Genomic DNA, 72,089 nt, shown 5'->3' with positions numbered 1-72,089 from the left:
TGAGAACTCATTCTTAATGTCATAGTAGTGTATTATATGTGTTTATTTGGTTAAGTTCCAAAGTGTGTCAAACACACGCTCGTTTTGTCCCATCAATGGTTAAAATGGTGCAAATACATTCCAAATAAAAAAAAACTGTGTACTTTTGACACAAATTAGGCTTTTGATCTTTTGAGAAATCATTCTTAATATCTTAGTGGTGTATTATATGAGTTTATTTTTTTAAATTCCAAAGTGTGCCAAATGCACGCTCGTTTGATCCCACAAATGCTTAAAACAGTGCAAATACACTGCAAAAGGAAAAACTATGTACTATTTTCACCAAATAAGTATTTGAACTTTTGAGAACTCAATCTTAATGTCTTATTAGCATATTATATGTTGTATTTGCTTTAAGTTCCAAAGAGTGTAAAACGTACGGTCGTTTTATCCCAAGAATGCTTAAAATAGTGCAAGTATGCTACAAAAAGAAAAACTTTACGCTTTTGTCACCAAATAAGCGTGATCTTTTGAGAACTCATTCTTAATGTCATATTAGTGCATTATATGTGTTTATTTGGTTAAGTTCCAAAGCATGTCAAACGTATGCTCGTTTTATCCCATGAATGCTTAAAACGATGCAAATACACTCGAAGTTGAAAAACCGTGTACTTTTGACAAAAATTAAGCTTTTGATCTTTTAAGAACTTATTCTTAATGTCTTAGTAGCATATCATATGTGTTTATTTGGTTAAGTTCCGAAGTATGTCAAACGCATGTTCGTTTTATCCTAGGAATGCTTAAAACAATGCAAATACACTCCAAATAGAAAAACCATGTACTTTTGACACATATTAAGCTTTTGATCTCTTGAGAACTCATTCTTAATGTCTTAGTAGCATATTATATTTTTTTGATTTGGTTAAGTTCCAAACCGTGTCAAACGCACGCTCGTTTTATCCTATGAATGCTTAAAACAGTGCAAATACACTCCAAATAGAAAAGATGTGTACTTTTGTCTCCAATTAAGCATTTGATCTTTTGACAACTCAATCTTAATGTCTTAGTAGTGTATTATATGTGTTTATTTGGTTAAGTTCCAAAGAGTGTCAAACGCACCCTTGTTTTGTCCCACAAATTCTTAAAATAGTGCAAAAAGAAAAATTGTGTACGTTTGGAAGCTAATAAGTGTTTGATCTTTTGAGAACTCATTCTTAATTGATAACTTATATATTTCATACATTTATAGCATCCATTCCTAGTCCCTTTGTGATATTTTTTAGTTAAACTAGTTGTATTTTACCCTTTTTTGTGTTAGTGTGCAGCTAATCATATTTTGGAGCTCAGTTGAGAACAAATAAGGAAAAATGATGCTAAAAGTGGAGAATTGAATAAGCATACTGATGTAGACAAAGAATTAAAAGTAGAAACTGAAAATGGTGATGAATATGGCTCTTTATAAGACCAATAACAGCAAAAAACATGGGAATTAAATGCCAAATTACTTGGATGCATTGGCAATGTGTAATGGCCTCTTTAACCTTATAAAACTGAGAGTTCTAGCCACTTTTGCATAAGTTTCCCCTTGGGGGTCGCCTATAGCTCTCTCTCTTCTCTTTCTTTGGCCTTTCTTCTAGAAACAAAATCCTTTCCCTATTCACCATCTGCAGCCACCAAAGAAACCACGCAGCCGCACTGTTCTTGGAGAACTTCAACATCATAATTGCTTCAAGGTGATTTCTTCTATGAACTTTAATTTCACTCATGTTGTTCTTGATTTTTATATATTTTGTAATCATGTTGTGTAATTAAGTTCATAGCTGGGGAATTTGATGTAGCCTTGCAAACCTACTCTATGTTATTAAGTTAAAGTACTCATATTACCAATTTGTGTTCTTGTTTCATTCACTGATTTTATAGTATAAATTTTTTTGTTAATCTCAATGTTTGATTTCCATTAAGACTACTTACAGATTATTTAATCAAGGTTACAGTACACATCATGCTTAAACTTGGTAGACATGTGAATGAATGAAGAAACTGCTATGCATACATCCTGCCATGTGATTTCTTTGGTTCTTTGAAGTTTTCTTGTTCTTAATGGATTCTTATTTGGTAATCTAAGTTGAACATCACAACTAGGTTGCAGATTAGGAGTACTTGATCACAACCACACATCAAATGGATGATCATAAATGAGTAAAACGAACCCTAGTTGCATATTGGAAAGTTGAATGTGTTTTGACTTAATTTTCAAGGGAATTGGCTTGTAATGGTAAATCGGTATCCCTAATTCCTTTCCCATCGTTTCTGAATCATGCTATTATTCATATTTACATTCTCTTGCATTTTAAGTTACTTTACTTTTCAAATCAAAATCCATACTCAATTTGTTAGTTTCATTGTTTAGTTAGGGTTCACAAAAAGCTAGTAATTTGTAGAGGTCTAATCAGTCCCTGTGGTTCGACACCCTTACTTGTGCCATTGTACTATCCTTGTATTTGCACTTGAAAGGAACACAACTTTTATGTCTTAGTAGCATATTATATGTGTTTATTTTCTTTAGTTGCAAAACTGATAACTCGTATATTTCATGCATTTATATCATCCATTTCTAGTCTCTTTGTGATAATTTTGAGTTATTCTTGTTGCATTTTACCTTATTTTGTGTTAGTGTGCAGTTACATGTACTTTAGGATGAATTTGAAGGGAAAAGAAGTGAAAACAAGTCATTTTTGGAGTTGACCCTTATTCAAACGTGGAGAAAAGTTTAGTGGCCCATTTTGCAGCCCAAATAAAGTTATTACTTGTTTTGAAGTCCAAATAAAGAATCCAAGACAAATCTGGCTTGTTAGAAGACCAGGAATAGAACGGGAAAGGAATTGGGATATCTAGCCTGATTTGGAGGTGCGAAATAAGGCAAAAATGTGCAAAATAAAGGCTAAGTTGCTGGAATCACTTTGGAATATCTTGTAGCCTCTTTTACACCATAAAAACTTGCGTTTTAGCCACTTTTACATGGCCTTTTTATTCCGGACGAATTACACAATTCTGATTATCTATGTTTCCTCTCTTTTCATTCACTCTGGGGGGGGGGAAATCCCTTACTCTTTCACCACCACTACTGAAGACTCATCGTAGAAGGCTGTTCTTGGAGAAATTCTACACATAATTGTTTCAAGGGTTTCCTCCCTTGAATTTATTTTTACTCATGTTGTGTATTTTCATTTTAATTTCTGTGAACATGATGTGTAACTAAGTTCATAGCTAGAGATTTTGTTGTAGCCTGCCAAAATTGATCCATGTTTTTAAGTTCCAGTATTCAGTTCATCAATCTACTTCTTGTTTCATTCACTGAATCTATTGTTAAACTTGTTTGTTGATTTTAATACTTGATCACCATTAGGGTTAACTACAGATCATTTAATCAAGATTATAGTAAACATCATGTTTAATCTTGGTAGACAAGTAATTGAATGAAGAGAATGCTATGCAAATATCCTGCCATGTATTTTCTTTGGTTCTTTAAAATTTTCTTGCATGCTAAAGACACTTAGTTAGGAACCGAAGTTGAACATCCCAATTAGGTTGCAGATTAGGAGAACTTGATCAAAGGTACACGTCATATGGCTGATCATATATATGTAAAACAAACTGACAAAATGTTGTGTTCCTTTTCAAGTGCAAATATAAGGATAGTATAATGGCACAAGTAAGGGTGTCGAACCACAAGGACTGATTAGACCTCTACAAATTACTAGCTTTATGTGAACCATAACTAAACAATGAAAATGCAAACTGACTTTAGATTTTTCAATTGAAAACTAAAATAACTTAAAAATGCAAGAAAGATAAAGATAAAAGATTGATTTAGAAACAATGGGAATGGAACTAGGGATACTGATTTCACCATTACAGGTCAATTCCATGAAAATTAAGTCAAAACGCATTCAACTCTCTATCTGCAACTAGGGTTTGTTTTACTTATTTATGATCATCCATTTGATGTGTGGTTGTGATCAAGTACTCCTAATATGCAACCTAGTTGTGATGTTTAACTTAGATTAGCAAGTAAAAATCCATTAAGAACAAGAAAACTTCAAAGAACCAAAAAAATCACATGGCAGGATGTATGCATAGCAATTTCTTCATTTATTCACATATCTACCAAGATTAAGCATGATGTGTACTATAACCTTGATCAAATAATCTGTAAGAAACCATAATGGTGATCAAACATTAAGATAAACAAACAAATTGAACCATAAAATCAGTGAATGAAACAAGAAAACAGATTGATGAATCGAATACCTTAACTTAATAACATAGAGTAGGTTTGCAAGGCTACATCGAAATCCCTAGCTATGAACTTAATTACACAATATGATTACAATCTATATAAATATCAAGAACAACATGAGTGAAATTAAAGTTCATAGAAGAAACCCTCTTGAAGCAATTCTAATGTTGAACTTCTCCAAGAACAGCACGGCTGCGTGGTTTCTTCGGTGGCAGTGGATGGTGAAGGCAAATAAGGTTTTGTTTCTAGAAGAAAGGCCAAAGAAAGAGAAGAAAGAGAGCTCTGGGCGACCCCTAAGGGGGGCTTGTAAATAAGTGATCTGAAACCCTAATATTTATAGGCTAAATAGGGTTGTAGCTGATTACAAGGTGAGCCCAACCATTAAGCCAAAGTTTTGAACGTTTTTCCTTATTTGGCTCCTCCAAATCAGGCTAGATATTCCAATTCCTTTCCCATTCTGCTTCTGGTCTTCTAACAAGGCAGATTCCTCTTAGATTCTTTATTTGGGCTTCAAAACAGGCCACAAAACTTTCTTCCACATTTGAATAAGGGTCAACCCCAAAAATGGCATGTTTTCACTTCTTTTGCCTTCAAATTGATCCTAAAGTATATGTAACTGCACACTAACACAAAATAAGGTAAAATGCAACTATTTTAACTCAAAAACATCACAAATAGGCTAGAAATTGATGGTATAAATGCATGAATTATATGAGCTATCAGGAAACAGGTTGGTAGTTGAATATGGCATAACTTTATAAACATGGAGTTGGTTTTGTAATGGTGAATTTGAATCCTTAGCCTCATTGATAGGAGCATATTTATGCAACTTTGTTATCTTATTTCTTTGCATTTACTTCGTTAATTACCATTTAGTTTGGTAGTTTATGTTATTTTCGTATTATTGAAGGTCCAGTTGGTAAAGATGACAATAAATAGTCAAATGGAGCAATTTGGAGCAGTTTTGGACTTGGATTGGATAGCATGCGTGGATAGCATATGGGCTGGACATTTTTGGTGTTTAAATGGTGTTAGACATGTGCTAAACTCTGGAGAAATTAAAGTTGAGGCTTGGAAGACAAGGAATTACACAAGAAAAAGGAATCATAGTGGGAGGAGCATTATCTTATCCTATCTTATCCAAACCTTATCCTATTTTATCTTATCTCCAGCTGCAAGGCGGAATCCTTATCACATTCCAACAATTCCTATCTGATTTTTAGGAGTCCTCAATTAATTCAAATAACCTAATCCTTTTCCTCCTAGGATTCAGACGTGCCTATATATATGATATTCATGCATCAGAATTGGGGGAGAGAAAATAGTGAAGAATCTGCCATTCAACTATTGGAGTTTTTCAGAGTTCTTTCTCTCCTTGTTTTGTTTTCATGTCTATTTTAGATTACTTATCAGTTATGATGAACATGCGTAACTAAATTAATTTTTAGCTAGAGGTGAATTCGAAGCCATGAACAATAAGTTGATTACATCCAGTTATTGTTTCATAAAACATGAATGCGATTTACTTATCTGCTTTATAGAGAACTTATTCTTGTATGTTTATTACGGGTGCACACTTAGTTTGTATGCAGGAATTTGATGCTAGAATATAAGGGAATTTTACCTAATCGTTATGAACTTATATTTGTGAGTAGTAAAAGTCACTAGTCATGATTGCGTTAACTAAATTCTTGGCAGGAGTATCATACTTTTCATAGTTACGAATGCTTCGTCAATGCTTATGATTTTCACAGAACTTAATGATCTTCGTGATGTATCTCTACCATGCTTTTCTTAATTAGGGAACTTGAGAGAATAATTTGATTGCGTCACTGAGTCCAATTCAATGAACCTAGGAAAATCTGAGAGTTAATTTGTGCAGTTCTATTGACCCTAAAAACTACCAAGCCCATGTGGCGCGCATGTCGAGTAATTAATAAGCTAACTACTGAAGGGAAATAATGAGACTTATGTGGGATTTCAAGTGACTAGCATGCATATACAATTCTAAATTTATATACATAAGCAACAGAAGCATATTATCACATATTATCAAAGCTATAGTCATGCAAATCCCCTTCAAGAAGCATAGGTTCATATATGATGCATCAAACAAAATATTGAAGAACAAAGTGAAGGTTGAGTTTTATACCTCTTGATCTAGACTTTAGACCAAGGATGGACCACCTCCAAGCTCTTTATTCTTGGAACTCCTTGAGTCTAGCCTCCCTCCTTGCTTCCTCCATCTTGATAGATTTGGAACTCCTTTGATTCTCCTTTAGTCTCCAAGGTAGAAGACCTCTAAAGATCCACACCCACTAGTGTAGTGAGATGGATGTTGGAATAACCAAAAGGGAGAAAAGAATATTAGTTAATTTTCCCTTTTGGTGGCGGGCCTTGTATGTAGGTAGAGAGAGAGAGACTTGTTTTCTCTTCTTGTTGAAAAGAACACACAAAACCCTAATGACACTTTTTCATTAAACTAACTTTATAAATGTCAAAGAAGTGAGTCAACAAATTGACTCTTTCTCTCTCTTCTTTCTTTAGTAATGGTCGGCCCCTTAGTTTGGGTTTGGGCTTTGGGCTTTTATCATCTCAAGTCATTCTACACTTGAATAAAAGGACCTAATGGGTTTGGCCCAATGGGTCCAAATGAACCCGAACTTTTCTTTAAGTCCTAAACGATCTTTCATCACTTCTATGATTTCTTTAGACTTTCTAATTAATCATAACACTTAATTAATCCAATTAATTAATTCCATCATCCTTTAGTTGTCTCACCACAAGAGTGTTTCGGTGTACAATCATTTTAGGTTCTAATTAGCAAGGCAGTGAGGTGATTGGTACCAATCTAATTGATTAGTATTAATCCAATCACTTAGTGAATTAAAACTTAAATTTTAATTCTCCTTCTTCTTTGATGACTACTTATTTGATCATCTAGAAGAACCCACAAGCCATGAGTGACATCTAATCATATGTCATGGCTACCCAAGCTAATGTAGAATTTGTTCGGAGAACTTATTCAGTTGGAATTACAACGTAATTCGATCCTTCTCTAATACAATACTCACAACCACATTACTAGGGTATGGATACTTAATGTCAAACCCCTAATGTGATTATATCAAGTTATATGATTCTATTGAGTCGTATAAGAACACTTTCCATCATTACACTCGATACTTCAGCCAAAGATTCCTGAATCATATCTAAAAGTATTCATCCTCTCATAACGAGGATTAGCGATCCCTTTTTGATCATTCACATGCCACTGAGAATAAATCACTGACCCCAACAATGCATAAAACACATCCAAGATAAGATGTGGTCACGTCTCATTATCAAATGATCAGCAACGCATCCCCAAAACAACTATGATGTCTCACGTCAAAGGATTACTTACATTATTCCAACCAATAAAGTTACTTGTTTGACATGTGAGTAGACCACCATGCAAGTACTCTCATTTGATTATATTCAGTGAACTCATTCCTATAATGAGCACCTACATACTTGTCTTAGTGTCACTACACGAATGGCATGAGACTTTCCATCCTTCCATTTGAAGGTGACGTAGTATGTACTGGTCTATGTATTGTCGGTATCCCTCTAACAATCCTATGATCAGGAACCTTTTGGACATTAGGTTATGTGAAGAAGGTTTCTACATTCTAACATCATTAGATTACTTCTTCCATCGATCCATTGTCCATGGATTCACTATTTAGGATGTATATCGTTTATTGAGATAGTCCTAATGAGTGACTTTGCCTGTTCCTGTATTAGAGTCATCTATACATACAGACATTGTCTTGAAAGGTTTCTTCCAAAGATTGACTTTCAGGGCATATCTCCAACAATCTCCCACTTGCACTAAAGTCACCCACTAGTGCATCTTATAGATGCTAGTCGAGTGAACTTGAGCTCGTAGGTTAACTAGGTTATGTATTAATCCCTTTTAACTCAAAAGGATTTACTTATTAAATGTTTCCAAAACATTTGATGTTGTCTCTTTCTTGTGTTCAAATACTTTGATGAGATCTTGATTTCATGGCTTGAGCTATCGCCCCATTATGTCGCAGTATCCTACTAACAACCTTATGGTTTGGATTCAATCATTGGTTCAAAATGAACCCCGTTTATTCGAAACACCTTTTGAAGTAGTTTCTAAAACTTTAATATACATCAACATATATTTCGTCTGTATACTTTATACAGACCTTGCTCCAACCTTGAGAACATTGTAGTACCATACTAACAATACAATCATATGATGAGTACTTAATCCACCCTGAAGTTTCATTTGTTAAAATGGGTTATTATCACTTTGGTTTATAACCTAAGTGAATGCACGCTTCTAGAGTCTCACTCTAATATTCCTTTCTTAAAGGTAATAATACTTTATTAGTTGCTATGGTTCTGATCCTAGGCTATAGCAATATCTTAAAGTTACAACCCCGATGGTTATTCACCTTTGGACATCATCTCACAAGTCCATACATGTGTCCCTTTTGTGATTTTGTGATATCATATATAGAAATACTTTCTCAAATCTTCAACGTTTGAGATTCAATTTCCCTATATAACATTCTTGAGATAGCCTTGCTGTATCATTAAGTCCATTTTTAAGTCTGTACTTCAAAATTGATCGTGTCACAATTTATCATTTTGAGTAACATCTATTTTTCTTTAAGTCTATCAAATAGACTTCATTCATAACATGTTGTTCAAAAGTATGACATCACTCCCACTGACCTTGTTGTAACTAAGCATTCATTCGAAACTTCAAGGAACACTTAACGTTTAGAATTTCTTGATTCGAATGTATATAGCTCTCACTAGCTTGTCTTGGATCTATTGACAATCTTTAAGATCCATTAGCTTATTGATGATGTCTCAACAGTTTTGGGACAATCAACAACTCTAGCTAACACAAGTTATTTAAACGAACATACATAAAAGAATTCCTTCTCAAGTAATCCCATTTGAAATGTGTGACTTGTTTTATCAAGTCCATTCATTTAAATTATATGGTGTCAAACACCATAACTTCAAGTTTTAGTCATACTAAGACCTTTAAAGTAGTCATATAAGAATTATCCAAATCATTAGTGGAAGCATGGCTCCTACTAAGGATATAGGATTTCAACCATACCTCCTAGGTGGTTGATTTAATTCTTTATCAAAACTACATAGAGCATTAAAGTTACAAAAGGTGCCGAAATCGGATTGTCTTTTTGTTAAACAATATGTTGTGACTCATTTTGAAACTATTCCCTTTTGTTTCATCAACTTGTTCATTTGCTTTATGAAACAACTTGTTCATTTGCTTTATTCTTAGCTTGTTCTCATAAAAGAGAATGATAGACAACTCCCCACATATAACCATTTTATGCTAGGTTGGTGAAACCAACATTCATAAATTATCCTTAGAATGTTACACAACATAGAATTTTAACGCTTTGAAGAGCTTGAGACCTTTAACAATTTAAAATTACAAGCTCAATAAGTATAGTATTGTACTATTAATTTTAGACAACTATGAACCAATCACATTCAAGTTTATATCCTTTTCTCAACTCCCACTGTTTCTCATGACTATAATGAGAAATCACATTATACATTCAAAGTGTATAATTCTGAAGTATACGGGTAAAGGACATTGTGGAGTAGCTTTAAACCTTTTATAGATTTAGACACTTGATTCTTGGTTTGTTTTACTTACATATTTGACATTTCTTAAGACAATTTAAGAATGTCCAATTAGTTGTTCAAAACTACTAATTGAACCAAGAGTGATCTTGGTTATTGTGGTTTAGTAAGTTATAACCATATAAGAAACCTTTTTCTTATGCATTATTCACATCATTATAATGTGATCTTCCTTTTATTCAAGAAAGGAATCTCTAGACTTTCTCAATTCATATAGAACTCATATGTAGGCAATTGGAACCAAATCTAAAGATTCATTGTATCCACCTATGGCCAACATGTAAGATCTATCCTTAATTGATAGATCCAAAGTTTAGATATCGCATTATGTAAGTGATACATTTCTTGTATCTCAACTAGAATACAACAAGACCATATTCAATTCATAACACTACTTTGAGGAACAAATATAGTAGAAGGCATTCATCACATTACATTGAAATGATAGGTTAAACATTCATAATGTTCAATACAAAAGAATTAGCTCTTACATTAGAGACTAATTATATACCTTCATATAGGCACCAAAAGTGGGTCTTCCATCATATGAAGCCACATAAAAAGTTCTTAGCAAAATAAGGAAGTTTAAAGACTGTCTTTAAAGTGCCTAACAAACTTCTTAAGTAGTTAGCAAAAAAATAATGGCCGAACTCTTCACTCCATCCTTTCTTTGCTCGTCCATCTTCTACTTGGCTCCTTCACCTACATACAATTGCATAAGTGATTAGCATTTTATATCAAATATAAAGATTAGAAGATCTAACAATTAGAATTAAAGATAAGAACAAAAACCATACTTTGTGGCTTGTCCTTCAGAGATGCAAGGTATAGCCTGCAATTCCTCTTCCAATGCCCGTCCTTTACATAGTGGTGCTAGGTCCCTTTGGGCTCTTTTTCCTTCTTCTTCTTCACTCCTTCTTGGGCCTTAGGAGTGGATGACTTCTTCTCCTTTCCTTTGCCTTTGCCTTTCGACTTAGCCTTGGAAGTGGATGGCTTGTTGTAGGCTACTGCTGTAGTCCCCACAACGTTCTCTTTCTTCATAGTCTTCTCAGTGGTTACTAACATGTTTAGTAACTCAAGGAGAGTGCTATCAATCTTGTTCATGTAGTACTTCATAACGAACTGGGAGAACGAATCACAAAGATAAGCCATGATGAAGTCCTGGGCCAATTCCCCGTCAAGTGGAGTACCTATGTTCTCCAGTTGTTTATTGAGTTCAATCATCTTCAGTACATGTTGATGCACTGAGGCTCCCTTGACCATTTTGGTCTTCACAAGTTCACTGACAGTGCTGAAGCGACGGTTATGCGTCCCTTCACCATATAACTCCGTAAAATGGAGTATGATGGAGGATGCACTGTCCACACCCTCGTGCTATCTCTGTAGCTCCTCATTCATGGAAACCAACAGATAGCACTTGGCTTGTGTATCATCCTCAACATGCTTGTCATACTTAGCACACTCGTCCTCAGTGGCCTTAGGGCCAAGAGGTATGTGAGGTGGAGCCTTGTCTAGTATGTAAACAATTTTCTCCAAAGTTAGGAGAATCTTGACATTATGGTACCATGATGGGAAATTGTGCCCTTCAAGGCAATGCTGGTCGAGTATCTTTAATAGTGTGCTTCCAACCATATCTAAATACATAACAATAAAATAAATTAGTTTGATTATTGATTAAGTCAAACAATTCGGGTCTTTAAACTGAATGACACCACCCACTATTTTTGGCAAATCCCATATCCCTCAAGATGGAATCCGGGAGATTTCAAAGAAAGCTCCTAGCAAGTTATGGGAGGCTCACTATTACCAACCCCACCTCATGATGATAAATGTTGGCTAGCAAAAATAATAATGAGAGGGTAGAACTACCCATTCACAACAACCTCTTGTGATTACCCATCTAGTTGGCCTCTAGAGAACAATGCTTCACAATGATATGATGTTGGCACCATTTCTCTTAGTTAAGTTTTGACCCATCATGCCAGTTCGAATAGGGGTCCAAGTATGACCTCACAATGATATGATATCGGCCATACTCGTTGCCTACCTTCACCACATCAAATGTTGAAATAGACTCCTCCTGAGTATAAGCACATACTTTGAACTCCCCCATGATAGGGTGAAGGCGGTGTATGAGTCATAAATGATTGGAGCCTACCATGGTGGAAGGCCACGAAGAAGTGTTCAAAAGCACCTCTTCGCTTTCAACTTAATATTGGATGTTGGTTGAGGGATTTTAAGGTCTCATCATTTTATTTATTTACTCACATTACAATAAATTGTGTCCTATTACAACAACTAGTCCAAAGTAAATTAAATTAGTAGCATATGATATCTCCACTATTCGTTTTCGCAAAACAAATAAATATCAAAACAATTTTCAAAATATTGGAGACATATATTACTACTAATTGTGTTCCTTTTAGTTTAGTAGCATATGATACTCCCACTATTTGTTTTGAGAAAAACAAATCAATATCAAAAACGAATTTTTTTCAAATATTGGAAGTAACTACTACTACTAAGGTTTTTGCATTCCTTTGAATTTCAACTTTATAGTTATCTTAGGCTCTTTGGATGACTATGGACTTATTAGGTTGATTCAACAACGAGCCAACATTGTCGAATAAGATCTAGGGAAGATTGTATTGTTTTAATTACACGCTTTCAATCCAATTAAAACATTTTTCATTGAGCCATTAGAAACGAAAGACAATCATTCATTGCTAATTAAGGCGTTGGACCCAACAAATCTTTAATCTCATGAAAACCCCTTTTAGTATGTCTCCTTACCAATAGTTAAGGAAACTCTAGTCTAGTACTAGAGGGAATCAACTAATTGAAAAAGATAAAGAAGTAATAAGAAGTATAAATTCCTGCAAATTACATATACTAAGAGGGACAGAAATATTAACTGTGACAGCCCGTCCCCGACTTTTTGTACCGTAGGGGTGAAATGACGATTTTGCCCCTAACATGGTTGTTTCGTTGTGTGGTCATTTTTGGGCTTTAGTTGGAGGAGTTTGGTCCACACACACACCCTCACACTCTCCCCTATTCTCTATGCCCTATCCCGAGCACTCTCTCTCTCCCTTTCCTATTCTCTTTGTACGGACGACAACCAAAACCCTTGAAACCTTCACAGATCGAGGGAACAAATTACATATTCGTGCTCGTGAGGTCATTAGGAGTTTAACCATACCCATTTCAGGTAAAGATACCTTCGTTTTCACGTCGAACTCGGGATCCCCCGATTTGGTCACTGTTTCTGCACACGTTAATTCTTGTGTTTTTGGGAATTTCAAGCTTGTAGGAAGCTTGGTGAGGTCCTTAGGAGGCTCAGGGTGGTTCGTTTGAAGGTTTTGGACGTCGAGATCGTGAGTTACAAGTTTGGCCGGAGTTGGTGGTGTTTTCCCAGCTAGATTCCGTGGGTTTTAGTGCTTGAAAGTGGTATGGATTTGTTCCTCTTGTTGTAAGCTTCATTTTGGTACCAATTTTGTGAAATTTGGTTGAAAACGAAGAAGATACAAGGTTTTAAGATTTCTTGGTTTTCCGGCGCTGGCAACGGTGCCGGAGTTTGGCCGGAGAAGATGACGGAATATTCCGTCAGTTTGGACGAAATATTCCTAACGGCTTTAAAGGCATCAGTTAGATTTAACGGAATATTCCTAACGGCGCCGGAATTTTAACGCCGTTAGTGTGCTAGGCACGTGCCTGCGCGTGGACGGCGCATGTGGCCATGCCTTGGCCGAAGCGTGCGGCGTCGAAAAATTTTTCTAAAAATATGGGGATGTTCCTGAGGTTGAGTAGATCACGTTGGTGTATTCACACACCCCATTTGAGCATTGCATGAGAAGTTATTTCGTAATGTTGGTTATGTGCTTTAAAATTAACGTTTTTATAATTGTTTCGCATATAGGTGAGACCTATCCCGAGGACGAGCGCGATCACTCGAGGCAAAGGGGTTACGACCCTTTTACATACCAGTGAGTGGGCTTTTGGTTTTCTGTATATACCTATATACTTATGTTTTTCCCAGAAAATGAATTGAAACGTTTATACGTTTATATGCCATGCATTATATTTGTCATTTGTTTATGAATTATTAGTAGCATATATATATTTGTATGTTGGTGCTGCGGGCGCACAGGTAAGTGCCAGGTGAGTATGGTTTATGCTTATGTTCAGTAGTGATATGAGATGAATAGAGAGCTCACCCCCGATGTTAGTGCTCCCACCCAGAGTTGGGCACAGTCCTTCACGTGATGTTCACCTCCCGCACCACACGCTCATCTTGGATCCAAGTTAAGTGCACAGTCTTGTCGTACAGACCACTTTAGGTGGTTCCGACTCGTAGGTGACCCGCAATTATTCGCCCAGCCTTCACGTGATCGTAACTTGAGCGTACTTATTATACACCCAGTCCTGTCGAGCATACCACTTTAGGTGGTTCCAACTCATGTGCAGGTACAGTTAGTGAGATGGAGATTTGAGCTCTAGATTCAGCCGTACAGGTCACGTTAGGTGACTCCGGCTGACAGATTACATGGCATTGATTTGACATTTCCTGAGCACTTGCATTCTATTTAGAGGCATTTAACATGGCATATTTCTGAGCATGACTTATATATATATATATGTATATTATACTTTCTGGGAAGTATACAGGTATTACGGCGAGGGGTTAGAACTTTGTTTATGAAACGGTTTTTAAAAAGCTTTGTTTTTGCCCATTCACGCTTTCTGTTTTGCGCCCCTCCAGGTTTTAGTTGGCTAGCACTTTTGGTGGCTCCCCCGAGGATTTTCCCAGCATATCTGACAGATTATCACCAGTGTAGGACCACCTTTGGGTGTGTTTATTTAGCGTTGTTTCTCCCGGATTGCACTAGGTCTTCCGTGCTCTGAACTTTGTTTTTCACACTTATGCTTGCACATGTATGTTCTTACTTTGTGTATAGCTAGTTTTTATTTATTCGTACTTTTATTATTATTTTATTAGCTTCCGCACTGTGCACATGGTTACGTTACTTCCACGTGACGGCCAGCATACCCTGATCTCGGTCGGGGTGTGTCAGTTTGGTATCAGAGCCTAGGTTTGGCAGTCCTGTACTTTAGTGAGTATTTTAATGGTTTTGGTGTCTTTTGTCAGAATTATGTCGCCTCATCGGGAACCACGTCGCTCGGCTGAGCCTGGTTTCCCCGATGTAGCTCAGCTGGGGGAAACTATCGCTACAGCTATTCAGCGGGCGCTCCGCCCTCCCCGGAGGACTCCTCTGCAGACTATGTATAATCTAAAGTTGGATAAATTCGAGGGCCACGAGGGCTTTGAGGGTGCGGAGCGGTGGCTAAAACATATTGAGAAGACCTTTCGTGTTCTGCATAATCAGAGGAATCTCCCTGTTGAGAAGTGGGTAGAGACGACATCGTGGTTTTGGGGTAAGGATTTTGCATCCTGGTGGGAGCATGAGGTGCGTCGGTTGTCTCCAGCAGAAAGGACTGATTGGGATGTATTCAGAGAGTTGTTCAGGAAAAGGTTTATGCCTCCTGAGTATATTGACCGCAAAAAGCAAGAATTCACTGAGTTGAGATAGAGGAAGTTGACAGCAAACGAGTACTACCGGAGGTTTATTGATCTGTCTCGCTATCATCCGAATGTTGCTGGCAATCTGACGGAGATGCTTCGTCGTTTCCGGTTAGGCACTAAGAAGAAATGGCGTTCGATGGCGACCACTACCCTTTGTGACACCTACCAGGAGTTTTATGAGATTCTGTTGAGAATTGAGGATTCAGAAAACATGCCAAGCGAGAGTGAGGAGGAAGAGAAAGACGGTAACCAGAGGAAAGATGACAAAGGTAAGGGTCAGGCGTCGCTCGGACCTCGTAGGACCCAGAACTTCAAGAGGGGTGGCACTAGTTCTAGCTCTTCTAGCGGTGGTTTTAGCACCACTGGTCAGGGTCGTGGTGGTAGGTTTACTAGTGGTGCTAGAGGCCAGAGACAGGGTAATGCTGGTAGAGGTAGGGCCCCAGTTTGCCGCAGGTGTAATAATCGACATTTTGGTGAGTGTAGGCGAGGCAGCGGTGGTTGCTTTACTTATAGGCAAATGGGACATCGAGCTGCAAATTGTCCCAAGAGTCAGCAGAGGCCCCAGCAGACTTTCTTGCCACCACCTGCACCGATCCAGCAGATTCCTGGTCCAGGTAGTTACGGGTAGATGGGTCGAGGTGGTGCCTATTACTATTAGGGTGATGTTGTTCCTTATGCCCCAGGACAGTATCAATATCCCCAGGATCCATATTCTCAGGGTGGTTATCCCCAGTATTCTGTGGCTATATGCCGTATCCTCCAGTTCCAGCAGGCGGGTCTCAGTGGTTTTAGGAGGACAGGCTCAGCAGGGGGAGATTGCTACGAGTAGTGCAGGGTCTTCGAGGTAGTCTGGTCAGCCCAGTCAGGGGCGTGGTACACAGAGTCGTGTTGGCTAGACGAGTAGAGGTCATGGTGGACGGTAGTAGGCCTAGGGGCGTATTCACAACATTTCTCTGCAGGACGCTCAAAACAATCCAGACTTGATCATAGGTATGTTAAATATTCTTGGTTATTTGCTAGAGTATTAATTGACTGTGGTGCTACACATTCTGTGATTTCTCATACATTTGCTCAAGTGACGCAACCTCACCCTACATCTCTAGGGTATGATTTAGAGTTTGCTATGCCTAGAGGGGAGAGATGTATTGTAGATCGTGTGTACCCAGGATGTCCAGTGATGGTGGAGGATGTTATTATGCCAGTTGATCTTGTCCCATTGGATATTGTTGACTTTGAAGTGATTCTGGGCACGGATTGGTTGCATTTCAATCATGCCAATATTGATTGTTACAGGAAAATAGTTACTTTCCATCGTCCTGGATTACCTATGGTTACTTTTGTGGGCGAGCAGAGTGGGGTGAGACATGGCGTTATTTCGGCAGTGCGAGTGAAAAGATTGTTATCTAAAGGTTGCCAAGGGTACCTAGCTCATGTGGTGTTGGATGATGCTGTTCCTAGTAGTGTGGAGGACGTAAGGGTAGTCAGACACTTTCCTGATGTTTTCCCTGAGGATTAACCTGGGTTGCCGCCAGACCGAGACATGGAGTACACCATTGAGTTGCTTCCAGGTACTAATCATATATCTTTGACTCCTTATTGTATGGCTCCTGCTGAGCTAAGGTGATAGGAGCATATTTAGGCGACTTACTTAGCTTGTTTTCGTGCATTTATATTGTTAATTCCTAGTTGTTTTAGTAGTTTAAGCCATTTTCGTGTGTTTTTAGGTTCATATGGCTAAGGAAGCAAAAAGATGCATTTTGGAGCATTTTGGAGCAAAATTGGGCTTGGAATGGATATCATATGCTTGGAGCCAAAGTGTTGGACGAATTTGAAAGCCTTGTATGCACTTTGGACATAAAACAAAGGGCCTAGCCCAATCAAACAATCCTTTGAGCCATGCAAAACCTCTAGCCCAATCAAACAATTCATCAAAGCCATGCAAAACCACCATCCACACACACTTCACACAATCAACAACCCTTAGCCGTACCTTCCCCTTACATTTTCAGCATTCCACTTCATCATTACACCACATTCTCCCTCTTTAATCCACATGCATTCATCATCATTCACTCTAGTTTTAATTCACATGCAAACACATGCATTTCCAACCTAACACACACTAAGCCGTACCTACCCTTCCCTTTCCAGCTTTTCCCTTTGCATTTTCCTTTCATTTCAGCCACATGTATCCTTCAATGCAGCCACCATTCACTCTTTAATCCACATGCATTCATCATCATTCACCCTAGTTGTCACTCACATGCATTCCCTTCAATAAATCAGCCAACACATGCACCCATCACCCAAAAACAACTCCTTGCCGTGCACATGCATTCCCCTTGTGCAATTCCAGCTTTCCACCCACTTTCCTAGTTGTTTTTCACATGCATTGCAGCCACATTCTCTCACATTCTCACCCATTCTCTCCCTATAAAACCATGCAATCCCATCACACAATTCAATTCAATTCCAAACCTCCATTCACCACACAACAACAAACACCAAAACAGCAAGATTGCCGTGGGTTCCCTTCCAATTCCAGCAACTTCTCTTCTATTTCCATCATTCCCCAACCCTCCAAAACACTATCCAACCATTCCTCCATACAAACACCAATCCAAAACACTATCCTTAGACCTTGTGCCGCAACAAAGAGGAGGAGAAGGGCCTAAACGTTCATACAATTCAAGTTTGAGTTGTTGGAATTTTTAGGTGTTTTCTTTTCCTTGATTTCAATGATTAAATTTACGTATCTTTGTTGTGTACGTATGAGGAACTAAACCCCCCATGGCTAAGGGTGGATTCGAAACCATGATTATATATGTGAAATAAGTTGATTACTTCCAGTTATCGTTGCATAAGTCGTGAATACAATTTGCTTAACCGTTTGATTTAGAACTTATTCTTGTATGTTGATCGAGAGTGCACGCTTAATTTACATGCTTGAATTTGGTGCTAGGATATAAGTTTGTTTCACCTAATCGTTATGAATTTATATTCACAAGTAATGAAGGTCGCTAGTCACGATCATGTTAAGTAGATTCCTGGCAAGAGTATCATGCTTTTCATAGTTACAAATGCCTTGTCGACGCTTATGACTTCCAAAGAACGTAATGATTCTAACTTGTATCTTTATCATGTTGTTCATATAAAGAACTTGTTAGGAATAATTTGTTTGCGATGCATATTCATCCAATTCAATGATTCTAGGGAAATCTGAAGGTTAATTTAAGCGGACCTAATTAACTTGGAGTGTCGAGGTTCATAACTTAATGAATTGATAACTGGAAAGTGATTGACGTTGCATATATTTCATGTGTGGAGAAAAACCCCTTAGCTATTCCATCATCCATATTTTCTATCACAATTTGTCTTACAATCTGTTTTATTTATAATCTGTCCATTCAATTTAATCTCGTCTAAACACAATCCCCCCCCATATTTTGTTTAGTCATTACAATCTTTCTTATTTTGAGTTTTGCATTCTTTGAGTCTAGTATAGTGTTTTAAACTTGTTTTTACGTTTTTGAGTCAAATCCAAGTGATTAACAATCCCTCCTAATCCCCGGTCCAGAACGATCCCTACTTACATACTTACTACAATTGATAAAAAGAGGGTTTAATTTGTGTGCGTATAATTCTCGCATCATAAGGGAATTGAAAGTTCAGTTGCAGGAATTAGTGGATAAGGGTTTTATTCAGCCTAGTACTTCACCTTGGGGAGCTCCAATGTTGTTTGTGAGAAAGAAAGATGGAACTTTGAGGTTATGTATTGATTACCGGCAATTGAATCGGGTAACGATCAAAAACCGTTATCCGTTGCCGCGTATTGATGATTTATTTGATCAGCTTCGAGGTGCTTGTGTATTCTCCAAGATTGACTTGAGATATGGATATTATCAACTGAAGATTAGTAGGGATGATGTTCCTAAGATGGCTTTCAAGACTCGTTATGGTCATTACGAGTTTCTCGTTATGCCATTCGGATTGACGAATGCACCAGCTGCTTTTATGGATTTGATGAACTGAGTATTCCAGCCATATTTGGATAGGTTTGTTATTGTTTTCATCGATGATATTCTGGTGTACTCTAATTCTAAAGCGAAGCATGTTCGACATCTTACTTTGGTGTTGAAAAGGTTGAGGGAACACCAATTGTATGCTAAGTTTAGCAAGTGCCAGTTTTGGTTAGACCAAGTTGCATTTTTGGGGCAAGTCATTTCAGCTCAGGGTATTTTGGTGGATCCTCAAAAGGTGGCAGGTGTGGAGAAATGGGAGCAACCGCGAACCGTCACTAAGGTGAGGAGTTTCCTTGGTTTAGCAGGGTATTATCGACGGTTTGTTAAGGATTTTTTTGTGATTGCTTTACTACTGACGAGGTTAACAAGGAAAGACGTTAAATTTGAGTGGGATGATAAGTGTGAGCAGAGTTTCCAGCGATTGAAGTATTGTCTCACTCATGCACCTGTTTTGGCGCTCCTGGACGATAGTGGTGATTTCGAGGTCTATAGTGTGCTTCTTTGAATGGTCTGGGTTGTGTGTTGATGCAACATAGTAGGGTAATTGCTTATGCTTCACGACAATTGAAACCTCATGAGTTGAATTACCCTACACATGATTTGGAGTTAGCAGCCATTATTTTTGCGTTGAAGTTGTGGAGACATTACCTTTATGGAGAGAAATGTAAGATCTTTACAGATCATAAGAGTCTTCAGTATCTTTTTATGCAAAGGGATCTTAATCTTCGTCAGCGGAGGTGGATGGAGCTGCTTAATGATTATGACTGCACGATTGATTATCACCCTGGTCGTGCAAATGTAGTGGCTGATGCACTTAGCAGAAAGTCTCAGGGCCATATCAATGCGTTGTACGCTAGTCACATTCCTCTTCTGGCAGACTTAAGATCCAGGAGTGAAGTTGGAGGCAGAAGATCGAGAGGTGGCTTTACTTGCTAATTTTCAAGTCAGGCCAATTTTAGTTGATCGAGTGCTTGAAGCTCAGGTAGCTGACTAGGAAATTCAAGGAATAATCCAAGCTCGAGATCAAGGGAAGAAGAAAGACCTCAGAGTTCGTGATTCAGATGGCATGCTGACGCAGGAAGGTAGAATGTTTGTGCCTAATAATTTGGATTTAAAGAAAGCAATTCTCGATGAAGCACACATCTCGGCTTATGTTATGCATCCATGAGCTACTAAAATGTACCATACCATTCGACCATTTTATTATTGGCCGGGTTGTTGGAAGTATGCCCACAAAGCCACTCATTTGATGTAATAGCTTTTTGGAATACTTAATGTATTAAACTTTTATATGTTTAATGGAGGGCAAAGCTTATTGTTAATCACTATTTATTGTATCTTGTGTTTAAGCAATAAGGGAATCCAAGGAATGTATTTGATCTAAGAGATAAGTGATCTAAGTAAGTTAGATTTTCGAGACCTTTCTCTTATGTTCATTCCTAAAACGTTCCTAGCCATAGGGTTGCCAATTGGGCATTGACAATCCGCTAAGGTTAGTATGTGTTATGTCGACTCAAGTATGGATATGACAAGTCTCAAGTCATTTAGTGTTGGACACTAAGACAAACACATAGGTGCTCGAAAGAGTAATCGAGTACACTGAACTATGATCAAAAGAGAGTTCAAACATACATGTCATGTGAGAACTCGATGGTTACAATATGCAAAGTAGTCCTTTGACCTGAGGCATCATAGATGTCTAATGGTTGGGTCCTTGATCTTTGATCGTGTCAAATGGCATTCCTTTGGAGTGTCCACGGCATGGTTGGGGTCAAGCTATCTAGTCATGTAGGCATATGAATGCACAACAAGGGATCTCTAACCTTCCATGGTGGAAGGAGAATACTCTAAGATATGATTCGAGAGTCTTTGGCCAAAGCATATGAATATGACTTAGGAAGTTTGTTCCAAATCTTATTCAAGCGAATCATATAGGGAAGTATCACATTGGATAGTAGACATGAAACAAACTATCACGTCAACAATGTGATTAAGAGTATTGTATTAGAGAAGGACCGTATTGCATTGTAGTTGTAACTGGATAGGTTCTCCAACCACTTCTACTTAGCTTGGGTAACCATGACATGCTGCTAGGTGTCACTCATGGTTTGTGGAAGCCCTAAAGATTAGCAAACACTAATCTTAAGGGAGAATTGAAATATTGTTTAAATTCACAATCGATAGTTAAGAGTAACATCGCCCACTGCCTCGCTAATTGGAACCTAATGGATCGTACACCGAGTAAGGATGAAAGTGAGGTAATTAAATGAAATGGATAAGCAATTAAATGGTTAATTGAAGTATGGTCAAAGTTAATTAATTAGTTAATTAATTATACGAAACGTTCGTATTGGACTTCTAAGTTGGTTTTGGGTTTAGGGGCCCAAAAGTGTTTTGGTCCACAAGGCCCATTATGTTTAAGTTGTATGACAACTAAAACAAAATAGGCAATTAGCCCAAACACTTAAGAGAGGCCGGCCATGGATAGTGAGGGATACCAAACTTGTGTTAATTACAAGTTTGCCACTCACAAGAAATGAAGTATAAATTCAAAATTATAACTTTATTTTTAAAAGGGTTTTTCTTGATGAAATTATTCTCTCTATTTCAACAAGGGAGGCCGGCCACTTAGGGAGGGAGATCTAGCAATTTCCTCTCCCCTAAGTCATCCACTTTTATCTTCACAATTAATCTTTGGTGTAGAGACTTGGAGACATCAAGCTTTTGGTGTTTTGGAGAACATATCCTCAAATCCTCAAGGAAGCAAAGGAGGTGACTTGAAGGCCCTCCACTTGGGTGAATCCCTTGTGTAATCAAGGATGAGCTACAAGGGTAATGATTCTCTAAATCCTTTCTTCTCTTTAATGTTGTTAAAGAGTTATGGTTCACCATATACTAGGCTTTGAAAGTCATGGGTTTTATGAATTGTTTTTGGATGCATGCCTACTTTAATTTGTTAATAGTTTGCCTATGTATTCAAATGTTCTTTACATGTTCTTAGTAAGGACATAAATTTTCCTTCACGGGTATGAAGAGGGAGATAGTTGAGTATGTCAGTAGGTGTGCTGTTTGTCAGCAAGTTAAGGCGGAAAGAAAGAAGCCGTTTGGGTTATTGCAGCCACTTCCCGTTCCAGAGTGGAAATGGGTATACATTACTATGGATTTTGTGTACAAGCTTCCGCGTACACATAATGGTTTTGACAGCATTTGGGTGATTATTGATCAGCTTACTAAGTCAACACATTTCATTCCAGTGAGGGAGAAGTATTCTTTGGGCCGATTAGCTGAGTTGTTCATCTCGAAGATCATGAAGTACCATGGTGTCCCTATGAGTATTTTCTTGGATCGTGATCCAAGATTTACATCTAAATGTTGGGTAGCTTTTCAAGAAGCTTTGGGTACGAGACTACTTTATAGTACGGCGTATCATCCTCAGACGGACGAACAGTCAGAGAGAACCATTTAGACTTTGGAGGATATCTTGCGATCTTCGGTGTTACAGTTTGGTAATGCTTGGCATAAGCGGTTGGATTTAATGGAATTTGCCTACAACAACAGCTTTCATTCGAGTATCGGCATGGCACCATTTGAGGCGTTATATGGTAGATCTTATCACACAGCCTTGTGTTGATCAGAGCTCGGAGAAAGAGTTTTGGTGGGCCCGGAGATTGTCGAGGAGACTACTCAAAATGTTCAGGTAATTAAGTCTAACCTGAAGGCGGACCAGGATCGGCAAAAGAGTCTAGCAGATCAGCATGCTACTGACAGAGTGTATGAGGTTGGTGATTGGGTGTTTCTGAAGCTTTCACCGTGGAAAGGTGTTGTATGGGTTGGAAAGAAGCGTAAGCTGAGTCCCAGGTATATCGAACCGTACATGATCACTGAGTGAGTTGGTAAGGTAGCTTACAGGCTGGAGTTGCCTCCTGAGTTAGCTAAAGTACATAACATTTTTCACGTGTCTATGCTTCGGCATTATGTGGCAGATCTGTCTCATGTGATACCTCTTCAACCCTTGGAAATCAATCCGGATTGGACTTATGATGAGGAACCAATGATGATTCTAGATTGGAAAGGAAAGGTTCTGAGGAACAAAATAGTGAATTTGGTGAAAGTTTTGTGGAGGAATCATTCCGTGGAGGAAGCTACTTGGGAAACTGAACATCGAATGAGAGATTTGAATCCTCGGTTGTTCTTTGATCGCTTATGGTTGCAGCGAGTGGTTGTTTTGAATTTCGAGATGAAATTTTTTTAAGGTGGGTAGGTTGTGATAGCCCGTCCGGAACTTTTCGTACCGTAGGGGTGAAATGACGATTTTGCCCCAAGCATGGCTGTTTCGTTGTGTGGTCATTTTTGGGCTTTGGTTGGAGGAGTTTGGACCACACACACACCTTCACACTCTCCCCTATTCTCTCTGCACTGTCCCGAGCACTCTCTCTCTCCCTTTCCTATTCTCTTTGTACGGACGACAACCAAAAACCTTGAAACCTTCACAGATCGAGGGAACAAATTACATATTCGTGCTCGTGAGGTCCTTAGGAGTTCAACCATACCCATTTTAGGTAAGGATACCTTCGTTTTCACGTCGAACTCGGGACCCCCCGATTTGGTCACTGTTCATGCACACGTTAATTCTTGTGTTTTTGGGAATTTCAAGCTTGTAGGAAGCTTGGTGACGTCCTTAGGAGGCTCGGGGTGGTTCGTTTGAAGGTTTTGGACGTCGGGATAGTGAGTTACAAGTTTGGCCCGAGTTGGTGATGTTTTCCCAGCGAGATTCCGTGGGTTTTAGTGCTTGAAAGTGGTATTGATTTGTTCCTCTTGTTGTAAGCTTCATTTTGGTACCAATTTTGTGAAATTTGGTTGAAAAACGAAGAAGATACAAGGTTTTAAAATTTCCGGGTTTTTCGGCGCCGGCGACGGCGCCGGAGTTTGGCCGGAGAAGATGACTGAATATTCGGTCAGTTTGGACAGAATATTCCTAACGGCGTTAATGGCATCAGTTAGATTTAACGAAATATTCCTGACGGCGTTAACTGACACCGTCAGTGTGCCAGGCACGTGGCTCCGCGTGGGCGACGCGTGTGGCCGTGCCTTGGCTGGTGAGTAGGGGCGCATGCGGCGTCGGAAAATTTTTCTAAAAATATAGGGATATTCCTGAGGTTGAGTAGATCACGTTAGTGTATTCAACACCCCATTTAAGCATTGTATGCGAAGTTATTTCGTAATGTTGGTTATGTGCTTTAAAATTAACGTTTTTATAATTGTTTCGCATATAGGTGAGACCTATCCCGAGGACAAGCGCGGTCACTCGAGGCAAGGGGGTTACGACCATTCTACATACCAGTGAGTGGGCTTTTGGTTTTCCGTATATACCTATATACTTATGTTTTTCCCAGAAAATGAATTGAAACGTTTATATGTTTATATGCCATGCATTATGTTTGCCGTTTGTTTATGCATAATTAGTAGCATATATATATATTTGTATGTTGGTGCTGCGGGCGCACAAGTAAGTGCCAGGTGAATATGGTTTATGCTTATGTTCAGTAGTGATATGAGATGCATAAAGAGCTCATAACCTACACCCTTGGTGTTAGTGCTCCCGCCCAGAGTTGGGCACAGTCTTTCACGTGATGTTCACCTCCCGCACCACCCGATCATCTTGGATCCATGTTAGGTGCACAGTCCTGTCGTACAGACCACTTTAGGTGGTTCCGACTCGTAGGTGACCCGCGATTATTCGCCCAGCCTTCACGTGATCGTAGCACTTGAGCGTACTTATTATACACCCAGTCCTGTCGTACAGACCACTTTAGGTGGTTCCGACTCGTGTGCAGGTACAGTTAGTGAGATGGAGATTTGAGCTCTAGATTTAGCCCTACAGGTCGCGTTAGGTGACTCCGGCTGACAAATTACATGGCATTGATTTGACATTTCCTGAGCACTGGCACTCTATTTAGAGGCATTTGACATGGCATATTTCTAAGCATGACTTATATATATATATATATATATATATATGTATATTATACTTTCTGGGAAGTATACAGGTTTTACGGCGAGGGGTTAAAACTTTGTTTATGAAACTGTTTTTAAAAAGCTTTGTTTTTGCCCACTCACGCTTTCTGTTTTGAGCCCCTCCAGGTTCTAGTTGGCTAGCACTTTTGGTGGCGCCCCCGAGGATTTTCCCGGCATATCTGACAGATTATCATCAGTGTAGGACCACCTTTGGGTGTGTTTATTTAGCGTTGTTTCTCCCGGACTACACTAGGTCTTCCATGCTCTGAACTTTGTTTTTCACACTTACACTTGCACATGTATGTTCTTACTTTGTGTATAGCTGGTTTTTATTTATTCGTACTTTTATGATTATTTTATTAGCTTCCGCACTGTGCACATGGTTACGTCACTTCCACGTGATAGCCAGCATGCCCTAATCTCGGTCGGGGTGTGTCATTAACGTCTAACGTGTTGTGGGCCAATTGAATTGATAATTAAAACACATTCCCAAGGTTCAAACAATTTGAATTTAGCGGCTCAACTCGTAGCTCAATTATTGTTTAAGACACAAGTCCATAGTCAACCATTTTTCTAACTACTTATTCACATTAAATAATTGAATTGGAATACAACATAATCAATTAGATTTAGCATATATGGGCATAATTGTATGATGAGTTTGAACTACAAATAAAATTAAAATCAAAATATTTTATCCACTAGAGAGGTGGGGCCGAAATGCAAATATAGAAAGTTATGGGTCAAACCGCAAATACTAGAAAGTATAATCAACTTTTTAAAATTGCAAAAGAGCCCATAAAGGACTCATCATTAGGTATAGCCGGTTGTGTGATGGAGAGAGGGAAAAGGTCAAACTTTTCCCTTAATTTCAAAAGAAAGCAAGAGCCCATACTTTTCCTTGTCACCTTTTGTACTTGTTGACTTTAAAGGTATGGTTAGGGTATGGCTTCCTAGTCAAGTCTATGATGGAGTAAATCTAGGGAAAGCTCTTGATGGAAAGTTTAATACCCAAATTCAAAAACGAAGTATGAACACAAGAACATAGATATGCACACTAAGAACAAAACCATGAAAACAATTTCAAGATTTGCACTTTCTTGGTGGTTTTTCAAACCAAAAACAAAAGTGACAAGGCCTTGACTTTCTAGCTTAAAAGTGTGTGTGTGTAACTCAAAATAAAACACAAACATAAGCCAAAAAATCTCCCCAAAACCGTGCCCTCCCCTATGGTACGAAAGACCCCAAATTTTGTTCAAAAAGCTCACTCCTTTTCAATTCTTGAAAAACAAAAGATAAACATATTTAGAATGAAGAAATAATATGTCAAACATAAAATCAAAACCCATATGCATAAAATCCAAAAGGACACATCAAATATAAACGTTTGGCTCTTGATACCACTTGAAGGGAAATAATGAGATTTATGTGGGATTTCAAGTGACTAGAATGCATATACAATTCTAAATTTATATACATAAGCAACGGAAGCATATTATCACATATTATCAAAGCTATAGTCATACAAATCCCCTTCAAGAAGCATAGGTTCATATATGATGCATCAAACAAAATATTGAAGAACAAAGTGAAGGTTGAGTTTTATACCTCTTGATAGATTTGGAACTCCTTTGATTCTCCTTTAGTCTCCAAGGTAGAAGACCTCTAAAGATCCACACCCACTAGTGTAGTGAGATGGATGTTGGAATAACCAAAAGGGAGAAAAGATGATTCGTTAATTTTCCCTTTTGTTGGTGGGCCTTGTATGTAGGTAGAGAGAGAGAATTGTTTTCTCTTCTTGTTGAAAAGAACACACAAAACCCTAGTGAAACTTTTTCATTAAACTTTCTTTATAAATGTCAAAGAAGTGAGTCAACAAATTGACTCCTTCTCTCTCTTCTTTCTTTCGTAATGGCCGGCCCCTTCGTGTGGGTTTGGACTTTGGGCTTTTATCATCTCAAGTCATTCTATGCTTGAATAAAAGGACCCAATGGGCCCGAATGCACCCAAACTTTTCTTTAAGTCCTCAACGATCTGTCATCGCTTCTATGATTTCTTTAGACTTTCTAAATCATGACACTTAATTACTCCAATTAATTAATTCCATCATCCTTTAGTTGTCTCACCACAAGAATGTTTTGGTGTACAATCATTTTAGGTTCTAATTAGCAAGGCAGTGAGGTGATTGGTACCAATCCAATTGATTAGTATTAATCCAATCACTTAGTGAATTAAAACTTACTTTTAATTCTCCATCTTCTTTGATGACTACTGATTTAATCATCTAGAAGAACCCACAAGCCATGAGTGACATCTAATCATATATCATGGCTACCCAAGCTAATGTAGAATTTGTTCGGAGAAGCTATTTAGTTGGAATTACAATGTAATTCGATCCTTCTCTAATACAATACTCACAATCACATTACTAGGGTATGGACACTTAATGTTAAAACCCTAATGTGATTATATTAAGTTATATGATTCTATTGAGTTCTATAAGAACACTTTCCACCATTATGCTCGATACTTCGGCCGAAGATTCCCGAATCATATCTAAGAGTATTCATCCTCTCACAACGAGGATTAGAGATCCCTTGTTGATCATTCACATGCCTCTGAGAATAAATCACTGGCCCCAACAATGCATAGAACACATCCAAGATGAGATGTGGTCACGTCTCATTATCAAATGATCAGCAACGTATCCCCAAGACCATTCTGATGTCTCAGGTCAAAGGATTACTTACATTATTCCAACTAGTAGAGTTACTTGCTTGACATGTAAGTAGACCTCTATGCAAGTACTCTCGTTTAATTGTGTTCAGTGAACTCATTCCCTTAATGAGCACCTACATACTTGTCTTAGTGTCACTGCACAAATGGCATGAGACTTTCCATCATTCCGTTTAAAGGGGACATAATATGTACTGGTCTATGTATTGTCAGCATTCCTCTGACAATCCTATGACCAATAACCTTTTGGACATTATGATTCTATGAAGAAGGTCTCTGCAGTCTAACATCATTAGATTACTTCTTCCATCGATCCATTGTCCATGGATTCACTATTTAGAACATATATCATTTATTGAGATAGTCCTAAAGAGTGACTTTGCCTTTTGCTGTATTAGAGTCATCTATACATACAGACATTATCCTGAAAGATTTCTTCTAAAGATCGACTTTCAGGGCATATCTCCAACAACTACGTCCTTCAATTGTATGCAAGGCGTGCTAACTCATTGGCCGAGCTCGTCCAATGAGTAAAATTTGTTGATGTTGCGTTGAGCGCGCTGCTGACTTCTTGATCTTCTGATTGCGGCCAAGGATGGAACGTGCCTCGGCCTTCGGGTTCTAGTGCCTAAAGACAAGGCTGCTAGTTCTGCGAAGTTCAATATCAAATTCGGCTTTCAATGTGCCGAATGTAGTAACTTTTAACACCTCACTTCGTCGAGATGGCTAATGAGGTGACCTCTACCAATAAGGATTCAAAAATCCTTCTCGACCAAGACTTAGATAGATAACCAGTCGACCTCGACGCAGTGCTGTTTATCCAAACTGAAGGTGCTCTGGGAATGGCTGATTCTATGGAAACATTGTTGTTTATCCAAACTGAAGATGTCACCGGTTGCCTTCACAGTGTTGTTTATCCAAATTGAAGGTGTGTTGGCGGAAAAGGAAAATAAAAAAAAAATCTCAAGATTTTTGAGAAGTTTGCACAGGGCAATTTGTGTATTGAATTGGAAAGGCCTTGGCTTGTTGCACATCATCTTACATTTATAGCAGTGAGGTCTCCTTCATGCTTTTTAGCTACGACCTGCCAATACGTTTTCCAAATTGCACCCGTCTCTCTGTGATGATATCAGAATATTCTTAATATACCACCAATGACCAAACCAAATCCCTTTTGATCTCCTTGTGAACCTAAATTTCTTGATATAAATTCAACGCGTATGTCGAGCCCAATAACGTGGCCTGCTCCAATATGATGACAAGAATTCCAATCCCATTCGAACTACACTGTTTGCTTGGGCATATAATATGCATCCTATCTATCCTGTTTAAGAATATGCCAAGATAATTCATATTAAAAGATAATTATTATGATAAAAATCATAATATTATCCTTTAACAATAACAAAATTATCTTCACTTTTTATCCAACGGTTAAGAGCTATGCTTACTCAACGACCTTGATTACACGGGCCGATGGTGTAAATTTGGGTCCAAACAAGTTCACAGTTAATTTGGGGCATTGTCATTCATGGTTTATAGAAATAATAACTGGAAATCAATTTGTATGCATATGTTTCATGTGTGGAGAACAATCCTCTAGCTAGCCTTTCACCTATATCTCATACAAGACCTAAGTAGCGAAAGAAAGTTGACATTCTCACAAAGTGTTGTGAGATTTGAGATATGCTTAGTCTTGTCGAGTTATCGACAATTGGTTAGCGATTTTTCGACTATAATGTTTTTCCTCACATATCGAGTTCAGCTTGGGGTGTTGATTATGAATAAATTTTATGACAACCAAATTGTTGTCTCAACCTACCTTTGTGTTACACTTTTCGTTGACATTGATCATTTGAAAATCCATGATGACGTGTTCTCTAGGTGTTTTGACTGTGCTGAGGCAGCATGACGGAGAATCGCTTATACTTTCCAACAATTAAAACCGTTTGAAGTGAACCATTCTATGACTTAGAGTCAATTGTTATTATCTTCATTTGAAATATCGGATAACACTTCTTTGTGAGAAATGCGTCTAGAAACATTACCAATCTTAGATTTCTCAAAAACATCTTCATTTGAGATAAGCTAAAATTTTTGATAGCAACGATGGAAGAGCCTAATCAACGTCTATGAATGCACTATCGTGTATTACCCTAGTGGTGCAAACGTAGTTACTGAGCACCTTTAGCTTGTCATATCCCACATCAGTTGGAATTCACAAGTATTGTTTTGACGTTACTTGTGAGATATCAATAAATTGTTAGGATGGTTATAATCACTTCTTGTATCTGTATAAGGATGGGAAATATCACCATAAGCTTCCAATACGAGGTATCTTGTACTTGTGGAGTTATGATGATGTTTCAGCGACCATCGGCCGACGTGACAAGTTAGCTTATTTTCCGTTGGTCTAGAGGGACTATGTTTAGACCACTTGGTAAAATTCCTCATTCTTGAAATTATCAGATCTTTCTGACATTTAGACTAGCGTCTATTCTGACTGTGATTCCATATTCACCTCTATGTGCCAGAAGGCATTCCAATCATCCTTGGATACGTGCCCACACCACTGTGCTTCATATTATTTTTTTATGCATACAGACTGTGCAGAGAATCGCTCGACGCTTAAAATTTAGTGTGATCATTAATTCCTCAATCACCTAACGAATACTCTGCTGAACAAATCTGATCGTTGGTGATTGAATGTTCCAGAAACTACCAAGCCTTCTCGACATGGTTTCTCGCTCAATCAGTAAGGAATTCATGATATATCGACTCAGCGGATGCGTGCACCCAGCTTCATATCAATCCTAGTGGGAACAGTTGAAGCATAATCTTTTCACGAGTCTACCAGATATATCAAGAAGAGTTTCATATGGTCTTGAGGATTAAGCAGCCTTTCAGCATGGTATTGGTGAAGGTATGAATGTAGGTTTTGAGCTTGGCAATTGTGACATTAATTTCTATGTGTGACTCGAGACTGTAACTGTCATTTGGAGAATGTGGTCAGAGATATTGTTTCTCTAATTCAAGTTTTCAGATCTTATACCATATATTTTGAAAACGATCACCGTGGTTAGTCTCGAAAGAAATGTTTTACGATAAGTGTTCGTCCAGGTGCATCTTCACTACTTTACTTTAGGACTTGATGTTTTGGGTGTACATGGACGTCGAAACACTTCTAGCAATTGGATTAGTGCGCTCTGGGATAGTACATCATCACAATCGAGGCATGAATTGGGTGATCTAGGCATATTCATACATGAGGAGCAAAACGATATTTTGGCATCCTCAGGAACTTCTCACTAGCTTATTGAGACAACAATTAATTATCGACATTACAGGCTGTAGACTGTAATATCGATGGCTTAATTGTTGGGTTCGCTAAGCAAGTGAGCAAGTCAGCTCATCTACGGCAGCAATTATTAGTTAGTGAAGGTTAGACTCGACTCGTGACCCACACACTCATTCTTGAAATTCGTGACATGACGAATGCTTGGCAAGGTCCATTTTCATTTTGGGTTTTTGATTTTCAATGCAAATTATTTACCTATTACATAATTTTATAGGTATTTTGCTATTACAAATTTTTGGGTGAGTTATTTTCATTTTTGGTTTTAAACTTAATACAAGTATTTGAATCATACATTACTATATATCTATTTCTTGTCGTTATCTTATTATATGCATATATTTTTGACCTTATGTTGTTACATAGTATTACATATTTTTCACTCTATATTTTGTACAGGTATCATCCACTATATTATCAAGGAAGGATGAAGGTATGAGCTTGGAGGCATGAAAGAGGAATATTTGCACTCCGATTGCGACAGAATGACATTCTCTTTTATGCAAATGCTCTAACTTGATATCTTCTTTACATAACTTTTTTTCTACTGTCTTTTCACTATTCTTGTATAACAAGTTATTTTAAATTTCGGGGACGAAATTTTCTTAAGGGGGTAGATTGTAATGACCCGTCCCCAAAAAAACTACGGTTTTTATAATTTTAAAATGTGAAATTTTGAAAATGCCCTTCGAGGCAAATGCATTAACTTTTGTTGACCGCCTTGTTAATTCACGTCAAATCCATTTTCTTAGCGTATCCTCGTAGTACTCGTCGTTACGAATGCGTGGGTGTAAACGGAACATAATTTGGAGTTATTAACGAATGAAGTCAAGGGAAAAATTGTAAATTTATTATTTTCTGGAATGCTCCAGATTTTTGGAGCAAAATCTGGAAAGCCACATGTATGGCCCAGATTTAAGGAAAGAAAAGATGGGCGGTGGAGATGGAAGATAAAGGAGGGAAATGAGGGGGGAAACGGACCAATTAAGAAAGGAAGAAAAAGAGAGAACCAATAGGTAAAGAGAAAAAGGATGGGAAAGGAGAGAGTTGATGGGGTGGCCGATCAGACCCCCAACCCGTTTCTATGTCGCAACCCGATCTCTGACCCAGTGTTCCGTGGCTTTTCTGACACTTTGCACTGCATTTTCCTAGCTTTTCACAGCCAACCATCACCTGTAAGCATCACTATGACATCCTCGCTATGAACTCCACCCCAAACTCGATGAGATTTGGTTTCATTCCGTGGAGAATAGCACCGGTGGGTGCGACGGGTCTCGTGGCAGCGATCAGCCATTTCTAAAGCAAACTCAGTCAATCACCACCACCAATAGACTCTCCTCAACCTCATGAACAAAGCCCATGCATTGGTTGGGGTGCCAGAGCTTGCTTGGAGTCGAATCAAAACAACCCATTTCTAAGGTTTTTGACAAGTTTGTGGTGATTTGAGGCTTTTTCTGGTCAAATTAGAATCGGCCATAGGTATAAAACTTGCTCTACTCATTGAGATCTTCATTTCTGTGAAATTTGAGAATTTTTAGACATAGTTGATTTTTTAGGCGAGTCGGGGCAGCTGACCGCCATGTGTGGCGGTGTGTGGGCCGAGACCCCACCTAACCTTTCTAAGCTAAGTTTGATACTCTAATTGCATAGGTGAAGTCCGATTAACGAAATTTCATTGTTTAGGTACAATGTTGCTAAGGTCTGCCACTTGATCCTTATTTGAATCGATGATCCAACCGTTGGATCGTCACCAAACTTTAGTACGTTATTATTCATAATATTTGAGACAATAGGAACTGACGGATCAGGAATCTGACATGCAAATCTTCCCGAATTAGATTCCTAAGTTCATAAAATCTATGATGCATAATGTGGATCATTGAAGCATGATGTGGATCTTTGGAAGTTATAGATCGAAACTCTGTGATGCGGATTTTCCGGATCGAGTTACATAGAGTTGTGGAACCTACCATCGATCTTTGATCAACATTTGACTTTTGGTCAATATGTCTCAAATCATTCTAAAACGTCCTTGGAGATGTGTCTTATGTAAGTTACGTGTTCTATCGATAAGAATTTTGAGACATGACTGAATATTTGTTCTAGGCGACGATCATTCATGATGCCTCGAAATTCGTGCTAGGGAGTTGTAGTGCGGACCTTAGGTGAGTGGGTCTTTTTCCTTTTTACAGTGTGTGTGTGTGTACAAACTTTACGGCTTCCAAAAACGTGTTTTTTTTATGGAACTATGCTTTGCTTGCCATGTCGTAAATAAGTTAAATTTCAAATATTGCATGGTTACACTTGTAAATTATATTTTGTGATGATAAGGAGACTCAGGTAAGCTTCAGGTGAGTATTATGTGATTGAATGGCTTGTATTGCATTGGTATGCACACATTTATTTAGAACTCATCATGGCTACACCCCGATATTAGTGCTCCCGCCTAAGGCTAGGGCCAGCCTTCACGTGATTGTTCACCTCCCGCACCGCACGCTCACCTTGGATCCAAGTCTGGCGCCAGCTTGTCGTACAGACCACAATAGGTGGTTTCGACTCGTAGGTGGCCTGCGAATTATCGTACAGCCTTCACATGATCGTAGCACTTGAGCATACATATTTATACCCAGCCTATTGTACAGGTCATACTAGGTGACTCCGACTCATGTGCCAACCAAGTTATGAGAAGAATGAAGAGGAACAAAGGACCACGTATTATTCTTAAGTAAAACATTAAGTTCTTCAGTCATATCAGAACGTCATTCTAAAAGGTGAAAAGCCTAAGTAAAACAAGTGGGCTCAACTAGATCCGAAACAGAAGTAGTGAGGGCATGTGGATGAAGGCAGCAGACATTGCCGTCAATGAAATCCTTGGGCTTGGAATGGCCTGTACATAAGCGAATGTTCATAGGATGCATTGAAAGAGGCAATGCCTGGGGGGTAGTGGGTTGTAGTGCAGCAACTGAAGAAATGGAGACTAGCTGAAGCCCACTAGCCGAGTCGCTGGGTTGAATTGCCACAAAGGTGATAGGTAGACCGCTGCAAAGCTTCGATCATGGGATAGAAGCAAGGACAGACTAGAAGAGGCAAGAGCCATGTGCGGATCCAAATGCCGGGTGGACAGTGACCCAGGAACAGTAGGAGGACGGGTTGGGTCACAGGGCGAGAGACCATAGGCTAGGTCTGCAACACTTGAGAAAGCTTCAATAGAAAAGGAACATAATTAGGCTGGGCTGCAAATGCAGCAGTGCTCGCGGATGGAAAATTGGACTCATCAAAGGTGACATGGCAAGAAATAAAAACCCGATTAGTCTCATGATCAAGACACCAGTATCCTTTGTATTGTAAGTTATAACCTACAAAAACACATTCTTTGGAATGAGGTTCCAATTTGTCAGTAATATAAGCACATAGATGTGGGTAACACACACAACCAAACGTACGAAGGGGGGATAAATTTGATGACGACCAAAGAGACAAAAGTACGGACTAGACCAACCCAAGGCCAAGGAAGGGAGTAAATCGATAATGAAGACAGCGATGAAGCCAGCTTCGACCCAAAGAGAGAGTGGGGCATGGGCAATGTGGAGAATAAGACGCATGATAATGGAGATATGATGGTGTTTACGTTCAACAATACCATTTTTGTTCAAGTGTATGAGGACATGAAGACACAATGGACAATTCCAGCTTTGTGAAAAAAGTTTTAAATGAGTTATTGACATATTTTGTACTATCATCGGATTGGAGAAATTTAATAAAGGAATTAAATATATTGCGCACCATATTGTAAAGGGATTCAAAGTGCATAAAAACCTGGGATTTGGCCAGCATAGGAAAAATCCAAGAGTGACGAATCATCTGTAAATAAAACATAATTGCGAAAGCTAGAAATAGATGGAATAAAAGACATCCAAACATCCAAATAAAATAAATATAAGGGAAACTAAGCAACAATATTATTAGATGTAAAAGGTAATTTAAACGACTTAGATAGCACATAATGGTTACAAAACACCTTATTTAACTCAGGCATAGATCCTAAAGACAACTTAGATAAAACTTCGGAGGCCATGAAACAACGGAGAACCAGTGTTAAAATCAAAGTTTGCTTGACCAAATGGATGAATAATAACAACAGTAGAATTATCTTTAGTAAACTGAGAGGCAGAAAGAAGCTTTTTCTTAAGAGAAGGAACATAGAAGACATTATTTAATTTAAACAAACGAAAACCTAAAGTAAGAGGGATAAAGCCTGTGTGAGTGATAGGGAGACGTCATGTTACCAACAACAACAAAATATTTACCATTATAGGGAGCAGGGTCATGGAAGGCAGCACCATGGTTGGTCATGTGGTGAGTGGCACCTATATCAAAGTACCAGGTAAGATCATTAACAGCACCAAGTGGGAAGGCATGATAAGCTGCAAAAGGAGGAGCGGAACATTGTGGGCACATAGGAGCATGATGACCTAAAGAGTTACAAAAATTGCACCAAAAACCAGGAGGAACACTAAGAATACCTTATTGATTGGGAGGATGAAAACCCCATTGGTTAGGTTCCTAACCCCACGGCCACCACTACGGTAGCCACCATGACCACATCTGCCCTAACCACAGGGGCATCGATTAATACCCTCACGACCTTGATTGTGTGATCGTTGTTGCTGGATAAGCTAATGATGCAGGTTCAGGCCTTGAGCCTAGTAAGCATCGGTATGCTACTGCTGTGGGACAGGTGGAGGCAAATGGGCCTGCTAACCTTGGGGAGGCATGTGGGCTTGCGGCGCATTTTGGGCAGGAAGGGGAAAGCCTAGTGCGATAGCAAGTAGAGCTTGTGTTGCTGCGTCAATTTGAGATTGGGCTTCAAAGGTCAATATACAAGATCGTAAATTGGGAAATTCAGGCAGGGGAAGAAAATTTAAAAGGACAAGGATTGTCTGCCCTCCCACTTCCGGTGCCCTTGTGTTTGTGTGGTCACGGTTAACCCACATCAACATTTTATATTACTATTCATTTTTGTCTTATTATCATTATGAAATAAATAAATATAAAATATTGACATGGCTTAACCGTGACCACACAAAACAGGAGAGCACCAGAAGTGGGAGGGCAGACAATCATTGTCCAATTTAAAAATGCAGTAACAAGCATAGAATATTCCAAACCAAGACCCTTAAGAACAAACGTGACCAAATCAGCATTAGAAACACGTTAATTAATTGCAACAAGAGTTTCGGCAATAGACTTAGCGTTGGAAAATAGTTATTTATTTAGTATTTGGATTTGGGCTTAGCCCATTTGAATTAGGTTTTCATTTCCTTGCTTATTAGGGATTAGGATTAGTTTATTATAAATATACAGCTTTGTTATTCAAAGATAATATGTCAATTAAGATGTAGCCTCTTTAATTCATGTAGCTTTTTTGGCAATCTCGTTAAATAAATTTGTTCATTGAGCACTTTAATATTCAACTTGGTATCAGAACAGGTTTGATCCTTCGGGATTTAATCTGCTTTTGTTTTTTTTATATCAATTTATCTATCTCGTTGTTTGTTTTGTCCAGATTCGTTCCGTGAAACTTTTTTGTTTTTTGGTTTGGGTTAACCTTTGTTTGTCGTTTAAAAATAAATAAATAAATATGGGTTGAAGTTTGGAGCCGGAGTCGATCCAAGCCTCCAGCCCCACCGCTGCATCACCGCATCCAGGCCCGCCTAGACCACTCCTGCACCAGTACAAGATCCGCTGCATCTGCACCAGTTCGACTTGCCCCACCTCGCCTGCATGACTCACTGCCGCTGCACCCAGAACCTGTCTCTAGCCTGATCCTTCCCCACCATTGCGATTCGCAACGAGGCCCACCACACTGCTCATTCTCACTCTCACCCAGACTCGCAAACCCCATCTGCACACTGCCGCTGCAACCAGAAACCTAGCACATCTGCCGTCCGAATCCACCCCACCGCCAAGCCATCCAGTCACGCCACTGCCATTGCCTGAAATCCCGTCGCTGTCTATTGCTTCCTATCCTGAAAAGCCTGCAACCACACCTTGGAGTCTGAGTTCAGAATGTTGGTCTTCACTTGTTTTGCACCCAGTTTGCTAACGTGAACCGAAGAAGGAGACAAATTGGTTGTTTGTTTCGGCCCAGGATGAAGCAAAGAATGGTTAATTTGGTTGCTATTGACTGAGGTCCACGTGGGCCTACTGTTTGCCCGTCTGCACTTATTGATTGAAGCTGGTGTCGGCCTGGTTTGTTTGGGGCCCACATGGTTGATGTAAGAATGGTTTTTGTTGAGCTTGTATTGGATCTCCTGGTTGCCCACCATCACGATTACTCGAGTGCTTGAACTAATGACCACTCGAGTGATGTTGTGTACCTGATTATTAGTTGGATCATTTGTCGAAATCTGCTTGCTTGCCAAATGGTTGAATGATGGAATTGCTTAACTGCTCGTCCGCGTGCTTCCTTGTTTACTTGAATTGTTCGTTTGCTCGCTTGATTGCCCGTTTGCCTTGTCATGTCCGCCTAACAAAACTTGTCTTGTTGTGTCCACCTAACAGAGCTTGTATCTACATCTACTTGTTGGCAAACTCATGACGTGTACCGCCATGAGTTTGACGGGGGTGTTGGAAAATAGTTATTTATTTAGTGTTTGAATTTGAGCTTAGCCTATTTGAATTAGGTTTTTGTTTCCTTGCTTATTAGGGATTAGGGTTTGTTTATTATAAATAGAGAGCTTTGTTATTCAGAGATAATATGTCAATCAAGATGTAGCCTCTTTGATTCATGTAGTCTTCTTGGCAATCCTGTTAAATAAAGTTATATATGATCAGTTAGTTCGTTTGTCCATTGCGCACTCTGATATTCAACTCTTAGCCTGATAGAGGTAATTCAAGATAGGGCGAGAGCCTTTTGTAAGTGCCAATAGTTGAAAACAGATATTGGTGGCATTGGCCACGGAGGCCTGAGGAGTGTGCATGAAGACTACATATTGCTTGAGAAGAAGTTATTCCAACGGTGAGTGACAAAATAGGCTCAGAGAGGGTGGAAGTCAGATAATTGACCACCAATTGATCCTATTGAAACCAAGCAGCAAACTAGGGATTCGGTTTAGCAGGTTCCTTGTCAGCAGCAGGAAGAGTGGCAGCAGGAGCTGGGAAAGAGCCATTAACATAGCCAAAATAAATTATGCCCGAGAAGAAACGGCTTCATAGTTGGAGTCCGTGAGTTTCAGAAAGTGGGCAGCATTGAGACCAGAAAGAGAGGAGCCAGTAGGAGTAGAGGATGAAGAGGCGTTGGTGGCCACTGGGAAAGGAGAGTCATGGCAAGGATTTGAGAAAAGTGGAGGGTGGGAGCACGGCAAGGAGGCTATGGTTTTACCAGGACAGGGAAACGTAAACAAGTGATACGATTTAGAATTATAATTTCTTTATTTTCATTGATTCACAAGATTACAAACATATACTAGTAAAGTTACTTGGCAGCACAAGGATTTACATAACCTAGTCCGCATAAAACCTATACAGAATCTTCTAGACTAACAAGTACTTTAGCACAAACCTAGAGTGAATCGATTTGGCTGCGAGACTCACTTGTAGCCAAATTTTAAACATGCCAAAGCATTCTCTCTCCTTTTTAATTTTTAGAAATTTAACCACTCAAAGGAGGCACAAGTGTTATTACTTGAGAGAGGTTCGAGCGGTGCTCAAAAGGGCTCGAGACCTTGAGTTGCTATAATTCTATACTTGTATTCTGATGGAAATATTGTTGTTCAAATGGTAGAAGCGAAAAATAGCAGATTATCATTGAAATGAACTAATTATTTAATTCATAGAGAATACAAGATTCAACCTTCTAATACAACCGATTCCAACCTTAGGTTGTCTGAAACAACTCCCCCGTTGGATTATTCCCAACCCCGTCATCCTCCTACAAAGTCAATGACAAATAACAGCAATTTTTTTCCTTGGTTTTTGTTGGTTTTTTTCTTTTTAAGGATGAACACTGGATTCCCATGCTAATGCGCTAGTTGTCTTCCGTCTTGCCACTCACTTAAACAGTGTAGTGTTGTTGAATGGTGTCAATGTCCAGTCCTTTAAGCTTCACCACCGACTCGACGTGCCCCTTGAGTGTGTGAAGCTCCCTCAACCTGGAAAGCAAACAAGCATAAGAATGGTAGGAACATAAGATCTTTTGAAGTATTTCGGTTTGTGTTACAGAAAAGAGGGGAAATACCAGCTTAAGGTTGTATAATTACCTAGCAACTTCAGCTCGCCTCTTGGCCTGTTCGGCAATTTCAGACAACTCCCCGTAGTTGTTCTTGTCATTGAAGAGCTCAGATGTCTCAGGAGGCTGCAGACCGTGGAGGGTTCGCTGAGCGGTAGCCCATTGCGCCTCCCTCTCTCCCTTTCCGTAATCCTTCTTTGTTGTGAAAGCAGTCTGAATACCAATACGAAAGAATCAAACATTTAGGATACGAGGATGAAAGGAAATTGTTTTAAGCATCAGATTTTATCAAACATACCTTTCTCTCAAGTACATTATCCCAGGCCTTGCCGCTCAACACATATCGAATGATGAACTTGAGAATGTCCAATGGTACGTAGGTGATAAGGCTGTAGAGCCAGATAACTCCTGCCCATCCCCATCCAATGCCATGGATTCTTGCAAAGCCCCAGTTAGCATAAACAGCAATTATGGTAGCAATCTTGATAAAACATAACAGCAAGAGGAAATTAGTAGTTTGCTCTTGAAAATATAAAAGAAAAAAATATTAGATACTATCAACAACCGTAAACTTGTCGAAACTTACCAGCTGTGCTATGACAAAGGCTCCCAAGAGAAAGAAACCGGGGCGTTCGACATAAGACCAGCTTCGCGATCGAGTAACAAAGATAAGTGCCTGACTAATAATACTCACTTGAAGGTAGATAGCCGCTGTAAGCTCAGGAAAGTTTCCCCTGATAGATCTTACCCCAAATTTTTCCTACAAATTTTTTAGTGTAAGTATATTTGCAATAATATTTATCCACAAAAGACTTTTGCTTTAGTTGATTTTAGGAATTTTGCTTACCGTGAAAAAGTCAGAGCCATGAGCAGCCCAGAAGAAAACAACAGTCATGACAGCCATGTAGGTGCCAAGGACTACGCCAGTCGCGAAGATCTCCTTTAGTTTCCATGAGTCTGGAAGAGGAGATGGCTTCACCCTATCTTTAGAAATAGTCATGATTGTTCCGTCATTGAGTATGGCGATAACCAGAACCATGAAAGGCGAGAAATCAAACTTCCAGATGAGAGCAAGGAGCATAAAACCTAGCACAACACGGATTGTTATGGAAACGGCATAGATGGTGTAATTCTTCATCCTCTGGAAGATGGCTCTGCTCGTCAACACAGCACTGATGATCACAGACAACCCTGGTTCTGTAAGGACAATGTCGGATGCGCTGCGAGCTGCATCAGTTGCATCATCCACTGCAATTCCAATGTCTGCCCTCTTTAGAGCTGGGGCATCATTCACACCATCTCCAGTCATCCCACAAATATGCTTCCTGTCTTGCAGCCTCTTGACAATTTCATACTTATGTTCTGCATGGTATCTCATTACTTAGTTTTACTAGACAAAATCTTGGAATTTTCGGAAACAAACCCACTTGCATGAAGGGTTTAGTCTAGTTACCTGGGAAGACACCGGCAAAGCCATCAGCCTTTTCGATAAGCTCATCAATAGGGAGGCTAGCAATCGACTCGTCCTTTGTGTCACCAAGGAGGGAAGAAGAAGGATACATGTTGGTGCCCATGCCAAGTCTGCGACCGGTCTCTTTGCCAATGGCAAGCTGATCACCAGTAATCATCTTGACATTGACACCAAGATTAAGGGCTCGGCGAATGGTCTCTGCACTATCATGCCTTGGAGGATCAAAGAGAGGCAAGAGACCCACAAACTGCCATGGTGTTCCAGCACTCTCTTTGGTTTTTTCCGGCACGGTCTAAAGGCAAACAATTTATGAAGAAAACAACTTCAGTTATATGAAACCATCCTCGTCAAATTATAATTCAGAGGAACAAAGCTCAAAACTCACCTGTCTAGCAACAGCAAGGGAACGAAGGCCGCGATCTGCAAACTTGCCAATGATAGCATGTGCTTTCTTCTCAGCATCACCCTTTAGGTTGCAAAGCTCAATGATCTGCTCTGGTGCACCTTTGCTAACCCGATGCCAATTCCCTTCAGGGTCGATGTATGTTATGGCGGTACGCTTTTCCACTGGATTAAAGGGCAAGAAATGGACCTCATTTATTCCTTCCCTGGCCTGCAACACAAACAATAGTGCGTACATTAGGATGGTTAAATTAATCATTCACTGTCAAAACACGAAGAAATAGTTTATGCTACAAATGCAAGTACATAAAGGAATTGGACTGGGATATACCTCCTTGGGGTCTCCCAGCATTCCAACGATGCAGGTGTCAATGGCGTCCTGATTCTCAACCCTGGAAGCCCTGGCTCCAAGCAGAATTAGACCATCCTTGTCCACATCCTTTACAAACACCTGAAAATCAAAATAAATTCCATTAATGACATTTCCTCAAGCAATGGAATAACAGTCTAGGTTCTTGATTTATTTCTCTTTTTCTCTTTTCTTCACATCATAAAACAAATTTAATGAATGGTAAATCAATTGAACGGCCATAATCACCTCAACCATGGTCTTGTCAACTGTAAGCTTGTTGAGAGTAAGAGTCCCAGTCTTATCACTGCAGAGAACATCCATTCCAGCCATCTCCTCAATGGCTGTCATCCTCTTGGTGATGGCACCTTGTGTTGAGAGGCGGTGGGAACCAATTGCCATCGTAACTGACAACACCGTTGGCATAGCAATTGGAATGCCTCCAATGAGAAGCACCAGGAGATTGTCAATTCCATCTCTGTACGCCCGGTGCTGAATCGGATACATGACTATTACCTCGATAACAATTCCCACGCCAATGGAGCATATGCAGAAGTTTCCAATGGCTGTCAAAACCTGATCAATACGAAGTGCATATAAGGAAACGAAACACAAAAAAATATTGAAAGGACTAAATGCTCGTACATGAAGTTAATACTTGTAGCTTTAGACAAATGTCTAATACCTTTTGGAAGTGGCCTACTTGGTTGGTGCTGTCAACAAGGTGAGCAGCCTTCCCAAAGAAGGTATGAACACCGGTGGCAATTACAACTGCCTCAATCTCACCTTGCTTGACGGTGGAGCCAGAGAAAACTTCATCGCCAGGGTACCTTGTCACGGGTAGAGATTCACCAGTGAGGGCAGACTGATCGATCTTTAAAGGATCTCCGTCCAAGAGACGAGCATCTGCTGGGACAATATCTCCCAACTTAATACTGACCACATCTCCTGGTACCAAGATTGCAGCTTCTAGCTCATTCCATCTTCCATCTCTCAGAACCTACAATCAAACAAGCATATATAAAAATCCCATTTTCATTGTTTCTATACTTGATGTAACCATTACTAATGGTCACCTTTGTTTTCGGTGCAAGACCCGCCATCAATGCCGCTGCAGCATTTCCTGCATTGTTTTCTTCGATGAAGCTTATGGTAGAGTTGATGATCAAGAGAGCAGTAATTCCCACAAAGTCCTGCCAGTCTGGTGGTCTTCCCTGCATGGTTCATTAGAATCATGAAAATATGAGACAGAGACAGAGAGAGAGAGAGAGAGAGAGAGAGATGGTACCCCTCCATTTGCCAAGGCAATGGCCATGATTGCAGCAGCCTCCATCACCCACGATAGGGGATTCCACATAAAACCCAAGAACTTGAGCACCTTGTTATCCTATTCAATGATTAATCACAAGATTAATTTTCTTTCCTTCAAAACTAACATTGGGGACAAAAGTATACTCGAGTATTTCTTGAGAAGTACCTTCTTTTCTTCGAGCTTGTTTGGCCCGAAGATCTGAAGCCTCTTCTGCCCTTCATCGTTTGACAAACCCTCTTTTGTGCAATTCAATTGTTCGAACACTTCCTGAACTGGAATGCGCTCCTGCAATACATAGGAAGGCAAAGTTAATGACTGATATATCTTAACAACAACTCAATTACTTGGCATAGTCTTCTTCTCTTCAATTTTCAGCATTTTCTCAGCCATCAAACAAAGTCCATAGTCTTCTTCCCATCATAATATAATTTTAATCCTTAATATTTATAATTATGATTCCAGGATTATAAAAAACAAGCATCTAATGATTAATCAACTGCATCTGCCATGAAACCCGAGGTGCAAATAAAAACTTGCACTCATGCATGCATGCATAATAAAAATAAAAAAAATTTAAAAAATCAAACCTAAAATCTGTCCCAATTTATCAACTAAATTAGGATAAATGACACAAAATGGATTAAGAGAAACATTTAGCATTTAATCTGAAAACCAAAAATCAAAGATCTAAACTAGAACACGACAAGAAAAAACTCAAGTGTGGCTACATCAAGATTCAAAATCTGCATGCTGACAACATGAACATGTACAAAATGTACAACAAAAACGCGATCAAGAAAAACTTACCAGGTCGACATTTTCCTTCTTGATTTCCTCCAAGCTAATTGCTTTGCCTTCCGCCATTTTCTCTTTTGTTTTCTTTCACCAAAGACTAAACACTCATCTGCTCATACAGAAAATAAACACACATACACACACTCACACACATATATATTTATACATGTGTTTCCAGGGTGGGCACTTTTAGAGACACTCAATTCCCAGCAAGTTAGAACCCAGTTTTTTTTAATCTCAGTGGGCCAGGTCCTTAATCAATGTGGGGTCCAGTTTTTCTTCTCTGAAAATCACACACACTGTGTTGGTGTCTCTGAGGGAGGAATAATCGGTACAGTAAAGGTCTGAAAATCACACACTGCGGTGGTGTCTCTGAGGGAGGAATAATCGGTACTCTAAAGGACTTGGACTGGGAGTCTGTTTTTATAACAGAAAAGGGCATTAGCTTTGTATGGAAAATGAGTAATTGGATGAAGGAGCGAGAGTTTTGGTCTGCATTCTAGAGCTATAGCCCTGGTCATACGGCCAGTTAAAACTTAAAACCAGCTTTCTTACGCTAATTGCACTTTTTTATTATTGTCTTAACTGCATGGCCCGACCAACTCCTACGCCTTTTCACTCGGTGGCAATTTTCAAATAATTAACATATGATATGCGTCATAAAACTAAATAGTCGTATCCATTTTTTTTAATTTTCTCCCTTTTCTGATTACAATTTACACGACACCAATTGAAGTCTGCCTAATAATTATGTAAAAATCAATGTGTCAACAAACATTTTGCGTATTTTGTTAAGAGTAGATAAATCAGTAATTTTCTTAGACCAAATTGACGGGCTCATTTGTATGTGCTTTTAAAATGACTGAAAACGTGTTCTCTAAAATCGCTTTCAATCATTTTAAAAGCACATTCAAATGGAAAATGATCTTCACCGAATCCCTTTCGTGATCGTTCATCGTACATCGTGCCGTCAATTTTCGTTAGGTACTATTTATATTTAATTTTAAATTTTAAATTTTGAAATGATTTCTTACCGCACGATGTACGATGAACGGTCACGATCACGGAATCCTTAGGATCCCCAAGAAAAGGATCCGGCAAGGATCATTTTCCGTTTGGATGCGTTTTTAAAATAACCGAAAGCATTTTTAAAGAACACGCTTTCAGTCATTTTAACAAAATACGCAAACGAGCCCATCAATTTGGCCTAAGAAAATTACTAGTTTATCTACTCCAAACAAAATACCTGTAATGTTTGTTGACGCATCGATTTTTACATAATTATTAGGCAGACTTCAATTGGTGTTGTGCAAACTATAATTAGAAAATGGAGAAAATTAAAGAAAGATGGATACGACTAGTTAGTTTTATGACGCATATCATATGTTAATAGAATGCATTTTTGCTCATCATCATTTAATATGGTGTATGCTCATCACCTTATTTATCATCGTTAGATGAGTTTCAATTTCGAGATTTGTGCCTATCTACTATACAAAACTCGAAATTCAAACTTATCTAATAGTGATAAATAGAATGGTGAGCATACACCACACTAAATGGTGGTGAGCAAAAATGCTCCCTGTTAATAATTTGAAAACTGCCACCGAGTGAAAAGGCGCAGAAGGCGATTGGGCCATGCAGTTAAGACAATAATGAAAAAGAGCAGTGAGCATAAGAGAACTGGTTTTAAGTTTTAACCGGCCGTATGACCGGGGCTATAGCTATAGAAAGCAGACCAAATCTCTCGCTCCTTTATGCAATTACTCATTTTCCATAAAAAGTTAATGCCCTTTTCTGTTATAAAAGCAAACTCCCAGTCCAAGGTTCTTTAGATCAAACCTAACTCTGGATTAAATGCTATTTTTTAGGTTTTATTCCCCTCCCCTCAAACCTAACCCAATTCATGCTAAATGTGTGGACTAAAAGCTAAAAGTCATACAAAAGTTAAATTCCTTTCACGATTTAGCCCAGAAAATGGTGTGGGCACCACCAGCGGGACCCCACCCACATGGGCATGTCTCCTAGATTTATTGGATCTAAAGGCTGAGATCGAATATAATTAAATATAACGGTAAAAAAAAAAAGATCTAACGGCCCAAATTTAAATCTAACGGCTAAAATAATTAAAAAAAAAATATTTAACTCCAAATTCACCCAAATTTAGTGATTTTTTTAATATTTATCGGAATTTAAATATTTTTAGGTTAAAATATTCATAAAATTAAATTATGATAGTGTGCATAATTTTTTTATTTTTTTTAAAAAATTACTTTAAAAGAAAAATTTAGTCTAAATTTATTCTTTAATAATCTTTGGTTAAAAAAATTTAAGCCAAAAGGGTTAGAACAAAAAAGCTGTTTCTGGGTCAAAATGTGACAGCCCGTCCCAAATTATTTGTACCGTAGGTGTGAAATGACGATTTTGCCCTTGGTAGTTATTTGTCATTTTGGGGTGATTGTTTTGTGGTTTTGTTGGTTGCATCTGGACCACACATTCACCCACATCCACATCATCTCATTCCCCCGTGTATATCTCTTTGTCTCGAACACACTCTCTCTCTCTCTCTCTCTCCTTCTCACTTGTACGGACAGGGTTCAAACCCCTTGCAAACGTTGTAGATCGAAGTGGAAAATGGTACCTTTGTGTTCGTGAGGATCATACGAGTTCAACCATACCAAATTCAGGTAAGGAATCCTTCGATTTCATGTCGAACCAGGAATCTCCGATTTGGTCACTGTTCATGCACATGTGAATTATTGTTTTTCAGGGAATTTGAAGCTTTTAGGAAGCTTAGTGAGGTCCTTAGGAAGATCGGGGTGGTTCATTGAGTGGAATTAGACGTCGGGATCGTGAGTTGCAAGTTTGGCTGATTTTTCTTAAATTTCTCCGACAAGATCTCGTGATCTTTGGGGCTTTAAACAGGTAAGAAAATGTTCTACAAGTTAAGAGCTTTAATTTGGTATTGGTTTCATGAAATTTGGTTGAAAAACGAGTGAGATTTTAAGATTTGAAAATTTTCTAGTTTTTTTGTGACGGCGACGGTACCGGAGGAGTGCCGAAGAAGAAGGCGGTATATTCCATCAGTTTTGGACGGAATATGCTAACGCCGTCAGTCAGTTTTAACGGAATCCGTTAGGGTTTAACGGAATATTCCTGACGGCGTTAACTGACGCCGTCAATGTGACTGGCACGTGGCCGCACGTGGGGGCGCGTAGGGCAGTGCACTCGCCAGTGCATGGCAGTGCGTGGAGCCTCGGAAAATTAGTTTTAAAATATGGGGATGTTCGTGAGGTTGAGTAGATCGTGTTGGTATATCCAAACACCCTATTTAAGTATTGTATGAGAAGTTATTACCTAGTTTTGGTTATGTACTTTAAATTGACGTTTTTATAGTTGTTTCACATATAGGTGAGACCTATCCTGAGGACGAGCACAGTCACTCGAGTCAAGGGGATTACGACCCTTCCACATATTAGTGAGTGGGCTTTTGGTTTTCCGTATATACCTATATACTTGTGGTTTTTCCTAGAAAATGAAATGGAATGTTTATATGTTTTAAATGCCATGCATAGCGTTTGCCTATTTATTTATGCATTAGTAGTTGCTTATATGTATGTTTGGTGTTGTGGACGCACAGGTAAGTGCCAGGTAAGTTTATGGTTTATGATTGTGAAGTAGTGGTTATGTGAGATGCATAGAGAGCTCATAACCTACACCTCCGGTGTTAGTGCTCCCGCCCAGAGTAGGGCACAATCCTTCATGTGATGTTCACCTCCCGCATCACACGCTCATCTTGGATCCAAGTTAGGTGCACAGTCCTGTCGTACAGACCACTTTAGGTGGTTCCGACTCGTAGGTGACCTGTGATTATTCGCCCAGTCTTCACGTGATCGTAGCACTTGGGCGTATTTATTTACACCCAGTCCTGTCGTACAAACCACTTTAGGTGGTTCCGACTCGTGTGCAGGTATAGTTAGTGAGTTGGGGATTTGAGCTCTAGATTCAGCCGTACAAGTCACGTTAGGTGACTCTAGCTGACATGTTACTTGCATTGATTGACATTACCTGGGTTACTTACATTTTATGTGGAGGCATCCGACATGGCATATTTCTGAACATGTTTTCGATATATGTGTATATTCTATTTTCTGGGAAACTATATAGGTTTTACGGCGAGGGGTTAGAACTTTTGATAACGAAATGATTTTGAAAGCTTTGTTTTTGCCCACTCACACTTTCTGTTTTGCGCCCCTCCAGCTTCTAGTTAGAAGCAACTTTGGTGGTTCACGAGGACTTGACGGTAGTTCTGACAGAACATCACAAATGTAGGACCACCTTTGGGTGTGGTGTAATTAGTTTTCGTTCTTCTGGTCTGCACTTAGACTTTTTGTGCTCCGATTATGTTTATCCCGCTTAGTCTCACACTAGTGTGTTACTTTAACTAGTTTATTTAGTAGTTTGGTTTTTATTTATTTGTACTTTTATTATTATCTTTTGCTTCCGCACTGTGCACATGGCTACGTCACCCTAGCGTGACAGCCAGCACGCCTTGATTCCGATCAGGGTGTGTCACAAAACCTAAATTTTCTAGGCTAAAAATTTTAGGTTTTAGCCCAAGTGTTGGAGATTATCATACAGTACCGATTATTCCTCCCTCAAAGACACCAACACAGCAAGTGTGATTTTCAGAGAAGATAAATTGGACCCCACATTGATTAAGCACTTGGCCCACTAAGATTAAAAAAAACTATGTTCTAACTTGCTAGGGATTGAGTTAACCTAGATTTTAGTTTAAACTATCAACTAAATTAATTTTTTACTTTCATTTTTGTGGACATCTTTTCATCTAAAAATGAAACAAATTTTCTTATTGGACAAGGTCAAGGAAAGAGTAACGATGGTAACACAACAAAACTACAAGAACAAAATGTAACCAAATGGGTGATAGGGCGGAGACGGCGGACTTGCCAATTCAGTGTTGAAAGAGAAGAGAGAGAGGCAGATTTTTTACATGAAATTGCAATGGTTTCTACTTCAAATTGGTTACAGCTTTTTGATGAAAAAAAAGAGGAGAAAACTACATAAAGTTTCAAAAAAAATTTCATCTGAAATTGAGAGAGGAAGAGAGGAAAGAGGAAAGAGAGACTAATTTTGACATGAAAACAATTAAAAAGAAGAATAAATTATTAGCCGTAGGATATTCATCTAATACCATTATTAAATTGGTCTGGAGGCTCCGCTTTGAAAGCTCCAGAGAGGACCTTAGCCCGTGTGAATGCCTACATAAACAAGCATGTGAAATGGAAGAATGGGAGTCAAAGAGTTTGGTCTTTACTATTTTGGTGTATAGAAATTCAACATTCAATATTTGGTACTGTGAACTTTTGTATGGTAAGTGTTCTACATAAAGAACATGCAATGTATGACAAACAATATAAGAAAAGATACGGAAGAGAGTGCATGAATAGAGAAAAGAAAGGCGAGAAAGAGAAAAATAGTGAGAGTTCTTGATGCGAAAATTACTTGACACTCAAATTAAACCCTCGTTTGACAATTGTAGTAGAATGGATAAGTGAGGGATCGTTCTAGACCGGGGATTAGGAGGGCTTGCTAAAACCTTCTAAATTGACTTAAAAACGTAAAAACAATATAAAACACTAAACTATACTCAAAGAATGTGAAACTAAACGTTAAAACACTAAGACAAACCAAAAGAATCAAAATGCTTTAAAAACACAAACTAAATTGATTTCTAACTATATTGAACATTAAAGCAAAAGGGGGATTGAGGTTTGACGAAAATTGAAATAACGAAACAAGTTAATAACTAGACAAAATGTAAATATGAAATTGATGAAATAAGATGGTTGGTGAATTAGCTAGAGGTTCTTTCTCCACACATGATATTTATGCATATGAATCAATTTCTAGTTATTCCTTCATTGAATTATGAACGACAATGCCCCAAATTAACCGTGACATCACTAGTTAACCCTCAGATTTTCCTTATATTATTGGATTGGATGACATCATTCGACAACCCAAAACATTCTCAAAAGTTCCCTACATGTCATCATAATAGAGATACAATCGAAGATCATTAAGAATAATGAAAACCATAAGCATTGACAAAGCATTTGCAACTATGACATCATGTTACTCATGCTAAGAATTAAACTTAACGCGATCGTGACAAGCGACCTTCACTACTTTCAAGTATAAGTTAGTAACGATTATGTGAAACCTTCTTAAACTTTAGCCACATACTCATGCATGCTAATTAAGTGTCGACCCTCAATCAACAAACACAAATAAGTTAATCATCAAATAGTTAAGCCAATTGCATTCACGAATCAAGAGTTCATAACCGGAATTCATCAATTCATATTACATAAATAATCATGGTATTGAAATCACCCCTAGCCAAAAAGGGTTTAGTTCCTCATAACTTTGAAATCAAAGAAACACCTAAAAATTCCAACAACTCAAACGTGAATTGTATGAACGTTTAGGCACTCTTCTCTTCCATTCCTCATATTACAAAACAAAGAGAATTGAATTTAAACATTGAAATCAAAGAAACGCGTAAACATTCCAACAACTCAAACGTGAATTGTATGAACGTTTAGGCCCTCTTATCTTCCTCTTTATTGTGGCACAAGGACTAAGGGATGTTGTTGGTGTGTTGAATGGATTGGGGGATTATGGAAATGGAAGAAATGGAGGAGAAATGGAAGGGAAATGGAGAGAAACTCACGGCTAGGGAGAAGATGGAAGTGTTTGTGGTGTGTTGTGTATGAAATGAGATGATTCTTGAATGAATGAATGCAAGGGTATTTATAGGAGGAGTGGAGATGTATATGGCTATTTGTTTAAGGTGTTTGTGGTTGCAATGATGAAGAATTGCATGTGGAAATAAAAGGGAAAATGTGGTGAAATGATGAAGTAGGAAGGTGGAAATGCATGTGAGATGTTGGAAAGGAAATGGGAATATGAGTAGGCCATGGCATGGGAGTTGTTTTGTTGGTGTAAATGTGCCATGGTTGCAATGATGGAGAATAAAGGGTGCATGTGGGGTGGAATTGAATGAATGCAAAGTGAATGAATAATGAAATGAGTTAAAGAGGGAGAATGTGGTGAAATGATGAAGTAGGAAGGTGGAAATGCATGTGACTTGTTTGTGGAATAAAGAATGAATGGTGGAATGATGAAGAGTTGCATAAAGAATGCATGTAGGGTTAGCTAGGTTGGCTTTGTTTGGGTGCATGTGTGTTAATGGTGGTTTTGCATGTGAATTGATGGATTGTTTTTGATGGAATGGATGGTTCTTTGCATGGCTTTTGAAGTGATTGTGGGCTTTGGAATTGGAAGGAAATGCATGGCCTTGGGGTTGGTTTAAGAGAGAATGGGCTAGGCCCTTTGTTTTATGTCCAAAATGAATACAAGGCCTTCAAATTCGTCCAACACTTTGGCTCCAATCATATGCTATCCATTCCAAGCCCAATTTTGCTCCAAAATGCATCTTTTTGCTTCCTTAGCCATATGAACCTAAAAACACACGAAAATGGCTTAAACTACTAAAACAACTATGAATTAACAACATAGATGCACGAAAACAAGCTAAGTAAGTCGCCTAAATATGCTCCTATCAGTTCTTTTGTACTCTTATTATTTTAGATAATGAAATAAAGTACTACCGCTGCCCCCGAGGACGTAAGCACATTTGCCGAACCTCGTAAATATTGTATCTTATTTACTTTATATTCCAGTGCACACATATCCTCAATTTCAGAACACCAACTATATTTTCATGGGATGTGCTATCCACACATCCCTTTTTACTTCTCACACACCCCTTGTTAATTTATTTCCTTTGATATTTTTCAAGGAAAATGTTCCGGTGAACATGACCATTCATCGTACATCGTGCAGTCAGTTTTTGTTAGGTACTGTTTATATTTAATTTTAAATTTTAAATTTTGAAATGATTTCTAACCGCACGATGTACGATGAATGGTTACAATCTGTTGGAAATGTGCCCTAAAGCCAATCATATGATGATACTTTACGGACATTTCACATGTTATTGGTCTCAAGTCATTGGTGTGACTGACACCAAGACAACCATGTAGGTGCTCAATAGAGAATGAGTCCACAGAACGCGATCAACAAGGAGTTCTCATACTCATGTCACATGAAAACTCATGGTTGGGATAATGCAAAGTAGTCCTTTGACTTATGGCATCATAGTTGTCTTATGGTTAGGTCATCTTTGACTATGTGAAAGTCACTCCGTCAAAGGGTGTCCACAACATAGTTAGGGTTAAGCCACTTAGCCATGGAGGCAAGTGAATGCACAACAAGGGATCTCTAACCTTCAAACCGTTTGAGGGAGAATACTTTATGATATGATTAAGAATCTCTAGCCAAAGTATAAATGAGATTTAGGAATTCGTTCCAAAACACAGTCAAGGTAATCATATAAGTAAGAGAATCACATTAGATAGTAGACATGAGTAAACTATCAAATCAAACAATGTGATTTGATAGTTTACTCATGTCTACTTGGAGAATCCATTCCTTGGTGTGGAAACTTAGAGGTTCCCTTTCTAGGGAACTTGGAGAATCCATTCCTTCATCCATATCAAGAAGTCATGGAGCCAAGAAGCAAAGTTCCTCCATCCACATCCATGGAGCCAAGGAGTAAGGAGACTAAGGAAAGAAAGCCCTCACATGGATGATTATCCTTTGCTAAGCAAAGAGGTGCTTCAAAGGTATAAAAGTTTCTCAACTTTTTCTTTAAGATTTGAGTTGAGTCTTGGTTCACCACAACTACTAGGCCTTGAATTTGTTGGGTAAAGTTTTTATTTTTGAGTGCATATAAGGATGATTCCGCCTTTAATTGGTAATTGCATGCATAGATGTTGCTCAAATGAACTTGTTTTTACAAAGTATTCCTTCACAATCATGGGATCCTTAGGATCCCCAGGAAAAGGATCCGGCGAGGATCTTTTTCCATTTTTCAATTCATCTGATGCGACAGCAGAAAATAAAACAAGTGTGAAAAATAAAAGAGAGTGTGAATAGCACACCCCTATTTTCATTTCATTCATTGGTTTTGTTGCAACATTTGCACATCAAACTAGGCAACCCACACAACAGTCTTAGTCTCTTAGTCTTAGTCACAGAGAGTCCAACAGGATCCTCTCCGGATTCTTTTCGTAAGGATCTTGAGAATCCGTGAATTGTGTCCGTTCATTGTACATTGTGCGGTCAGTTTTTGTCAAGTATTGTTTGTGTTTAATTTTTAAATAAAAATATTTAAAATGATTTCTAACCGCACGATGTATAATGAACAGATACGATTCATAGATCTCCAGAATCCTTACAAAGAGGATTCGGTGAGGATCTAGATTTGCAGAAAGTAATTAAATGTGTCAGGAATAAATAAAAAATTCCTTCATTCTATTGAATTCTTATACAGAAGGGAACTGTGATTCGAATTCTATCGAATCTTATACAAAATGCACTTCTCTAATTAATTTTTTTATATATATAAAGAATGAATGCACAATAACTTGCATTGATTTGCAATAGCAGAGTCAATAATTATTTCGTGTGGGTGGAATAAACTAAAATTATTACTATGAAATTAAATGTTTAATTTTTTTTTTTTTTACATACATAAAGTAATAATAATAATAATGATTCTAAAAGTAATAATTTGAAGTAAAAAATTTATATCCCTGCATATATTAAGTTTCAACAAGATTTTACAAAGAAAACATTTAAAGTTGCAACTTGCTATAGAAAGAAAACATATGTCACATCCCGCCCCGGGGCAGACCACTTCGCAGGCCCGCTCCACCATCGTAGCACGATATTGTCTGCTTTGGGCTTACCATTCCATCACGGTTTTGTTTTTGGGAACTCACGAGCAACTTCCCAGTGGGTCACCCATCATGGGATTGCTTTAGCCCCCTTCTCGCTTAACTTCGGAGTTCCTATGGAACCCGAAGCCAGTGAGCTCCCAAAAGGCATTGTGATAGGTAGGGATGGGAATATACATATAAGGATCACTCCCCTGGATGATGTGGGATCTTACAATCCACCCCCCTTAGGGGCCCGACGTCTTCGTCAGCACACACGCGACCAGGGTTAGGCTCTGATACCAAATTGTCATATCCCGGCCTGGGGGGACCACTTCCCGGACCCGACTCCACCGTAGCACGATATTGTCCGCTTTGGGCTTACCATTCCCTTATGGTTTTGTTTTTGGGAACTCACGAGCAACTTCCTAGTGGGTCACCCATCATGGGATTGCTCTAGCCCCCTTCTCGCTTAACTTTGGAGTTCCTACGGAACCCGAAGCCAGTGAGCTCCCAAAAGGCCTTGTGCTAGGTAGGGATGAGAATATACATATAAGGATCACACCCCTGGGCGATGTGGGATATCATAATCCACCCCCTTAGGGGCCCAACGTCCTCGTCGGCACACCACGGCCAGGGTTAGGCTCTGATACCAAATGTCACATCCCGGCCCGGGGCAGATCACTTCCCGGCCCCGCTCCACCACCGTAGCACGATATTGTCCGCTTTGGGCTTACCATTCCGTTACGGTTTTGTTTTTGGGAACTCACGAGCAACTTCCCAGTGGGTCACCCATCATGGGATTGCTCTAACCCCCTTCTTGCTTAACTTCGGAGTTCCTATGGAACCCGAAGCCAGTGAGCTCCCAAAAGGCCTCGTGCTAGGTAAGGATGGGAATATACATATAAGGATCACTCCCCTAGACGATGTGGGATCTTACAACATATATCATCAATCTTGTTCATATCAATTTAACAAATAAAAAGAAAAAATACCTATTCAATTTGTGCCCTTTGATCCTTAATGGAATTGAAATTCTTGTTATTTCATCTAAATCAAGATTTTCGGCAAGCTCTTTTTCAATGTAGACAACCATTGAATCTGCTAGAAATTCACTCTCCATCTTATTGTGAATTCTTGTTTAATAAGATTCATTGCTGAAAAAGTCGCTTAGTAGTTGCTGTAGAATCGGAGAGTGTCAATATAAGTCAAATTAACCTATCAATCAAATAGTACCTTTCAGACCTCTTTGTTTAAACTAATTCTCGACATAATTCAGAAGTAGTAGACATTCTTTTGAAACACAAGATGAGGTGATAGTTTGATTCATAGATTTTCAACTCACACCTCAACATATGTAACTCTTTTTATTGAAATCATGGGGATGAAATTTCTTTTCAGGCTTGGAAATGTTATCAATGTTAAACACCTTAAAAGTATCTCTTGGTTCTAAAGTTGCAAATAAGAAGTTCAATTGGTTAAAGTAAACAATTTATTTAACTTTTATTAAATTTTTTTTAAGTAGTCTTAGGATTCAGAGTTTTTATTTACTAGGTGGGTTATAACATTTAAAAATAATAAAATAGCCCAAATGATTCGCATTTTTTAAGCTTAAATAACTAAAACTCTTCCTATACTACAACCAACCATAGCTTGGTTAATGGTTCCACCAGTATTGAACTGGGTTCACGTTCATATTCATGCTATATGGCAAGGCCGAAGCTGATGAAGGACAGGAGGGCACGTGCCCCCTTGATCAATTTTTCTGGGTTCTCTTTTCGTTGGAGATCAACAGTTGGAATTTAAAATTTGCAACTTGTTGGAATCAAACCAATAATTACAAAGAGTCGAAATCTAATCTCGGTCAGAAATAATTAATCATAACATAAATAGTAATATAATCATGAGATCTTGGACTAAAACCTTATTTGTTTTCAATTTTTTAATAAAGTCTTTTGACTTTGTACACATTAACAGATTAATATTGGGTGCATTTTTGCTCATCCACGTTAACTTTGATGTATGCTCATCATACATCTTATTAGCTGTCATGTGTCGTATCGTTTAACCTTAATAAACTTGTGTTGACTACAAAAATTACAGAACCTACGTGGCGCGCAGGCCGAATAACTAATGAGCTAACTAATGTCCTTCGGTTGAATGCAGGGCGTGCCAACTCGTCGGCCGAGCTCGGCCGAGGAGTAAAATTTGATGCGGTCGCGTTGAGCGCGCTGTTGACTTCTGTATCTTGCGATTGCGACCGAGTAAGGAACGCTCTCGGTCTCTGGATTCTATAGCCTGAAGACAAGGCTACTAATTCTACGGAGTTCACGACTCGTCGAAGCCTGATTCGGCCACTGTGATTATATTCGTAAGAGTATAAGCACGCCGAATTGAGACCAAACTATACGGGCACAGGTACTCGAATGTGATGTATGTCTTGATGGTAAACGTAGTTCGGCCGTCGGAATGCCGAACCCTGAAACTTACTTGTGAGTATCCAATCATAAACTCACTCGGCCTCCAATGCGCCGAGCAAGGTAGTTCGTAACACCCAACTATGCCGGAACGGCTAAGTCAGATGACCTCTACCAAAGGTTCGAAAACCTTCCTCGGCCGAGACTTAGATAGATAATCGGTCGACCTCGACGCAGTGCTGTTTATCCAAACTGAAGGTGTGTCTTGGTCGGCTGATTCTGCGGCAGCAGTGCTGTTTATCCAAACTGAAGGTGCTCACCGGTTGCTTCCACAGTGCTGTTTATCCAAACTGAAGGTGTGTCGGCGGGAAAAGAAAAGGAAAAAATCTCAAGGTGTTTGAGAGAATTTGCGCAGGGCAATTGTATGCTGATTGTGGAGAGCCTTTCCATTGCGTAATTTCTTGTATTTATAGCACCTCGCTCCTTGAATCCCATTCTGATTTGGATTGGGAGTCCTGATCCCATTTCTCCTTTAACTCGAACAACCCTAGTCCTACTGGGATTCTGAATTCTCCTCCTTTTGAGGCTTTATCCCTTGCTGGTCGAGAGCCCTGGTTGCATCAGGATTTCCTCGACCTTTCCTCGTTTATCTAGACTACTTAAGATCGGATCTGGCCGACCCTGCCAGCTGGTCCGAGTCTCATTATTTGGCCCATAGCATGTGTTATTACCTTGGGCCGAGCACATCCTGCTGCTCGGCCCAATCCCAATATTTTGGGCCCAAACATTGCCCCCTCGCTTCTGAGGTCGCCGACTGTCACTCTTGGTCGGCTCTCGGCCTTGAAGAAGCGAAAACATTTATTGCTTTTCTGGACCTTACTTCATTAATGACCATTATTCCTGCATATTTATGAGACATGATTGCACCTTCCTCGTTGCCCCCAACGCATGGCCACGCGTCAATTCTCCGCCGTTCTTAAAAGCTTCAATCATGGGCCTCGAAACCGTGCACCAACTGAACCGTCTTATCCTCATTAATACATTGAACCTATCGCCGCACGCCATCGTGCGTCCTGGATCTTCGCCCCCTCGATCCCATTTTCGCAGGTTCCCAAAATATCCGAAATGATTGCCAACTTTCCCGGTTAAATTTCCCCCTCTTTTGAACGAACACTTTTCGAATTCTAATGCCTTTCAAAATTCAGTCGTTTGATCTTCTATCTGAAGAGCCTATAAATACCCACAGTTTACTCCATTCGTATCTTACGCTTTCAGAAAGAATCCAGACTCAAATTTCAATCATTCTTGCTTGTTTAAAACAACCTTTTAATTTTCCTTCCTGCAAGCTTTCCAGTTCTTCCAGACTATTCTAATGGCTTCCTTCATCGCGAAACTTTCTGAGGAGATCAACAAATGCAAAGACTTCATCGATCGGAGCACCGTCAAGACGCTGCGATTCGAAGAGGACATGGCCACCACCCACCAGATTCTGGGTCCCCTCTTTAGAGATGTTGTGCCATCGTCCGTCACTGACCTGCTCAAGGAGCAATGCTTAATACCCCTGCTGCAGGGGTTCGACTGGTCCAAGTGGACTCTGGCGCGGCCACAGGGAGCCTGGCCCTCGACCACCACGGCTTGGGCTGCCTGGGTCGACCGGATGAGCTCCTTCTTCTCCAATGAGTGGAAGGCTCTTGGCATTTATGATGCCATTATGCTGTCAACCATGGAAATTGCCATGGATAAGGAGCTGCTCCTGGCGGCCATGAGTCTATGGTGTTCGGCCACCAACACCATGGTTTTGCCCTTCGGCCTCCTTGGCCCTACAGTCCTCGACGTCTCGGCCATCCTTGGGACTTCCCCGATCGGCCTTCCCATTGACGCCGCCCTTTCTGGATACCCTTCTCCCCTCGACCTGAAGGCGCTATTCGACGAAAGGGCCGTCGAAACACTAAGCCGGGGCGATCGGGAGCCCTCAAGGGAAGAAGTTCACAAACTCCACAAGAACTTCTTCAACTACAATACCCTCATTCTGCATTTCGCCGGTCGAGGCGAGGAGGGCCTGAGGAAGGGAGAGCACGAGGCATTCCTCTTCTACTGGTACAACAAATTCGTCTGTTGTACCAGGTCGAACAAGTGCCTGGTGGAGAACATGCCAGTGGCCCAGGCACTGGCCAATGGTCGCTTGCTGGCGCTCAGTCCAGCCATACTCGCCAACCTCTTCCGTTGCCTGGCTGAGGCGACCATTGGCAAGATTGACCCGCACCAGAACGGACCCCTCTGGGTGTTCCAACTCTGGCTGCAGGTCTACTTTTCCACCCTTCGACCGGAGGCTCCTGCCTTCGACCGAACGGCCGCCCTCGGCCCCCAACTGGCCTCGCGACCGGCGCCTCCCCACCGAGCCGACGAGGTCTTCAAACACTTTTTCAGCCTCGAAGTCCTCTCCGATGACGAGTTCCTGGTGTGCCGGCGCCAGGAGTACCCTTCCTCGCTCGGGCTTCCTACGGCAACGTGGGCCGCGTCCGAGGATGCGGACATTCGTCAACGATGGGGGTCGTTCGTTGTGGCTCGTGACCTCCCACTGGGTTGCGATGCCCGCCGAGCGGGCTGGGAGGTCTACCACCCCAATTTTGTCGCCCGGCAGCTCGGCTACCTCCAGGGCAGTCCAGTCCCCCTGCTTGCTTCTCGGTCACTCCTGAGTCGGGGACGTCTTACCTGCTCCTCTGAGAGGGAGTGCAAGGCGTCCGACCAGGAGTTCCAGGAGAAGTGCAGGAAGTTTCGGATCCTGCCGGCGGTTCCTGAGTCTCTGGGAACCGACACCTTCGGGGACTGGTGGGAGGAGTACACTGGCGACTTCTTCGGGTCCCCGGCCGAAGATCTGGTGACGAAGATCTTCGGCGACCGTCCTCGGTCGACGCCCTCGGCTCAACCTAAGGAGCCGGCCCAAGGTAATCTTTCCGCCTTTACTTTTTTTTTTTTTTTTTTTTTTTTTTTTTTTATGCTTCCTGAGCCTTGTCACTAATCACCTTGCCCTTCAGGGAGTCGTGTGCCGAGGAGGGTAGAGGTGGTCGCCGCGGTGGCGAAGGCGAAGAAGGTGCCGAAGCCCATCGCCACCGAGAAGGCAGTCCCGGCCAAACGCGTCCGCCGAGAGGCCGAGCCGGAGGTTGATGCCCCTCGCCCTTCCAAACGCGTCAAGAAATTGGCGAAGAAGGGCGATCGGGAAATTCATGTCGTCCCTAGTGATACCACAGGGACGGCCGCTCCCGCCGGCTCTCCTCCATTGCCGGACGTCTTGATTCCACCGGCCGTCGCTTCTCCTGAGGCCACGGCAGCCCCCATCGGCACGCCAGCCCCAGCCTCGGAGCCGGTCGTGACGCCTGCCGCTGGGAGGTCGGCAGCACCGGTCGAGGGACCCTCTTCTCCGACGGTCGTTCTGGAGGTATAACCCTACTTCTCTCCCTCGTTCCTTTCGGTTTTCGGTTATGATGCAAAAGTTTCTTTTTGTTCAGGATGTCGAGAGCGAGAGCGGAGAGGTCCCCCTGGAACGCCGACGCCGACCAGTCAACTCTCCTCCCGTTCATCCTCCGGTGGTCGAGGCGACCGCTCGCCCGATTCCTTCTGCGGCGGATCGCGGCAAGAGACCCTTGGCCGATCCTGAGGCCACGGCCGAGTCGCCGATCCACCCGCAGGACGAAGACCTCCCCATTCCCCCGCAGGAAGTCTCCTCGGCCTACGTAAGTCTTCACTTTTTCTTGTTACTTTTCCATGACATGTTCTTAAAAAATTATTAAATGTCAGGTGCCCGAACGGTCATTTCACCGGCAATTTTATGCGCCGAGGGGTGTTGTTTATATTTCCTGGCCGCCGACGTGGCCATCAAATGTAGATAACCTCCATCGGCCGCGTGAATTGCGTAGCGGTCTAAGGCACTGGGCTCGGCCATTAAGTTCCCTGGGTTCGAGCAATGACCCAGAGGGCATGGCCGAAGTCTCCTCTCGGCAGGTCTAAAACAATCCCCTTTTTCCTTTATGCATTATCACGATGTTTCTACTATTCTTCACAAAAATTTCCTCTTATGTGCAGCCATCGTGGGAGTTGGAGCTTGACGCTCTTCTCCAAAGCACGACCGGTGAGGCCGGCTCCTCCGCTGCTCCTGCCGAACCAGCAGGAGCCATGCCCGAGGCCGAAGTCTTCGTGAAGCTGCGCGAAGTCCTTTCTCTCACTGCCTCCCAAGCCCTTCGATGCCAGGGTCTTGACTCTGTTGGAGAGTGTCTCAACGACCTCGCCAGTGGTGGTCACCTGAGCCCGGAGGGCATCTCTTTCCTCACCGATCTCCTGGAGCGGACTCGGCACCACTTTCTTATCTTCGAGCGAGCACTGCAAGCCGAGGATGACCTGAAGGTAGCCAAGGTCGCGCAGGAGGCAGGTCGAGTGGAGTTGGAAGCAATCAAAGCAAGGAAAGCGAAGCTGACCGAGTTTGATCGCCAGATCTCTGACCTCGAGCGTCAGATTTCTGTCCTTCGACAGCAAAGGGCGGCCGCTGCTTCCGAGCTTGAGAAAGACTTCGAGGCTAACAAGGCTCGGCTGACGGCCTTCGCTGCCGGTGCACGGCGTATCCAGCAGCTGCAATGTAACAAGAAGACACGGCAGGCTGAGATAATTTTGAGCGAAGCGAAGTGGCTGGAGCTGAAAGCTGCCCTCGAGACTTTCCTCCCCTCGACCCCTTAGGAGCCCATCATTGTACTTGTATTGTTTTTGTAATAATCTTTTTTGCTATCAATACAATGATCGTTTTGCTATCAATACAATAGTCTTACTCTTGCATTTCTCAATACAATAGTCTTACTCTTGCATTTCCCATGTAATTGGATAGTACTTCTTTAAAAACTTTCCATTAATCGGTAATTTATGAACTGAGCCCGTCCGATCTCTCAGATGATATGCCCCCTTGCCGAGGACTTTGTGAACGACGAATGGCCCTTCCCAATTTGGCGACCACTTCCCAAATCTTGGGTCCTTAATCCCAACAGGCAACACAGTTTGCCAAACCAATTCTCCTTCGCCGAACGTTTTTTGTCTTACACGCTGGTTATACGCTCGTTCGGCAATTTTCTTTTGTGCTACCAATAAGTTACTCGCGTCGATTCGACTTTCTTCTAAATCTTCTAATTCCTGCCGCATCGCTTGACAATATTCAATACTGAACAAGTCACTGTGCTCGATTACTCGTAACGAACTTATACTCAACTCGACCGGTAACATGGCGTCGTGTCCGTAAGTTAACGCGTAAGGGGTAGTTCCAGTGGCCGAGCGGGGTGAAGTTCGGTATGCCCATAACGCTTCATTTAACTTTAAGTGCCACAACCCAGGTTTCTCTTTTACCATTTTTTCAAGGATGCCGATCAACACTTTATTGCTTGCCTCGGCCTGCCCGTTTGCCTGTGGGTAATACGGCGTAGATTGCTCGAGTCGGATGTTCAACCTTGCTGCGTATTCCTTAAACCTATCGGCCGTGAAGATAGTGCCATTATCAGTTATGATCGTTTCTGGCACGCCGAATCTGGTCACAATATTTTCCTCTACGAAATTGCATACCTCCTTGGCCGTTAATTCGGCGTATGACCTTGCCTCGACCCACTTAGTGAAATAGTCAGTTGCTACCATAATCCACGCATGTTTCGCTGCCCCCGATGATGGCGTGATTTTGCCAATCACGTCCATTGCCCAACCTCTGAACGGCCATGGTTTGGTGACCGAATGTAGCAATTCGGCCGGGGCTCTCTGTACGTGTCCATGAATTTGGCATGGTACGCATCTCCGTGCGTATTCGATGCAATCCTTTAATATACTGGGCCAAAAGTAACTGTGTCGTCGGAGCAACCAACGCATCTTTCGTCCAGACTGGTGTGCTCCGCAAATTCCTTCATGTACCTCGGCCATTGCTTGGGCAGCCTCGTCTGGGCCAAGGCACAACAGCAGTAACCCATCCTCGCCCTTGCGATATAATTCATTTTGATACGACACGTAATTCGTGGCGAGGACCTTCGTTCTCCGGTCGTGTTTCCCGTTGGGATTATCGAGGTACCGTAACATCGTTTTTCTCCAATCATCTGGTTCTACCTCGACGGCATATATTTCTACGGGGTCTCCCCGTTCTAGTAAGGATGGGAGCGACATTACCCTTGTTCGTATTACGTGTGCGCGCTGGAGGGTTTGCCGATCGATCAAGGCCGGGTACGATTGCAGGCCTGTGGCTGCGATGCGGCCAAATTTGCCCCCCATGAGTTGTGCTCCGGAGGCGATCTGGGCGAGTTCATCGGCATCGGTGTTGTGGATTCGTGAAATATGTTCAAACGTGATCCGTTCGAAGGACTCGGCCAAGTATGTGGCGACCATGTGATATGGCGCCAAAGTACAACTCATGCAACGAAAAATGCCGTTCAATTGGTTAATCACAAGTTCGGAATCACCGAGGACAAGAACACGGGAGGCCCGTAGATCGTGTAAAACGTGGAGACCGATAATGAGGGCTTCATATTCGGACTGATTGTTTGTGCAGCTGAAATCCAACTTGAGAGAGAAGTACCATCGACAGTGGTCGGGCGACTGAATTGCGATGCCGACACCTGCCGAGGTCGAAGTACTGGATCCATCGAAATGCATAGTCCAATGGTTATCGCGTGTGGTGACTAGACCGATGTCGACATCGCCCCCTTCAAAACCATATGGGGAAGGGTGCTGAGCCAAGAAATCGGCGAGAGCTTGCCCCTTGACCGCTTTTTGGGGAACGTACTGCAGGCTAAATTCGGATAAGGCGAGTGTCCATTTCCCGATTCGGCCTTTAACGATAGGCCGAGTGAGCATGTAACGAATTACGTCTGTCTGGGCGATGACCTGCGTAACTGATGGGAGCATGTAATGCCGAAGCTTGGATGCGGCAAAAAACAAAGCTAAGCAAAGTTTTTCGACCGGTGAGTAATTGAGCTCTGGTGCATTCAGATTTCGGCTAAGATAAAAGATAGCTTGCTCACGACCGACGGTGTTGTCTTGTGCAAGGAGACAACCAATGGATTCGGCGGCTGCCGAAATGTATAATTTGAGGGGTTTGGTGCGACAAGGTGGAACCAACACGGGTGGGGTCGAAAGGGCCACCTTGATCTGCGTGAATGCCCTCTGATGTTCTTCGCGCCAAACAAATTTATCGGTATCCTTAAGTTTGAGGAGAGTAGAGAATGCCTTCATTTTACCGGCCGAATTGGCGATGAAACGGCGGAGGAAGTTGATCTGCCCGAGTAACGACTGCAACTGTTTCTTTGTTGTGGGAGGTGGGGCGCTAATGATGGCGCGGGCTTTATTGGCGTCGACTTCGATGCCGCGATGGTGCACCAAAAACCCTAGGAAATTACCGGCCGAAACACCGAAAGCACACTTGGCTGGGTTCATCTTGAGGCTGTTCTTGCGCATGCGAAGGAACGCTTGTCGTAGGTCATCCAGATGTGTTTGGCGGCGTTTCGACTTTACCACTACATCGTCAATATAAACTTCGACGATGGTCCCAATTAAGTCGTGGAAAATCATATTCATGGCTCGTTGGTATGTGGCGCCGGCATTCTTGAGACCGAATGGCATGACTACCCATTCGTACGTGCCTAGTGCCCCTGGGCAACGGAAAGCCGTTTTATGGACGTCGGCTTCGGCGATGAAAATCTGGTTGTATCCCGCATGACCGTCCATAAAAGATAGTAGTTCATGATTGGCTGCGGCATCAATGAGCAAATCCGAAATTGGCATTGTATATGCGTCATTGGGAGTTGCCAGATTCAGGTTACGGAAATCGGTGCAAATGCGGAGGGCACCGTTTTTCTTCAACACTGGGACGATATTGGCCAACCATTCGACGTACCGAGCAGTCCTAATAAATCCGGCCTTGAGAAGCCGAACCAATTCTTCTTTAATGCCGAGTTGTAACTCGGTCGAGAATCGGCGAGGGGGTTGTCGAAAAGGCTTACAACCGTCTCTGATGCGTAGCTCATGTTCGACCAAGTTTCGATCGAGGCCTGGCATTTCATGGTAACTCCACGCAAAGCAATCTTTAAATTCCTGGAGTAACTTACGGAGTTCGACCTTCGTGGCCGGTGGGAGTAACGCGCTTATAAACAATATGCGAGGATCATCGGCCGTGCCTACGTTAACTTCCTCTAATGGGTCCTTGACTTGAGGCCGATGGTCCTCGAGTTCGGCCGGTGCAGCCCGAACTTTCTCGAGAGACAAAACAGGGCCGTCATCTGCTTCGGCCAAAAATTCAATTAAATTAATGCCAGAATGCGGTTGCTTGGTAATGGCATACCAGTGGGCCAGCAGACGTTCCATCGTTGATGAAACCGCGGCCTGACGCTGTTCTTGTTTGGTGTACTCAATCATCGGCATTGGGGACTAAATCTGCCAAGCCAAGTCGCGCCGAATCCTGTTGGACAGTCTCGGCGCCGACCTCAATCACTTTCTGCACTGAAATTCGCGTCGGCCGCCCATCCTCGTTAAGGCCTTGGAGGGTGATGTAGCCGACGTGATCGTCATAATAGCGAGCCTGAATCATGTTGGTCTCAAATGGTTGATTATCGGCTGGATGGACGGTGACCGATTTGCCGTCCCAAAAGATGAGAACTTGGTATAGTGATGAAGGAATGCAACTGGTTTGGTGGATCCAGTCTCGGCCGAGTAATGCGTTATAGTCGGTCTTGGAATCAATTATGAAGAATGCCGTCATGTGTTGTCGACCGGCAATGCTAACTTCCAATGGTAGCACTCCTTTGGTCTGAGACTTGTCACCAACGAAGCTGCTCATAGTGATCCCTGACGGAATGAGTTCATTATCAGAACGGCGCAAAGCCTTCATGACAGATATTGGCATAATGTTGACAGTGGCTCCACAGTCGACAAACACTTTGGAAATAGGGAATCCTTCGATGTGAGCCGTGATGTACAACGGCTTCAGGTGTTGAAGATTAACCGAAGGGGAGCGAGGAAATAGCTCGGCCAAAGCTGCCTTAAGGTTGTCCGTGCTTCGGGTTTCTCGGTCGTCGTCGTTTGCGACGAAATCGACTTGTGTTGCCTCCTCGGCGACCACATCCCCAGCCAAGAAATTCGACTGGGGGGTACTTGGTTGGAATTCGGCTGGTAAGACGTGGACCATACTGATCTCCATTTCTTCGAGGATCGAGGGACCCATTGGATCGTGGTCGTCGTCTTCTGCGGAACTAACCATAGCATCGGTCGGCGGGACATCCTCGATCAGACTTTTGAGCTCTTCGGTAAGAGTCGGTATCCGAGACGTATTAACCAAGTCAAGTGTGGGTGGGCTATTTTCTTCGACCGTGTGGACTGTTGAAGACTTAGGTTGGTCCTTCGTTATACGGGCTCGTTCCTCATAGGCAATACGGGCGTTCCTTGTGTCCAGATATGCATCCAAACGTGTTATCCGTTTTTCCTCGTCGGCCGTGAGGCCGAAGAGTGATACAGCCGAAAAAACTTCGAAATGATAGCGCAAATGTTGAAGGTCATCGAGCGAAAAAGGTAATTCGGAGGTGTCGATATCTGTATAGGGATCGACTTCAAAACCGAGTACCCGAGCCTCCCGTATATGTTGGAATCTTGCTTTAATTGCTGGATCAGAAGTTTTCTGAATGATCTGCTCGGCATCAGGGCAAGTGAGAGCGAGGTCGAGGGCTTCCTGACATGCTTTGGGTAGTCCGTACAAGTCATTGGCGGAGTATTTCTTATGAAATTCTCGCATGTATGCCAAGGATTCACCGAGGAATGGGGGATGTAGGTTGCGCCGTACTTTGATAAATGGTTCGCACGGTGGTAATGGGGAAAGTTTCCTTTCGGCCTCTTGTGTGAAGTGTTCTAGACGAGCTCTCGTTTCCCCAGGCCGGAGAAGGATTTTGATACGTTTCTCAGCATCCTCAACGGTGGTTTCAAAACCGGCAGCGGCTACTTGCTTTCCTTCGGCCAATTCGGTCATGATAGTTGGGGTTGGCCGTTTACTTATGCTTTCCGCGGCCTTTTTTGGTTGCCACTGGTTGGCAGTGTTGGCCTGCGCTTCTCGTCGCCGAGCCATGCAATCAATTCGTTGACGGCGACGTTTTTGGGATTTAGACAGCGCTGTATATAAACCAGTCGGGGAGTTGTAACTGTACCAGCGTTGATCCGATGTTCTGGGTGGTTTGAAGGTTTTGCGATCGGCTGACGAGCTGGAACTGTTGGTATTGTGCGAGTAGTAATCCTCATTATAGAAAGGCACGTTGAAGTCAAGACGCCGCCTGACTGAGGTCTGATCTTTCGGCCGTACTTGTGGGCCGAGTCGATCGAACACTTGACGTTGCGGACCAGCTTCCTTTGATGTCACTGGCGCGGTAAGGGCCTTGGATGGTGTTGAAGAAGTTTTCTCCGGCTCAACGAGTGTTTTACAATGGTCACATAAAATTTTTGATCCATGAGAATCGTCGGTTTTTGACCGCGTCGTCAGCTCGCAGGCAAGTGGTCCCGATTGTTCCGTGGGTGGTGCATTCGAAAAGAGATCGATTTTTAGCCTTGTTCGACCATTCCCTTTACGGATATGCTGCATCGGGACGTATTCGGCCTTCCCTTTGTTTTTTGGAATATGAGCATCCACCATACCAATCGTTGTTGACGGGAAGGGATTAACGTCGACCGCCATCTGCTTTTCTGGAAATTTCAACTTTCCTTTCTCGATCCAACCTTGGATTGTATCACGGAATACGACACAATTATTGGTTGCATGCTTATTAGAGTTATGATACTTGCAGTATACCTTTCCCTTCAACTCATCGGCCTTAGGGATAATATGTCCTGGCCGAAGCTTGATGATCTTTGCTGCCAATAACTGATCAAAAATTGCATCGGCCTTGGTAATGTCGAAAGTATAGACTTTTGAAGACTTATTCATTTCCTCGACGGCCGAATGGGCTTTGGTGTCTTTGCCATTTACTTGAGCCAGAGCCTTGCAGACGTACGGCTTGTCTATGACTATCTCGGCCGCATCCACACTGACGTACTGAGGATCCCCGCTTTCGGCCGACGCATAACTGACCGTGGGGTTTTTATACAACGTTCCCCGGGATGGTGATTTTGAGACCTTCTCTTCTCGGAGCAGGTAATCATACTGTTCGACATGTTGAGCAAGTTCGTACATATCGCGAATGTTTGCTCCCAGGAACTTCTTTTTGTACTCCACGTCTAATCCGTTGAGAGCAATCCTGACGAATTCCACTTCGGGAAGTGGTACTCGGCACCAATTCCTGGCCGACTTGAACCTCGTTAAGTACTCCATTGGAGATTCGTCGGATGCTTGAGCCATCCTGGCCAAGGATGACACTGACATCTCCATCCCTGGCCGATAGAATTGTTCATGGAACTTTTCGACCAACTCCTCCCAACTCTGCACAGAATTGGGTGGAAGATTAATGTACCAAGCGAAAGCGGAGCCTGTCAATGAAAAATTAAACAGACGTAGTTTGTAGAAGTCGCTATTAACGTCTCCACACTGCGCCGTGAACCGAGCCACATGTTCTAATGAAGACAAAGACGATTCCCCGGCGAAGAGGCTGAAATCAGGTATCTTAAATCCCCGTGGGTATTCAAACCTTTCTACGTAAGCCGGGTATGGATGAATGAATTTTGGAAACTTCGGCCCTTTCTTCAAGGCCGAATCAATCATTCTCTGGACTTCGGTCATGTTCACGGAGGCGGCTTCTTCTCCCTGGCTTGGTCCCTCAGATCTGTTTCCTGGTCCTCTTTCTAAAGTGACTGGTTGCGGTCGAGCGGATGCTCTATTGGCTGGTATGGGTACGTTCGTCGAGAGCTGCCGAGGTTGGCCGACCTGGCCATCTTCGAAGGCTTTACTAACTAATATTTCAAGCATTCTGGTCTGTGTATCGTTGTTACTTCGTATTGCTTCTAACAAATCATTCATCTTCTGACCAATCGACTGCTCGACCTGACGATACTGCTCATCAAGTCGTCTCCGAAGAAACGACCTAGTTGGTGGATCAGAGCCTTCTCCACCATCGTCGTCGCAGTCTTCCACTATCCCCTCCACAAATACGGGCGTCGTTTGATTCGGGATCGCCGCGTTGTGAGTTTGCCCACCGAGACAGATCTCATTCTCTCGGCGGGTCACACTTGTAGCCTCGGGTGGCAAAGCAATGACCGGATTTTTTGCTGGGTGCGAATCCTGCCCAAGGCCTTGTACTGGTAAGTCAGCTGTTGACTTTCCCATGTTTGTTTTCTTCTTGGTAGACCGTGTCTCTACGGTCATGAACTCCGAAGGTTTAGCACAATGGTCCCACTGGGCGTGCCAAAATGTTGACTACAAAAATTACAGAACCTACGTGGCGCGCAGGCCGAATAACTAATGAGCTAACTAATGTCCTTCGGTTGAATGCAGGGCGTGCCAACTCGTCGGCCGAGCTCGGCCGAGGAGTAAAATTTGATGCGGTCGCGTTGAGCGCGCTGTTGACTTCTGTATCTTGCGATTGCGACCGAGTAAGGAACGCTCTCGGTCTCTGGATTCTATAGCCTGAAGACAAGGCTACTAATTCTACGGAGTTCACGACTCGTCGAAGCCTGATTCGGCCACTGTGATTATATTCGTAAGAGTATAAGCACGCCGAATTGAGACCAAACTATACGGGCACAGGTACTCGAATGTGATGTATGTCTTGATGGTAAACGTAGTTCGGCCGTCGGAATGCCGAACCCTGAAACTTACTTGTGAGTATCCAATCATAAACTCACTCGGCCTCCAATGCGCCGAGCAAGGTAGTTCGTAACACCCAACTATGCCGGAACGGCTAAGTCAGATGACCTCTACCAAAGGTTCGAAAACCTTCCTCGGCCGAGACTTAGATAGATAATCGGTCGACCTCGACGCAGTGCTGTTTATCCAAACTGAAGGTGTGTCTTGGTCGGCTGATTCTGCGGCAGCAGTGCTGTTTATCCAAACTGAAGGTGCTCACCGGTTGCTTCCACAGTGCTGTTTATCCAAACTGAAGGTGTGTCGGCGGGAAAAGAAAAGGAAAAAATCTCAAGGTGTTTGAGAGAATTTGCGCAGGGCAATTGTATGCTGATTGTGGAGAGCCTTTCCATTGCGTAATTTCTTGTATTTATAGCACCTCGCTCCTTGAATCCCATTCTGATTTGGATTGGGAGTCCTGATCCCATTTCTCCTTTAACTCGAACAACCCTAGTCCTACTGGGATTCTGAATTCTCCTCCTTTTGAGGCTTTATCCCTTGCTGGTCGAGAGCCCTGGTTGCATCAGGATTTCCTCGACCTTTCCTCGTTTATCTAGACTACTTAAGATCGGATCTGGCCGACCCTGCCAGCTGGTCCGAGTCTCATTATTTGGCCCATAGCATGTGTTATTACCTTGGGCCAAGCACATCCTGCTGCTCGGCCCAATCCCAATATTTTGGGCCCAAACAACTTGTTAATTAAATATATCTTTTTCAATTTTTGAAACTAATTTTAAGCATTAAAAATAAAAATAAAAATCCAAACCCCTCCAGCGTTTCAACTTCGCCACCCAGGAACCCCTTGAGCACCCACCCACCCACGGCCAAAGATTCGATGATGACGATGAGAACGTTGTTTTAACCTTTTCTTCAACTGTGACTATATGATCATCAACTCGATAATCGAAGACCATACAACAATAGCTGGAGACAACTACGACGGCTTCACCATTGCAGCCATGAAATTTGATAGCGACCGCACCTAAAGAACTAGCCCTTTCTCTTTCTTGGCGATGACATTTCTGTGCACATACAGATTTGAAATTTTTTTCGATTTGGGATATGTTTTATTGGCGAGGACATTTGTTGAGTTTTCTTTATAAAATAAATTAGAGTTACAGTGGAATAAGAGGGATGGCAGGGCGGATGACAGAGATGGCTGATTCGCCATGGCTTCTGAACAAGAAGATAGAAAGGGTGGCGTGGGTGGGTGCCGGTTGGCTGGTTGGGGAAGTTGAAAAGCTTCTGGGAGTTCACTTTATTTATTTAATCATGTTTAAATTAGTTTTAAAAATTAAAATAGTTATATTAATTAACATGTTTACTAGGATTAAAAGATGCGATACATGGCAACTAATAAGGTATACGGTGAGTATACATCAAAGTTAATATGGGTGAGTAAAAATGCACGCATTAATATTAATGTATTTCCACATCAGCAATAAAACTTGAGATTTTATGGTATTTAAATCTCAAACTTAATGATCACTTAATACTACGGTCTAATAATATTTCTTTTCATTTGTAAGTAAGACGTCTTAGGTTCGATTCTCGTCAAAAGTAAATTTGAACCACATTATTATTAGTTCATTGTGAGATTAAGCCCAATACCTCCTCTTTAGTTAGATAATATCATCTATTCAAAAAAAAAAAAAAAACTTAAACTTAGTGAGCTACCAGCCTCTGGCCACTCTGTTACCTGTTTTTTTTTTTACTTGTAATTTTATTCATTTATTTTTATTTTTTTGAAATTAAAGGAAAATTACTATCCACTACATGGGTAGTTTTATTATATTAGCTGGGATTTTCTTTAAATTAAATCATTTTATTTCAAAATATTAATTAAGGAGGTGTATTTTTGGAATTATAAATGATTCATCTTTTTTTCCCTTTTGACTTTATGTATATAGATAAATTATTTTATTTCAAAATATTAATTAAGGAGGGGTAATTTTGGGATTACGAATGATTCATATTTTTGCCTTCTGACTTTATATATATATAGATACTAGCAAGTGTCCACACACATTGTGTGAACAATTTCATTTCACTTTGTTTTTTTTTATTAAAAAGTGGGATTAGTTTTTAAAATTCTAAAAAAAAAATGAAGAAAATTGAGATAATAATGAGCAATTTCTTCTATCGTGGGAATACTTTTTATTTTTTTAATTTTTAAATAAGGCATGCTATGCTAACTTGATTGTGAGGTTACAGTAAAAAACTGCCAAATTTATATTCATACTATATTGCCTCTAATTTTTATCTGAGTTCAATTTTTGTGCGGGGGTTAAAATGGTAATTTTCTGGAGTTTTGGTTGACAACCAAAGTTTTATTAATAGGTAGGTTAGATATTAATAATAAAAAGCGGCCAGCAACAAATATGGAAATATTTTTCAAAATTTTGATTGAATAATGAATAAAAAGTCAGTATAACTATATATATATATATAACAACATTATCTATACTAAGAAGAAGAGGGTAAGCTTAACCTCACAATAGGCTAGCAATAATGTGGTTCAAATTCACCTTCGTCGAGAATCAAACTTAAGACCATTCACTTACAACCAACCATACAACATAACGCGTACCGAATCCAATTAAGAAGCACATTTTCTTAGAGACAAGGACATGGCAATGGCAGGAACAATAACATGACTGATATCACCTTCTATATCCTCGTAACAAGCTGTGTGGTTTTAGATACAATGGAAATGGTAGGAAC

The 72,089-nt window shown here is 40.9% G+C and overlaps 2 protein-coding genes across 2 annotated transcripts; both read right to left on the bottom strand.

The window, feature by feature from the left end:
- Positions 1-10,867: 10,867 nt before the first annotated feature.
- On the bottom strand, positions 10,868-11,626 carry LOC125478696. The gene is made up of 2 exons (XM_048587124.1): positions 11,399-11,626; positions 10,868-11,320 (listed from the first exon to the last, which is right to left on the bottom strand). Exons 1-2 carry the CDS (start codon positions 11,624-11,626, stop codon positions 10,868-10,870), a joined length of 681 nt encoding a protein of 226 aa, XP_048443081.1.
- A 27,890-nt stretch (positions 11,627-39,516) lies between these two features.
- Positions 39,517-44,644, bottom strand: LOC103927439 (ATPase 9, plasma membrane-type). Its single transcript, XM_009336363.3, has 14 exons — positions 44,278-44,644; positions 43,636-43,755; positions 43,447-43,545; positions 43,235-43,372; positions 42,844-43,158; positions 42,408-42,734; positions 42,141-42,260; positions 41,793-42,020; positions 41,390-41,699; positions 40,784-41,298; positions 40,523-40,696; positions 40,235-40,417; positions 39,968-40,149; positions 39,517-39,859 (listed from the first exon to the last, which is right to left on the bottom strand). The coding sequence occupies exons 1-14, from the start codon at positions 44,332-44,334 to the stop codon at positions 39,763-39,765; spliced, it is 2,865 nt and encodes a 954-aa protein (XP_009334638.1). The 5' UTR covers positions 44,335-44,644; the 3' UTR covers positions 39,517-39,762.
- Between the last annotated feature and the right edge of the window lie 27,445 nt (positions 44,645-72,089).

The sequence above is a fragment of a genome, unplaced genomic scaffold, assembly GCF_019419815.1.
Source record: "Pyrus x bretschneideri cultivar Hongxiangsu unplaced genomic scaffold, Pyrus_bretschneideri_v1 Contig26, whole genome shotgun sequence".
NCBI lineage: Eukaryota > Viridiplantae > Streptophyta > Magnoliopsida > Rosales > Rosaceae > Pyrus > Pyrus x bretschneideri.
This window is presented reverse-complemented; position numbering and strand designations above follow the sequence as displayed.

Coding starts and splice junctions, on each gene's coding strand:
- LOC125478696 (XM_048587124.1), bottom strand. CDS start 11,626: ATGGTTGGAAGCACACTATTAAAGATACTCGACCAGCATTGCCTTGAA. Junction 11,321..11,398: donor AAGCCAAGTGCTATCTGTTG/GTTTCCATGAAT, acceptor CATTTTACGGAG/TTATATGGTGAAGGGACGCA.
- LOC103927439 (XM_009336363.3), bottom strand. CDS start 44,334: ATGGCGGAAGGCAAAGCAATTAGCTTGGAGGAAATCAAGAAGGAAAAT. Junction 42,735..42,843: donor AAGTAGGCCACTTCCAAAAG/GTATTAGACATT, acceptor CGTATTGATCAG/GTTTTGACAGCCATTGGAAA. Junction 40,150..40,234: donor ATAATGTACTTGAGAGAAAG/GTATGTTTGATA, acceptor ATTGGTATTCAG/ACTGCTTTCACAACAAAGAA.